This window comes from Dermacentor andersoni, chromosome 11 (genome assembly GCF_023375885.2).
Source record: "Dermacentor andersoni chromosome 11, qqDerAnde1_hic_scaffold, whole genome shotgun sequence".
NCBI lineage: Eukaryota > Metazoa > Arthropoda > Arachnida > Ixodida > Ixodidae > Dermacentor > Dermacentor andersoni.
The window spans coordinates 78,427,074-78,498,793 of record NC_092824.1 but is presented as its reverse complement, the minus strand read 5'-3'; the positions used below and the strand labels follow the sequence as shown (position 1 = coordinate 78,498,793).

Here is a 71,720-nt window from a genome sequence, read left to right as displayed (position 1 = left end):
TACCGACTACTGCGTCGTCGTTTCCGGAGTCCTGACCTGGAATGATGCCGTCGAGTCTGCAAAGCTGCTGCTGTGACCGGCGGACGCCAGCGGTGTACCCCAAGGACAGTCGGCTCGCATGTTATGGACAGCGTGTGGACATTTCCCCGGCGCGGCCACTGTTGCATGTACCACCTTGTTCGCGAAGCACGTGTTGATTTTAGACCGTGTCACATGTTTCGCCGGAATAAGAAGTGATTTAAGGTTGGGGGGATGTGGGGATGCGCGACCCTCGCGCCTCCCCTGATGTTTTTCCCGCATAGCGCATCCCCTGCTATGCTGTTTTCCCGCACGGCTCGCGTGGCCCGCGGCGCTCGGAGTGGTACAAGCGCGGTGCGAGAGATGGCGCGACCGTCGCACCGCGGCGGGGTTACTCGGGCGCCGAGGGACAAGGGGCTGGCTCTTTTCCCGGCGGGTCGGCGCGCGGCGGAGGACGTCTCCCGCGAGCGCGCGGCGACCGATGCATCTGCGAGACCGCCTCGCGTGGCCGCCTTGGAACGCGCCACGATTCGCGTGACTATACACGCGAACGACCAGGCGTTGGGATCCAGCATGGAGCGAACATATTCGCTCGCGAGGACGCGGTGAGTCGGACTTCTAGATTTGTCGCGCGCCTATCGGCATGTTTTGGGGATATGAACTCGGCTAGCAGGCATGGATCTATGAAAGGTGCAATAAATGCCCTTGTGACTGTTCGCACTACTGTGTTGTCGTTCCTTTGTCCCAAGAGTACGGAGGAGAACCACTTATCTCCCACAATATATATATATATGTGTGTGTGTGTGTGTGTGTGTGTGTAAAACGCAGAAACTCATCTAAGATAAGCCCTAGGCCGATTTTAACGAAATTTGTTTCATTTAGGAGAGAAAGTTACTCTAGTGACTGCATAGGAAACCTGATATTTTTTACACAAATTCTCCAAAGTCAGTAATCCGTAAAGGTAAATCCGTAACGTACTATTGCACCAAGAACGGATATCGCAGTTCTGTAAAAAGCATCTGTTAGAACATCCCATGTGGACAAATTTGATATATTAATTTATATCCTACGTGAACTTTGCAATGTTCGCGAGGGTTTTTCAAAAGTCCCACTTAAATATTAGTGGTGTGTTTAAGTGATACATAATGCATCAATGTGGCCCGCTTTAGATGGACTAGTAGATGCAATTTACATAATTGTTTGTTATACAGTTTTTTTATTGTTGAGGTACAGAGTTGTAAACTCAATCATTTGATTTTCAGAAACAAACTTCATAGAAGAATTGATAGCCTAAATCAAAAATCCGCTGCCAACAGTCACTACATCCTAACTTTTTTTTTATTTTGAATGCAACAAGCCTCATAAAAAAATGTTGCAGTAGTTGTCGAGAAAAACGATTTCTCCTTTCCCACATATTTAGATGGGAGCCCCCGAGCTAAAGATTAAGACGTACAGTGGACTCCGGATAAACGAAACTCGCTTAAACGGAAATGCCGGATAAACGGAACAAGGGTATCAACTTTGGTTGGCAACACATAGACACAATGGTAACAAGCTTCGGTTAAACGAAACCCCCTTTTTGTGTGTATGTGCGTGTTTGTGTGTGTGTTTGTGAACTCCGCTTAAACCGTTATTCACAACCGTTGCCTAAATCGTGGGCAGTTTGTAACTGGAAATGTTTGACAAACATGTAAAATGGCGATGCTACAAACAGTCAAACATATCCAATCCGTCAGCCAGCTGTGCGGCAAAGTTAACGCAAATTAAATGCGTCGAAGTTGCAATTGTGTTTCCATCGTGAGGACTTCGCTACAATAGGCAAGCAATGCCGGCTGCTGAGGAAGGGAGCACTGTATACGGAGTAGGCAGGATGTTGAGGCCAGACTGTCGCTGCTGCTTTACAAACACCGCGAGGAGTAATGCCCTTTGTTATCTGCTCTCAGGAGACAGTTGAAAACATCAGTGAAGTCCGCGTCGAAGGCACAGGTGTTACTATTTCAGTGCACGTCACTGTTTTAGACCAGACAGCAAGAGTTGCAGTTGCAAGTCTGGAGCGCTATTTTGAACGCGAGAATTGCGCAGAATCATTGGAAATCCTCTCGCACGGGATCACCTCCACCCCCTCCCTCCCACACACACACACACAACCTTGACGAAGAAATGTACAATATTGGAAGCAGGGCGCATTAATGTGTCTTCTTTTTTTTTTTTCACCCCAGTAACATCCAAACACTCTGAAGCATTTCGGACAAAGCAATTGTTGGCGATTTTTGTTTCTTACCCTTAAATGAAACTTCGGATAAGTGGAACACAACTTCCCGTCCCTTCGGGTTCCGCTTAATCGGTCTCTATTGTACATCAAGTATTCGAGAGCAGGTCGCTATACCCCGAATGTCTCGTTCCATGGGTCCGAGCTATATACTCTTCCAGTGTGCGAGGAAGCTCATCACCGAAGCGATTCTGGGCTGACCATAGCACGCACATACACATCTGTGGCTCGTTCTGAAGGCTTTTCGTTAAGTTCGTACACGGTTCACGCACATTTAACGTTTTCCCACGACTGTATAGCCGCGACCCCAAGGACTTGAAGCCGTGCGGCGCGTCTATCACGGACCACCGGCCGAAGCAACCGTACGTTGCTCACTGGCTGGCAGTGATCGAGCACAGGGGGTTTTGAGGTTATTTTCGGGCAAGTTCGGTGGGCAGCGACGTTCTCACTTTTACTCGTGCCCAGAAAGCGACACCAACGCCACGGCGTGGCGCAAGAGGGAAACGTGGAGCGAAGCGAATCATTCGAAAACGAGGTGACGCTTCCGTCTCCGCGGCATCCGCAAGTGATCGCATCACTGTAAATACACGGTGGACTAGAATATAATTCTTCATTCTAGTTCATTATTTGTAACTGACATAGACTGAACAGCGACGGAATGACAGATGCAAAGCATATGAAGCAGCGTTAAAGGTACAGTAAAGAGGAAAAAAAAGTCTTTTGAGCTATAATGATGGGTTACCTTTCCACAATACGAAAAAAGAAGCCAATCTTCCTATTAGAAAAGGCGCAAGAATGACAGACAGGTGGCGACGCCACCTTCAAGTTCCCGCACTAGTTCACCGTGACGTCACGGATTATGACGGCGTCTGCTCGGGCCTATAGTTATTTCTTTATCGTTAAAAATTGACTACATTGATTTTTTTTAAAGACCTAGGGACTTAACTTGGCAAGTTTCGAGAACTTTGAGTGTGCCACAACAGCCGAAATACGAGAAAGTACTTCGAAATCTTTGACGTCACACTCGCGTATCGGCACTGAAGTATCGGTGGGAAATAAAAATAAAAGAAAATAAAGCTTGGTCCTCATTTATTTTGCTAGTAATCATCTTATAACCGAGAGGATAACGAAAGCTTTGTTTCGAAATAATACTTTATCAGTCTAAACTGATTTGGTGTTTCTATTTATAGTGTTGTATACATTTTTGAAGTCATGCGTGTCCCCGAGAGCGGTCAAAATAAATCAATCGTGTTTAGAACAGTGATGACTCGTTGTTGATGAGAAGCTTGCACGCAAAAATAAAGAGCGAGTTCCTGTGACAATTCTTCGGTCGGCGCTTATAACTGTCTGGAAGGCACTGCGCTTAATGTTACAGACGATGCTTTCATCGATGAACCGATTAACTGAACTGTTGTTTAACCCATGAACATTTAACAGGGTACGACTGCGCTTTTTGACCATCGCCAGTGGATAGTCTGGCAAGCTTGGTCAATTTTCGTAGGTGTATGAACAGATTAGTTCCCAATATATATATATATATATATATATATATATATATATATATATATATATATATATATATATATATATATATATATATGCTCCAAGAAAAAGAAATGCATCGTCTTCTTGGGGCAACTCTGTTCCGCGGTGCGCGAAGGAGGGTTTTTGGGAAACTACTATATACCTGAAACGCCTGGGCATGCATATGATAGCGTGGCATACTGATCGAAGCTAATTGAATACTGATCGAAGCATAAGCAGATGCGACGCCACAGCTAAATAAATTATTTACATTCTGGAGTTTTACGTGGAAAAACCACGATCTGGTTATTCAGTTATGAGGCACGCTGAGGTGGCGAGGCTCTGGATTAATTTTCACCATGTGGGGTTCTTGTTGATGTATTATATATGTGTGTATGCATGTTATACCATTTCTCACGTGTGCCAGTATACCAAGTCCACCAGGTTGTTCCCGGGCGCGTTAATAAAATTGATTGATTGATTGATTGATTGATTGATTGATTGATTGATTGATTGATTGCGAACACCTATTTTTCGCAACTGGGCTTGGTCATAGTAAGTTAAAGCGAGCAATTTTAACAATAAGATCCCGAATACGCAGAAACGCCCGACCGTCTGCAGACGACACGCCAACTGCGGCTGCGCAGCTCGCCAATCCATGCGGTGACGCATCATTTCGCCCGCGCCGACGCAATGACCTTGACCGGTCATTATACGCTACCAACACCTTTGCTCGCTCGCTGCCGTCGGTGTTGTTCAAGGTCCTTATTATTCTACTTGCGCCGCTAAGAGCTTACGTACGTTATTTTCCCAGAACCTCCCGTGGCTCGAGATCGCCGCGCGCAATCGGTTCGCACGTGACTTACTTCGCATATAATCACGATCTCGGGCTTGCTTTTGTTTACTTTGACTCGCTGATGCGTTTTGTTATTGAATTAGTTAGTCATAATAGTTAACATCCAGTGGCTCATGTCCGTCTTCACGCTTCACAGTAAGAGTGCCGTGACGTCGCTGTATGACGCACACTGCCGACTTCGGCACACAGTCAAAAAAGGCTGTAACTTGACGTCATGCAATCGTTCATCGAACATCAGTTCTCGTAATTTCGCTTATTGCAATGAATCCATGCACGGGGAGATAACATTATTTATATGATAAGAAGGCTTATCGCATCTTATAAATAGCGACTTAGGCTGCTGCGAAAAGAAGATGTATGCACCGGCAAACGTATCGCACAACATTCAAGTTAACTTCTGCCAGAAGCACCTTGCGACATGACGCGGTAGCACGTTGCATATGCGTGACGTCATTGCGAGGAGCAGGCCTGCAGTGTGAGCCGATGAGGCCTGATTCGGTTTCGTATTATTGCGATAGCAATTACACGGTCACTCCAGGTGAATTTTTGCCGTCGCCGTGATGTTCTGCATGAATTGTCCAAGTGCGGATAAAACCCAATCGCGCGCCGTGGGTGGACGAGGGAAAGCGTCCGTGAGAGTGTGGGTTGCGAAAGATGGTAGCTTGAAGCGCGCAATCTTCCCGCGTTTCCAATGTTGAAGTCATGTAATCAAGCGCATGCAAAAAAAAAAAAAAAAAAAACACACACACACACAATTGGGAGCCGCCGGCCACCACGGCGTGCCTCATATCCCAGCCAGTGTGAATTTTTTTTTTCGGGATGTTGAATCCCACAATTTCATTTCTTTGGCTGACCTCACGCGGGCATACGGGAAACACAACGCGTAGCACAAACTCCCGGCACATAAATCTGCACAGTTTCATTAACGTGTAATGCCTAATAAACATTGAAATTTTGTCTTTCGCGCGGTAAGACACCGCATCTTTTTTTTTTCTTTTCTTTACCCTAGCGGTCCCTCGACTCGTCTTTTTCCAAAACCTCCATGCGGAAAGCATCCGAGTAGAAGGATTCGCGCGAGCGTCGCGGGACCTGAACAGACGGGGACACCACGGGTGGTCCCGACAGAGGAAATTCCAGCGTTGCGTGGAAACAGGGAGGATTCACGCAAAAGCTATACGACTCCGCACTCGAACGTGGCTTGCGATGTGACGCATATATACCGTATTTTAGCGCGTATTACCGGCGCCGAATGTTTCAGCACGGCTGCGTGATTACAGTCGATTTTTGGTAGCACCCAGTGCTGGATGTCCCGGTATTGTAGTCGTGTGATGCGCAGGCACTCACGCACTTAACCACCCACACACGCACAACACACATGCGCAACACACACACACACGCACACGCACACACACACGCACACGCGCTGTAATCGTGGAGGGATCAGACTGCACGAAAACAATCGTTCACTGACCTGCAGTGTCTTCTCCAAAAAAATGAAACATGCTACTTTTCTTTTTCTCCTACTCATCATCGGCTTAGTGTCTTTTTTTAATTATTTGTTTATGGTGCTCTCAGTGCCGAAGACATCACAGAGGCGAGTGGTTATGAATAACAAAAGAGACAAGGTGCGCAGTTGATTACAGTATAATGTATATAATTAATTTATATCTACTGGCCTGTAATTGCGCCAGCCGATCACGCCCTAATCACTCCGCCCATATTTTGCGACTGGTGCCTGGCTTACGCACCTGTCACCCCATTTATCGATTAGGTAGGCGTCTGAAATGAGGCGGCCCTTTTCAGTTACTCAACTTCCGTACTCCAGTTCTTGTAACATCAACGCTCGAAGCCTCGGAAACGAAAGTAAACTAAAAAAAAAAAAAGATATGTTCACGCATTCTTTCGCCTCGTTTTTTTCGTTCACCTATTGTACGCGCGGGAGCCAGTTGTACGAGTAGAAATACGGTACACTCGCTCAGAGGTCGCGCGCCGCTTTCTGCGCTTCTGTATACATTTCGGAGACAACGCATTCTTCGCGAGTACCCACGCCTACATTTTCTTTTTCTTCTTTTTTTTCCTATGCGTGTGTGCTCCTGTATACCTACACGATTCTTGTACTCCCCCGACACGGAAGCAGCGACTGGGCGTAAAGGAACGACATATGCAAAATAGTCATGCGTACCTGCCACTGTCAACCCTGTTTTTTCAGTGCAGCGCTGTACAAAGCTACGACTGTAATTGGGAAAATAAGGTGCGTTCGTTATAAGCCGTAGCGTATTATATACTGTGCAGGTTCGACGACCATGCGAAGAAGCAATATATAAGCTCATCAAAACGGCGGTATTTCTTTCTTTGGAATATATTTCAATGATGCACTCAACTGCCGTCAAATATTGTAACGCTCTTTAAGTTTGTCCCAATAGCGCTTTGATGGAAGGCAACTTGAACCTTATATTGCTTTCGAATTTTTAGGTTATAGTAGAATATGTTGCTGGGCGAGATGGTTCAAGTCTAGGGGGCATAGCTTGGCGCTCGCTGTGTGCTTTCCTGCTCCCTCCTATGTCTTGGTTTCCACGTCGCGCTAATACGTATGCCCTTTAGGTTACAAATATGACCACTTATTCTGTACCGGGAGCTACAAGTAACGACCTGACAGTTTCTTCTCGATGCATCATCTATGTGTATGCAAATGGATTTTGTGCGTTTCGCACAACGTATATCACAATGCATCTATATGAAAATATGTACGACACATAATTTACACGCGTATGTGCATGGTTTTTCTATTCTATCTTTTGTTAGCTGCATATTTGAGCGTGCGTCTTGCTCTAAGAACTGTTTGCCATATATCGGGTGTCTCAACTAACGCCGGCCAAGCTGTCTAAAAAAGAGGGGAAGGGGAGGATTTCCGTTTCGTGCAACGGCGTGTTGTTGGCTGTCGTTTTGCGCACACTTCTTGTTATGCATTGATTAGCTAATTACTGAAAATTAATTGCCTTACTTTATAATTATTTGCTTAATTGCGCAAGTTCGATTGTCAAATTGTGCATCGCGTTCGAAATCGTCACATCCGGCATTATGCATCGCGCGCGCGACATATCAGCACTCTCAAAAAATGAGTTTCAAAGAATGAGCGCTGCTCAACGGCTGACTTGGTGAGAGCGAATGACAAGGCGACAGCGTATTTGAAAGCATCGGACTATGCTTCACCTCGCGAAGGTATACGACGCCGCCAAATGTTAACGCGGGCAGCGAAGGGCTTCCATGCACCGAATTAGCTATAGATGGAAGGTATAATAAAACTGCGGCTGCGATAGCGGAGATCTTCCGCTCGGGAAGTTGGGCAACGGTTTCCAACAAGTGTCGCGCACAAGTGTACTTGCAAGTTCGGACGTGGGCTGTGCGTATACGCATGTTTGGGCGGGGAAAAAAAAAGACAGGCGACGTGACAAACCGCGCGCTTCTTCGTCGCGCCCTGCGCGGGCGGTTGGCTCGAGGTCGTTGCCGCAAGTTACTGGCTTCAGTCGCCGCCGAGCGGGTTGCGTAACGAGTCCGAATGCGAGAAGCGTATTCGCGTACCGACCGGCCCGGCCCGCCTAGGCACCGAACGAGTTAACGAACGGAACGTGAAATATACACATAGGCTTCGTTGCCACTTTCAGTTTATGGAGGCATGCGACATAACGAACAGCCTTCTTCTCCGAGGACAAGGCTGTCAAGCTGTCCTGTTCCCCCACCCTCTTTAAGTACCTCGATGGAAAACCACCACTATACTAACAGCGTGATCCGTTTAATGTAACTCCGAAAGAAAGCGTTACGTTTATCGAAGTTTTTGTATATGATGCGGACAAGAAAATCCTGTACTCCTTCCTTTCACAAATTGGAGTGTTAAAGAGAAACCAAAGAGACAATTCGTTGAAAATCATATTTAACTTTGCGGTAATAACTACGTTAATAGAAGAAAATGAATGTTCCAAGTTATACTTCCTTTAAATTTTACTCCGAAACCGCCGCACCGGTACGTCAGTGTGACGTCACGAATTCCAACGCAGTTTTTTCACATTTTGACCGTTGTTTCAGCAAAATTTCTCGAAACTTGCAAAGTTCAATCTTTGCTTCTTTCAAAATATAATGCAGTGCACTTTTTTGCCGATAAGAATTGCCGGCGCGCCCAGGTACACACATGTACTTACAAAGCACAGCAAATCACAAAGACCCATCTGGTAAGCCAGAAGGAAAGGCTACAATGCACGATAGCAGGACACTGCGTCTGGAAATGTCTCGGATATTCCGTACGAAAGAACAGCTCACCAATTCACAAGAACAACCACCCGAACTTTCACATTGGATGGCGATGAGCCAGAGCACAGGCACTCGCGAGGAAGTATGTAGACTTGCCAGCACAGTGAGGATCCACCACATTCGTCACCAGTCTAGTTGACAATCAAGGAAACGAAATAAATGCGTCGTTGGTTTCCAGAGCGAGCGCTGCGGAGGCAGAGGAACTAGCGATAGCTTTTAGCTAGCACGAGACAGCAGTGGGAGTATGTCATACTCTTGACGGACTCTCAGACGTTATGCAGGAATTTTTCCAAAGCCAAAATTTTGAGGGACACATCGCATTCGAGTGGAGCGCACCAACTCCCACCATACAAATACATTGTGTGAACTCCCTTATGCTGCAATCGGCAGGAACACGCCTACACCTGAGTGCATGCACACTGGTATCCACGAGACGGAGACACCGAGCATTAACCACCAATACCATTAACCTACACGCACACCCTACCACACTATTGCCTTTCACGAAGAACACTACTACAGCCACGTAATGCTTTTGCGCTAGAGTAAGCCGTAGTATGGCGGAAACTACGAACACAGATCCACACTTGAGTCTGTACCATACCGTGGTCTGTAATGCGCCATACACCTAGTGCTCTATTATGAATTCCCACACAGCTACGAGTGGGCAACGCTCTACGTGGTATGGGAATGCATACATGGCATACATGCCCAGCTTCGACCACAGAGTCTCCTCTGACTCAACAGACCAGCTTGAACTGGTCAACCAAGCAAGAAGGGCAGCTAAGGCCGCGAGACTCCTGGACTGAGGGGACCACCCACTGCAGAGCAGAGAAGTTACCCACGCTTGCATACTCTTTTGTATAAAGTTTATTCTAGCTCTCTCTCCCCGAACAATAATCGTCTGTCTTGCTTGCATTTCTTTTTTGAAAACTTTGCTCATTGCTTTCCTGCCAAGAATGCTATGTCACGCTGATAATGCAAATGCCGCTTGTGACCTGAAAGTAGTACTGGGAGTGCAGCGTTAAAGAACGAAATGATGGATATTGTTGTGGGATAAGGATATGCAGCAAAAGGTGTAAATATTTTTTCGAAGTGTCATAGAAGTTTCTTTAATACTACTAGGCAGTAAAATATTAGTGAAAATGCACTCTGCTTCAGTTCTTGCACTCATTTTGCACGACATGTGCATTTGCATTGTCACCATGTTAGCGGCTTTGTTCTCTTCTTCAGATTTATTTTATCACTCTCTATCGATCTCCTAACCCTGCCCATGAGCAACATAAGCATCAGATATCTGGAGCACCGGTCAGTTGGTAGCTGTCATTCTGTGACATAAATCAGACTAGTCTTCAACCGGGAAAGAAAAGATTCAAGACAGCATGTACAATTCTACACATGGCATTTGTAAAGATGTCTTGCTGTCAGAAGATTCCGAGTGGTGAATTTGCAGATACAAGTGTGCGGCACTGCACACTAAATAGAAAACATTGTAAGCACAACTTGTAACTTTTATCATTAAAGTAATTCAATTGTGGGGTTTCACGTGTCGAAGCCATGATGATTATGCGGCACGCCGTAGTGGGGGACTCCAGATTATTTTGGCTGCCCGAGGTTCTTTAATGAGGACCCGGTGCATGATACACAGGTGTTCTTGCATTTCTTCCCCATCGAACTGTGGCTGCTGCGACCGGGATTCAATCCCGCGTGCTCGAGCTTAGCAGCGCAACGCCATAGCCACTGTACCACCATGGCGGGTTATCATTAAACGATAATAATATGTTCAATCATTCAAAATGTGCATAATCCAAATGCTAGAATTGTGTTATCATCCAACATGCCTGGTTTTAGTTGTATGACGAATGTGTGGTCTTAACAAGACAGAGGTACACAGGAAGATGGAGATGAAGTGATCAATAGAAGTAAAACGAGAGACGTTTCTAGAGCTAACGTTTCGACAAAGGGACTGGCAAAGACAAGCCCCTTTGTCAAAATGATGGTCTAGAGACATCTGTTGTTTGGCTACTGTTAAACACTGAAAGAGTTATCCACAACCCAAACCTCCGGCTTCCTCCAACTATGCATGAAAGAAATATGGCGCAATGAAGCAAATATATAGAAATGGGGGAGTAAATAAACAATCCACTCGCTTGGCTACTCTTCGAAATGTTTCCTTAGAAGGGAAAATTTTTTATTTTATTGTTGCAATTTATTCACCACATATCTACACATAAAGTAGGCTCAGACAACTTGGGTCCCTTTTCAAGGCAGGTATGGTATGCCAGGCTCTGGGACACTGGACTTCCTGAAAAAAGAAATGTAGTACTGCTGGTAAGTGAATGATGTTGACATTTATAATTACAGAAGAGCAGTGTCATTATCCTTTGCAGTACATTATCATTATCAAAAGGTTTTAAGGCCTCTTTCGGTGAGCCTTTTGTCACATTTGTCCTGTACCAATCGACATTTACACACATTACTCCATCTAGTCCTCTCTTGCACTGCAAATGTGTTTGCCTTACCTTGGCATTCACTCTGTTACCTTAACACCCCGGCTGTCAAAGTTCCTACACATTACGTACTGTACAACTCCTCTCCCACTAAGTCACAATTGGAATACCATAACCACATTTGATTTCTAATTTGTGCTGCCCTCTATTTGTCGCCTTTTACATTACACCAGGCAACAGAAATGATAAGCTGGGCATTTCATGGTTAAGCAGAAGATGTACACTGAACCTTGCATGTCTATACCTACGTCTTCCTTTGCATGTACTTTTTTGAGTGCTCTATAAGTGCTGTTGAATTTGTAGTCGAGTGAGGAATGAAGACCTTTGTCTCGCATTGCCTCTTTAGTGTTAACCTCTCCTTAAATCAAATGATAATTAAAGCTAACTTATGCTGTATTATGTGCCAAAATTGCAATCTGATGATGAAGCACGCCGTAGTGGGGGGGGGGCATACTTGTAGCCCCACAAGTTATTTTACTGGCTGAACACAATGATTGCTCCTCAAGAATGACGGTAAGCGAGGCCTTCTCTGCGGTTAATCAACTTTCTTGCATCAAAGAAATGCTAATAAAATTTATTGTGCACCTTTAATTTAAACACACAGGCACAAAAGCACCCGTGCATGCATGCCTACACCTGCTCCTCATTTTATGCCCTGAAAATTCGAGGACGCATACCACAGTAGGCGTTCAACATTTCAGACATTACCCTTTGGCCCCTTCTCCTGCTGTAATCTGCTTCGCTGGAGTCGTGCTGTCGAAGAGCAGCTTTGGGTGGTCCACTTCCCTCCTGGCATCCCTGGTGTAATAGTAGTTGTCAGACAGCTTGCATGCTGGTCCAGGAGGCAAATTTGGTGGTGGTGGAGACCTTCAGAGAAGAAAACAACAGCTGCTTAGAGACATGTCACTTGGACCAGGGGATTTTAAACAAACCCAAAAAACGCCCCTCTCTGCGCTGTGACGATTAGACTGCTTACAATGTGAAAAGAGGCACGTTGATTTTTAGCCACAGTGGTGCTGAAAGCACGAGACACAAAGAACAAACACAAAACCCATTAAAAAACTTGTTCTCTTACATCTCAATTTCAGTATCTGCAATGCGCACAGAGGCCAAAACTAGTCAGGGCTGCATGTGAACGAAGAAGGGACATGTACGAGGACAGGTGCCCATCCTTATGGGATGTGGTAAAAATTAAATTCTGGAGTGTTACAAGCCAAAATCATTATGGGATTGTGAGGCACGCTGTAGTGAGGGACTCCAGATTAATTTTGACCACCTGGGGTTCTTCAGTGTGCACCCAATGCATGGTGCACAGGTGTTTTTGCATTTGGGCCCCCATCAAAATGCAGCCGCCGTGGCTGAGATTCGATCCCGCACTTTCGTGCTTATCAGCACAGCACCAAAGCGACTACGTCAGAACTTGTTCATAAGCTAGTTTGTGTCTATGCTTGCCAAATATGTTATTTCTGGCACAAATTATGGAACATGAAACAAGGGGGACCAATCTTCTCTGTCTCTTACCTGTCCCCATTCGTTCATGTTCCGAACTTTGCAACAGAAACAGTATGTTTAGCCACCACTGCGCCACCACGGTGGGTCTTCAAACGTATTCTAATACTTGCTATGGATGGCTAAATGGACAGCTAAGTGAACAGTTACCATCTTAAGCTTCTTCCCAATTCTGACAAACCAAGCAAGAATAACAACTTCATGTCGACATCAAATTAAAAAATAAGAGGCAATGCAGGGCGCCTCGCTGCTCATACAAGATGGTTGGATGAGCAGAATGCTTGAAAGTTCGACAGGAAATTCACCTGCACCCACGTAAACATAGTTGTGCTTTCTTTATGCACTTCAACGTAAGCTAGTACATTGCGTTTATCATAGATTTACACATGCAAGGTGTTAAAATACAGTGATAATCTGCACTTTTCATAATTTTTTTCCTGTTGATGCAAGGTGGTGTCATGTCGCATGGATGTCTTCCAGTTGCATCCTATTTCTTTAGCTTGACGCCATCTTATTAGCAGTTGTTGTAGAGAGTGTTCAATGCTGGCTAGAATTGGAACACGCCCACTGTACGTGTCCTTCCTTCATTCACATATTTTTATGAGCAGTCTTATCCATAGTTTGGAATGAACCAACTAGCAAAAAACAATGTTTTATCGCATCATTAATGCCACCCCTATTCTAAATATTCCCACTGTGATGCTATGATCAAACATTTCGTCCTCGTAATGCCCCTGGATAGCACGACTCTTTTCAGAAAGATGTAAAAAAACACGTTTGTGAGAATTTTGCTGACGCCTAAACAATTAAGCCAACAGATAAGGAAAACAGTGTGTTGTTGCAACAAGAGTTCTGTTTGTTTTGTAATCATAACACAGTTCTCCAATGTGTCTCCACCATGTGACGCTGTTGGTTGCTCTTGTTTATCAACTGCAAGCATATGTGAGAAAATGGCCAAGTGAAAATACTGCAGGGCACTTACACAGTTTGATATATGCTTACTACAATACATCACTGCCAAGCTAAAACACAAGAATAAATTCTTATTCCTGTGTAATATTGGTTCATGGCTTGTACGCAGCTGAGCAGACCTCATAATCGTCAACATGAACTGCTGAACTGTGGTCACTATGTAACAAGTTCTGTACGCTGTTTTATTAACTCTGCTGCTTAATTAAGCCGGTATAATTGGAGTCAGCGTCTCTTAAAGAAGGCAACACACAGCGTTCAATACTGCTAACTACAACCGCTAATATTTAACGGTTCTGATCTTTAGAGCCGCAGGATCGGAGATGTGAAACCGGCACGGCGTCAACGAAGCGCTACAGCAGCAATGCATCAACCAACAGGGCCACAGCACATTGACAGTACCTTGTGGAAAGCTCGTCCGGAAACCTCAGTTGGCCGTTTGGATGTCTCTGCAAAAAGCAAAATCTTTAGTGAGCGAAAGTGCACGAACTTCTTTCAGAACCCAATCACGTAGCAGACACCCGCTCACAGCCAGCGTCGCTCGACAAGAACGTGATTCCGTGCGAACCCCGCACACTTGCGCATTTGGCTAAAGAGTAACTGTGATGTTAGTAGTGGCGCCTTACTCCGAGCAGAAAGTCTCGAACCATGCGAATCGCTGGCGATACGCTGCGATGAGCTGACATTGCTTCGCTGCCCTTAGATCACCTTTCCGATACCTTTTCGCACACAATGGATTGGCTCGGACAGTAAAAACTACTCGACTTAGATCGCAATGACATTTAATGTTGATGCTGTAGTTTTGTAGGAAAAAATTTTTTGATAATTACATTTGACATTTTTACATGTTTTAATAAATATATATTTATAGCTTAATATAGAATTTGTTTGAGGTAAGGTAACAGTAATGTTGTTGTAGCGTCGCCTGTTGGTAGTCGTTGAAACCACCGGTGGCTAGAACGTTGGACGCGTCTACGGCTGAGGCTTTCTTCCTTTCGCTTGCCAGCCGCCGACATGGATAAAGTCAAATTGGCACGTGTGAGTATAATTGGGCTTCTTGTCCCTCCTGCATATGTTCAAATGAAATGAAAGTCCTGTTAATTGTTCCGTTTCGTGGCTTAGAATGTTACCATGCGCACTTTCCCTACCTTAGCCTGTCTATAACTTCTGTGTTGAAGCGAACTGTTAGGCTTAACTGCGCGTGATGTTGAACGAACATGTTTTGCGCCACATGGCTCGTGCTCCGTTGTGACAGTCTTGTTTCTTCACGCTTTTGCAGGTGACCAAGGTCTTAGGCCGTACCGGATCCCAGGGGCAGTGTACCCAGGTGAGTTCTCTGCAGAATTTGAACCCATTTTAGTTGTTCGTTCCGTCAACCGCTCACCCCTTTGCCTGGTATGCTTTGCGCTCGTTGCACTTGTGCAGTTCGTGGTTATAAAGGCGTTCCAGTTAGAAGATTTTTCGCCGCATGATCACGTCTTATGCACGCTTGTAAGAACCTTTGTGGAACATTCAGCACCACAGTCGTCGCACCACTTCACCAACAGCATTTTTCTAAGTTACGTCGGCGGCACTGGTGTAGATCTAGTGTGGTGTCGGCTTCACGAAAATACTACTCACCTAGCTCATCCCGTCTCAAAGGACAGTACCGTTGTGGCCAGCAGTATTTATCGTACCTAAAAACGATTTGTGCCTGACATGGTGCTTCAATTAAACAGCGCAGGAGCAGTTATGAGCAGGCTGGTTCATTAAACTTTTGTTTTAACGAAAAGATTCTTGCGTACTTCAGCTCATGACGCTATAACCCTGTAATTCCCAAACACAATTTCGCATGAAGGAAAATTGGAACAACTTGGTTACCTTTTGTTTCTGTCCTTGCAGAATACATTTGCGTGCATTGAATATTATGAGTTAGAACTGTTATAGTATAGTAAATAATAATCAGTTGGTTTGCTGAACTCGCTCCTGTCTATCAAAAGCCTTACTATAGGCCATACATTATGCTTCCCATGCTTCAGTCACACTTTTGTGGTGTCAAACTTCGTGCAGAATATCAGATAAAGCGAGCATACAGGGTTAAAATTTGTTTATTTTTCATTCTCTTATTTATGCTTTGGTGTAGCAGGCAGGGCCGGTATTTTGTAGCGATGCCTTTTCCGATTCTATGCTTTTTCAGGCTTTTCGCGCTTGGCCAGTGGTCAGAGCGACGGTCTGCCCACATTATCAACGGGATCAGGCGGCCGTGTGTGGTGGATGATAAGAATAGCACAGAATAAGGCATAAGGCATCGCTACAAAATAGCGGCCCAGGAATACTAGAACTGATTAAGGGTATTAATGGTGGCTTGCACAGGTCCGTGTCGAGTTCCTGGACGAGTCTAACCGGTCCATCATCCGCAACGTCAAGGGCCCAGTCCGTGAAGGCGACATCCTGACCCTGCTCGAGTCTGAGAGGGAAGCCAGGAGGTTAAGATAGTGTGAGTTGCCCTAAGTGTTTGTTTCATTGTTGATACTGTTGAAGTAGCATAATACCTCAGTCGCACGAGCATGCCAAAGGTCCTTTGAAGTTAAGGAACATTGAGCTTTCAAAGGCACATTAGTTCAAGGGATATGTGTCGGTGCTACACGATCTCCCTGGATGGTCTCCATTCAAGCTTTTAACAGAAACCGCAATGTATCATTAGCGCTGCCATCGCCTCAAAAGTAATAAAAAAAATACGGCCCAAATGCGTCTTATAATAAATTTGTCATATTTTTTTCAGCAATATTTATTTTTCCTAATACATAGAAACATCAAAAGAAAATGCATGCGTAGTAAAGGCATTACTTTACCGAATACAGATGTATCTATTATAATGATGGCCACCATGTATACCGCTTTGTACACCGCATGTTAGCGTCGATTATTCGTTGTTGCCCTTTAGAGTTTTCGCCTTTTTTCAAAGCAACGATTGTGAAGATGAGCTACGACACAAAAGTGACGAGGGAAGAAGATGCGCAGAAAAATGCCGAGGAGACTGGGATGCCTAGCAGCCGCTAACCAAATCGCACATAGTACCCGTGTTGTGTCGATGTTGCTGCTGACGACAGGCCGTCAGCTGCACCGGCACGGTGCTGCTGTACCAGCGCGGTCATGATGGAGATTGCGGGTGTCCCGAAAGTGTTTAGTAATTCAGTAATAGTATTCAGTACTTATAAGCTTGTTTTCAAGAGGTAAAAGTTTCATACTTTTTTATGGTTTTATTTAATTATTTTTTTCTGCTGTCAGATGCGCGCAAGGCTCGCCTTGAAGTAAAGGATCTTTGGCTCAAAGGACTGTGAAAGTACCCGTGTGACTGGGGTATAAAGTACAAGCTACATAGGTTGTGAGCGTACCTACCAACTACCTCAGTTTTTTTAAAGTTTACGAATGTGGTGTCATGCTATGGTTTTACAAACGTTGCTTCAAATCTTGCAAAAAGATATTCTGTTCTTGGAAAAGTTTCAAAGTTCAAAACACGAGATGAGGGCATCAATAAAAAGAAACAAAAAACAGCATACATGAATGAAATTACAGTGCTTGTTTCGAATGAGTTCATTAACACAAGTTCTTGAAGCAGGCTAAATTTGGGACAGTGAAGACACTGAAGAGGTCATTGCAATCTAAAAACTATGTGCTATGTGTAGGAATCTGCACTTATGTTGTGCTTATATTCAACCTCCTCTTGTTTACTTTTTGTCTTACTTGAGAAATAAACTGGTAATTTAATTTGCCCTAATGTGTTTCCCACATTCTAGTACTACATGCATGAAATGTGCTGAATGCAGAAAGGAATGTGGCATTGATTTACCAAGCTCGCGCATTTTGTCCTGCTCTTACAGCTGACCAAAAGTAATTAATCCAGAGCCCATTCCTACAGCATGGGTCATAATCATATTGTGGCTTCAGAATTTAAGTTATTCAACACACTTAACAAACCTCTAACATGGAAATAAAATATGTGTGTTTGTTTCATCTCGACTTCTCTGTTGGCACGTATATACAGTAAAACCTTGTTAATTTGGATTTCACAGAACCGTGAAAAAATTTTGGAATTAACTGAATTAAATTATCAAAGGTGTCAAGAAAACAACAAAGTGCGTACTACGTCAACATATTTTTTACTGAGTGAATCTGCAAATCCTGATTATATCTTGCACAAAAGCAGTGAGGAAGCTGCAATTCTCGTCATTGCGTGAATGATTGGCAGTGGCAAAGGCCTCGCGACTTCCTCTAGTGTGGCTGCGGTGTGAGTCGTCATCCGATACAGGCTCTTCACTATCGCGCGCACATCGCGATGTAGACGGTGCTCTTATATTTGACAGCTTTGCACCGAATCAAAACAATTCGCTGCAACTGCCATGGGCGAAACTGCGGCCGCTGGGTGGCGACGGTCTGAAGGCGCATGGCCAATGCCCGCACTGAGTCAAAACGAAACTAAACGAATCTACTGTTTGCCGCAATCACTGCGGACGAAATTGCGGCCACTATTGACGCAATCGTGGATGGCGATTACGCAGCCGTGAAGCCACGCGGCCAATGCAGTGCTATGCGCTGTGGTAAACTCAAGAATAAAGGCTTCAAATGTACGAAAGCGTTCTGGCATTGCTGTCATTTACGTATGATTTCCACTGATGAGTATGGCGATGCGAACTCTGCCGCTTCGTTGCGATGGATGCTAATGCCGTTGCGATGGATGCTAACGCCGTTATTGCTCCTTTGTGCTGCACATTTGCGGCACTCGCCGAGCTCAGAGAGTTGTCCAAATGAACCGATGTGCGACCAAATAGGTCTGAATTAACGAGTTTCATTCCATTAAATAATACATATACCTGCTGGGACCAAAGGACGAGTGCGAATTATCAGACTTTCCGAATTAGCGGAGGTCAAATCACTCAGGTTTTACAGTAGTAGGTTTTTATTTTTGCGTTGGGGGGGGGGGGGGAACCTTCAGGTGCTATATCAATAAAGAGGAGCACTAAATCACTTTAGTCTGTGATTGTATTTAAATTGAACTGCAATGGTGACTAAGCGTTTTTGTGCAGGTGGTACTTTCTGCGTCTTTCCTGGCTTGCCAATCCATGCTAACTTTTTCTTAAAGTTCAGCAGAAGCAGCTAGTCTTCGTGCTTGTTCAGGCGGTTGCCCCGGAAAGGTGCTAGTACTAGTATCCGCCAAAGATCTTTCTGCTATGACTGTGCAATGAGCCATTGCCATTGTGCAACAAACTAACTCTCCACTGTTGCTTAATTGCTCTGCCCGTTATCTCCCAGGCTGCATCGCTGGAGGCTGACAGGATGACTCCAGACTTCTTCAGTGATAAATAAACATGCTACACCCCTGCGTGTGCGTTAAGTACCTTCACTGCTGGGTGGCTCTGCTGAAATACCTGCAGCTGTGTTATAATTTTCGTGGTGTGCCCAGGCTGCATTTTGCCTGTTAAGTGTATTCAGCATTACAGGTGTGAGCTGTCAGATAAAAACAAATGCTCATTAATTTGGACAGTTCTGTGCAGCATTTTCATATGCCACCCTGTGCTAGCGTTCCTCCGCGTCAAAGTAAAACGCACCATCTTGTAGTAGTTTGATCTACATTTTGAATTTGGGGCATAAAAAGAGCCTACCACCTTGTATAGATGAGAATATTTCTCTCGCACGTGTGTTTAGAGCAGGCGCAATTAATCTTTACCCCAGCCACTATCTCTTCCCATGGCTCACATAGGAACTGCGGGTTTGTTGAGGTTGTAACTGACAAGCAAACGCTAGCCGCAAGTGCATGCTAAGAGGAGGCTTAGCGTCAATGCTGGCATCCTTTCTCCCAGTACCTGCAGCCCCTTACAAAGTATAATTGTCACAAGAAATTGCTGCAAGTTCCTGTTTATATGGTTATGGCTTGCCAGTACCTGTTTTTGGAAAACGACTTTGTTTTCTGTTTCATTCAAACAAGAAATACCCTTACTGAAGTTCCTTTTTTACCTTGGCCCTCGATATCAGTAAACGCTATTATGCTGTCGTGGTGCCAAGCTATCTGGCTGTACAATTTGAATATATGCACATAGAGAGCAATATTTCGCTTCAAATAAATAATTGTTTGTTAGATTGCATGTCTGGCTGACAACCTTTAGTGAAAGATGGTAAAGAAAAATGGTGAATTAGGTTGTGTTAGTATGTTGCGGATCACAGGTGGCAATAATTCCCATTTTACTGTTATGAGGAAGCTTCGGAAGGCTGATAAGGCACAAAAAAAAACTAAGTCTGGGTGCTGATGCTCTCCTGAAGTTCCCCGCACCGGCTCGTCAAGTTGTGGATTTTGGCAGTGTTTGCATGGAGATCTGTTACTGCTTTTTATTGAAGGACCACTGCATTCTGAAAGAAGCGGAGGCTCAACCTATCAAATTTTGAAAACTTGCCTGGCACCGAAATGGCTGATATACAAGAAAATTAAATTTGTGACGTCTCATTTGGATGCAGTCCTTAAGGCTACGACAAAAAGTTTAAAAAGACTTCTTTTTTTTTTCAAATATTTTCTCTAAGGTATTCCCACCAAATGAATAAAAAGTTTCAAAAGAATACTTTAACTTTATTAAGGCTGGTATAATGCAAGAATTCCTTGCATGCAATTCTGTTAACCACCGCTTGCAACCAGTTTACCCCAGTGATAATGTAGGTTTAGTGTGCCTCTATAAGTCGTGTGTATATATATGTATGTATTATATACAAGTAGATGCAGTATATGACAGTGTTAAAACAAAGGTCAGCTGCTCCATTCAACAGAAGTTGGTTCAAGCTCTTTTATTAAACATAGGAAGAGTTTCTAGGAAATGTACACAACTTCTGGGCCCCTACCTCAAAGCTAGTTGAGACCCATGCTAGCTGGTATTCACCATTGCAGTGGCAACATGGCAAAGTATAAATAAATCATATATACAAAAATGTGCATTTATAAACAAAAGGCAGGGTACTTCCACTAATTGCTACGAGAAGCCTACAGAAAGGAATTTATACATAACTATACACCTGAAACGACAAGCAATAAAGAATCGTCTGATAAGGAAGAGCAAGTCTCATTTCGAGATGTCAATCCTATCTCACTAGAACAATTCTGAAGTGATATACTGAACATTGACTGGTCGGAAATATACAAGGTTAATCCTGAATTAGCCTATAGCTCTTGCATCTATTTAAATCCAGTTACATCAGACATTTTTGTAATCAAACAAGAATACGCGACAGAAAAATTCGAAATCCTTGGATGAAAAAAGCCTTTTCTCAAATAAAACAAAAAAATAACTAGGAATTTTACAAACGAGAGATGCAAATGACTTCCAAAGTTTCAAATCTTTTTAGAAACAAATGAACACCTATCCTTAGAGAGGCTAAAACGAATATTATGCACAATGTATTCAGTTCAAATGTAATGAAACATAACGATCTCATCTGGCAAAGGCTAAATGGCATACAAGGGAGAGTAAACCAGACTGTGGAGCAACCTCAAGAAATAATCCTAAATGGCACACCAAAGTCCGGTTCTTTATTAGTAAACTTGTTTAATGATTACTTCTCTTATAAACAGCCCCACCATCCTGCTAGCCTAGACGATCTTGCACCTAATAATCCTGTCAGTGAATTTCTAACACCTACCAGTGCTCGGGAGATATATAATGCATTCATAACTTATTGAAACAGTAGAAGCACTGATGTTGATGGCTTACAAATTCGTCCTATTAAATATGCCCTAGTTATAATCATTCTGGTATTAGAGTATGTATTTAACCTCGCGTTGTCAAATGGTACATTTCCGAAAGCAATTCAAGTAGCGAAAGTACCTGTTATTTTTCAAGGTGGTGGTAAGAACGTATTATCGAATTACAGGCTAATATTGATCTTACTGATCTTTTTTAAATGCACTGAAAAATTAATGTTAGAATGGTTTTGTTCTGTGAGAAACATAGCATCCTTACCGATGACCAGTTTGGCTTCACGAAAGGACGCTCAATAGAAATAGCACTCTTAACCCAAAAAGAAGTTATTAACACTAGGAGTGTTCATAGATTTCTCCAAGGCTTTCGATCGTATTAACCATGAAACATTAATGGGAAAGCTCGAAACCTATGGCTTTAAAGGTGTATTTTTAAGTATAATAAGGAGCTATCTGGAGTATCGATGTCAAATGGTTGTAATAAGAAACCATACATCAAATCTTAAATCAGTAACATGTGGGGTGCCTCAGGGTGAGCATTCTTGGGCCTCCATTATTTAATATTTATATTAACAACGTAACAAACATTACTTCAGCGGCCAAATATATTATCTGTGCCGACGATACCACATTATTACTCAGGTCTGCCAGCTGTAGGGAACTTGTGACTTGTGCAAACTCGGCATTAAATCAGCTTAATAGATGGTGTCAACTAAACTCATTAGCCATAAACACAAACAAAATGAAAGCCATTCTATTTCAACCTAAAAATCCCAGGGCTAATATTACTGACCGCATAATTATAGGAAACTCGCCTCTGGATATAGCCTCCTCGGTTAAATGCCTTTGCGTCATTTTTGACGAACATTTAACATGGAATAAACATTTCGACCTGCTCACCGGTAAACTTGCAGGCGTCGTGGCTGCCCTTGCAAAAGTACGCTTTTCTCTGCCCACTTCCGTCAAGCTATTAGTCTATAACACTCTCACCTAAAATATAGTCGCCTTGTCTGGGGCAACACTAAAGGGTCAAACATTACTAAGCTATCTCTACTACAAAAAGAGGATGTGCGTGCTAATAGCAACTCAGCCTATGACGAACACACTGAACCCCTTTTTAAGAAACTTCAAGTTTGTCCTGTAAACTTACTGTTCAATGAATTACTCTTGCAACGGTACCTGAGGAAGTCACTTTATTGAACAGCTACCCAACTTTTCCAAAAGCATAAAAAATACAATACTCGCCATAATGCGACCTGGTTCGTAACCTGAACATGCACAAATTATGGTACCCGGCTGCTTTCCTACTCATTACCATCCTTAGGTTCACTTGGTGTCTACTAACTTACTTCATTCCTTATGTTTCTGAAACTGATGAATGTAATTGTATTACATTGCTTTGATTACACTTCTTCACTGCGTATATTTAGATACCTCTCGTCATAGTTGAAATGCTAACTAACAATACCTGATTGGTGTTTCGAGTTTTTTCCCTCTGCAACAATGATGATTGTCCATGTATTAAACTGCTTGAATAACATATTCTTTTTTTCATTGCGTACATTTATATTTCTCTCTTACCATTGTATAATGCTACCTAACAATGTCCGACTGCTGTTGCTAATTCTTGTTTTTCTTTATTCTGTACACAAATTTTGAAAGGGGCGCAGACACTTGTCAAGCCAAATTGATTTTGGCTTTTTGTCTGTGCTGCCTACATCATGTATGGATGTAAAATAAGTTTGATTTGATTTGATTTTTGATGTGAACTACACCAGTGAAATGAATATCCTGTACAGATAATAGTAGTGAGTGATAACGGTATTTCAGTGATAGTGAAACAATTTTGGCTTGTTTTACTTCTGATGGTAAGTTGTTCCACAGGAGTGCCGTAGTGCTATTTAACCTCCTCCTTCCATATACGTCATAAATTTTTGGCAAGAAAAAGTTTACCTTAAGTGTGCTGCGTGTATTGCTTCTGGAGTACAGGAAAGGCAGTTAGTGGTTTCGTTATTATGAGTACTTATCGTTGTCTTAAAACTCAGTAATAAATTGAAAGGCAGTATATTTAGACTTTCAAACAATGGCATTGATTTAACATTGTAATCAGTAAAAGTCATAAATCACAATGCCCTTTTCTGAATAAGTACAATACGCTCTTATGTGAAATGTACTTGTGAACCCAAGATGCTATACAGTAGGATAGATGGCTATGGAGTATGCTAAAGTAAATTGCTCTCAATATGGCACTTTTGCAGTAATAATAGCATTTGCAAAGAATAAAACAAGCTTTGCTTAACTTTTTGCAGAGCGATGCAGTGCAAGGCTTCCGCTGAAGATGTTCATATATAGCGTGACACGCAAGTAGTGAATAGAACTTGCCTGCCGAAGTTGCATTGTGGTTTAGAGAAAGCTAATGACATTCTCTTAGGGACGCATTCTATGAAAGTAAATAGAATATATTTAGTTTTGTTGGTATTCATAATTGGCTTATTTAACATAAAGCACTGGTTCACACTTCAGACGCTGAGCGAAACGAGAACAAGGTGAAAGCAGGCTCCTGCTTTCACCTTGTTCATGTTTTGCTCATCGTCTTGAATTTCCATCTCCCACCTTCTCCCTGTTTTCCCTGGTTAGCGTTTGGAAGTTCATTATTAACCTCGTGGAATGTTTTGGCCAAGAAGTCTAGTGCACAAAGTAAAACAGTGTCGTCTGCATACATGACAGCAGAGAAGTTGTTTAAGGCATTAGGAGGATCGTTTACAAATAAAGAAAAAGAAATATTGGCCCCATTACTGAGCCTTGTGGGACACCTGAAACAATGTCGGATTTGGTGTCGGCAATGGCAGCTAGTTGTTTTACATCATTGAAATAGCTGCGGAAAAAATTCAAGAGTAGGACCTCGAAAGCCATAGCACTTGTTTAGCAATACGTCATGATCCACAGAGTCAAATGCTTTTTACACATCTAGAAATATGCCTAGGACACTTTTGTTGTTGTCCAAGTGGGCATCTTATACCTTGAAAACCATGCTGGCAATAAGAGAAAATGTATTCAGCTTCAAGAAATGAAGTGATTCATTTGGTGATAAGTTTTTTAAAAATGGTGTTTAGGCAAATTGACAGATGTGTGATGGTAGCTTTCTAACAAATTATGGCCCTCATTTTTGTAAATAAGAATGACCTTAGTAACCTTTAATAAGTCTGGATAGGTAGCATTATAGAAAGAGACTGAATATTTTTTCTAATGGCTTGCACAGTATAGCAATACAATGCTTTAAGGCCACTGTGTACGTTCCATAGTGCCCAGGCTAGCTGGCATGTTCATAAAAGGTAAGTACTAATTGCTGCACAAATTAACAGGGCGTGAAGGCAGCACCTTGAAAAGGACAAATTATCATTCACCCATGAGTAGCATGAATTCACAAAGGATACCCACAGAGCATTCTCGTGATGAAAGCTTACAGTTGAAAAAAATTCATCCTAACCTGAGGATCAAACACAGGATCAACGCCTTTCAGGGTTGGTCGCTCAGCCACCTGAGCTGCCCAAGAGGCTAGCAGATCAGTGTGATGGTGAATCAATTGATGACTCGAAGCTATGGACACTGAATATGGTAAATCAGTTCTGAGGAAGCCCACAAGGTGGTGGAAGTTCCATAAAATAAAAAAAATGGCATCCATCCAAGTGGGGCATTAAGCTATGAGAGAGATGCGAATGCGTTTCTCAGAAGAAAAATGTTCTCTCTCTCTCTCTCTTGGAAGGAAAGGCAGTGCCTTTGTGTGTTATTTCTGTCCTCATGATATGTTTATTAGCTTGGAAAATATCCAGCATTCCATGTACATTCTCTACTTGTCCTGCACTTTCGTTATGTATTAACCAACAACCAACAAATTGTGACACCCGGCTGTGTGGTTCTCATTTGGGGGAAATCAATTTTCCATGAAATTCCTAGGCGACAGAATTTGTAGCCCCGCGAACTCCTGTTAACTCGGCCTCGGATAACGTGACATTTTGCTTAATTCTAAAACACTGGAGAGTCTCCGCGAAAAACCACGCTCTGCTGTGGACGGACAAATCATTTATTTAGAACGCGAAAGCATGCTGCTTCGGTTGATTAATGCCTCTCAGGCATGCACCGGTTCTTAAAACCTTGAAAACACAAATTCAGGAAATGGCGCTACCGCCTCCCTAGGCACGCATCCGTTTCATTTTTAACCTTTTAGTGGCCGATGCTCCTTCTGTTTGCGAAGCCCTCCATTCCCGATTGTCATGTTGCCACCCCGTATTAAGCATTCTGCATCATCTATTCAGCGTGGCACCATGTGGGAATTACATGGTGCTGTCCATCGAGGTCAAGAAAGATGCTTAACCTCTACGAACAGCAATAGAAAGAGCAAAAAGCAAAAGGACTTTACAGAAAACAGTTCAAGCATGAAAAATTTTTGAATTTGTTCATTTTGCCGCTGTTAATTGGACTTCTCAGTAGGGATGTGCAAATAGCGAATGGTAGATTTATAATCGAATATTAAATCGAATCAAGAAAAAACGCCATATATGAAATATCAAATATTTTCACAAAATTTAATGCTTACATATTTTGGGCAAGAAAATATGTACCATGCTGCACATATGTGGGTGTCCACATAGCATAACAAGAATGTAGCAAGCTATAAGTAACTTAGGTTCATAGAAATCACGATAGATATACACTACGGTCTACATTTATTAAAGGGAGCGCCAAATTATTGTACCAGCACCTTTACACCTCACTAGTAGTCTATAAAGGTCTGGAAAATATTTTTTATCAATAGAATTTCCGTTGAATAGAATAAAGTGCTTTTGTTCTTCTGAAACTAATAAATTTAGTGCTGCTCTGTTGTACTGAATACCTAGTGAGTTTCTCAGTTTAAAATTGGACCCACTTCATAGCAATCTTCTGCTTATTGCATAGAAAGTCTTGCTTTACAGTTTTCCTCCAATATGCAGGAGGGCTTTCCCTCCTTTATGGCAGGTGGATTATCCTAAGTCCAGTCTGCGCAACGAATTAAAGGACTGCACGTTGCGTGACTTGATCAGCGCTCCACACGTAACCGGCACCGACGGTACAGAGCAGGTGCCACTTCGTCGTCAGTTTCGGCATGATTTGCCACCTGTCAAAAATGATTAAATCAGGAAAGTCACGATAAGTTTACGTGACCCTCCCCGCATAAGCCCATAAGCGTGTGCATAAGCCTCTTTGTTATAGTAAACAGGTTTAAGTGCGTTTTTGTTTCACTAGACTAAGCTTCAACAACACCTCAGCCCAAAAGGTGCAGTTTGCAGCAGCAGTGGCAAAAACAGTTCACAAACACATATATACTGTGTGGCATCATGGCCTTGTGTCTTTATTTTTCACCCCCATCACAAATGAAAGGGCAATGCACACCAAGTAAAAATAAACTCTTTCATGAAATAATGAAAAAGGAAGTACGTCAAAAGGCATGCGCTGTTAGCCGGTGTTAATAAATACCCACAAATTAGTAAAACAGTGTATACAAAAATATCACTTACAGTCAACAGACTAGAAACAAATACTTTGCATGTTGACATCAACACTTGCTCTTCAGCTTTCAAGGAAGGGAAAAAAGAAGTAATGAAAGGCCCACAGTTATCAACAGTCCAGCTGCCATATGTGCTAACAAAGGTGCCCAAGTATAAAAAACACTGGTTTGCATATAACAAACCTTCACCACAACAAAGAGACGATGCAAACTGCGTTGATAGCATACGTTTATACGAAGGCTGAAGTGACAGTATCAATGTGTAATATCAGCCACAGAAATTTACAGGACATGGCATTTGCAAAGAAGGTGAGTTCTCGGGAAGCTTGGGCACATAGTGTTGAATTCAGCCTAGGTCTGTAGTAATTTTTGCGATGTACACAGTGATCCATTAAATAAAAAGTGCCATGCTCTAATGGACCGAAAATTAACATTTGTTGCGCATTTGCCCGAGTCCTGTAAACATTTGTGGGTAACTGTACACCTTGCACAGGAGGAATGAGCATGTGGAGGTTGTGGGAAGCTTCTCACACAAATCTTAATGCACAGAGAGTACAAAACCCGAAACGCGCGGTAAAATTATTTGCTCTCATACAGACAACCTTAATTACGGACTTCAGGTGCCATCATCTTAGATGTTTTCACCATCAGGGAAGCTGAAGTTCTTTGCAGACAAACCATATGCAAAAGCTTTTGGCCCGCCTCTATTTTTCGTCTACATCCCACGTGGCAACAACTAGCAGAGAAAGCAGAAGGATAACAAGGAAGCTGAGGGCCATCCAACGAGCGATACAAAGGAAAACGATAGACATGACACTGAGAGGCAACAACAGCATAGATGAAGGCTCAAATTAGTTGATACTAAGAAGTGGATTTGGGCAGGTCACATAATGGCATAGAGGGAAAAGAAAACTATGCTCGATTAAGAGAACTCGTTTCTGTAACAGATGGTATGCTGGAGGAAAGGAAAGGAAATGTAGTTGAAGGTGACAAAGAACTGGGTGGCACGACAAGATTAGGAAATTGAAAGGTGTAGGATGGAGTCGCGTGATGCAGCTCGACATTTCTGGAAAGGGCCTTCATCCTCGAGCTCACGGTGACGAAGTTGAATCAAATCCCATATCCAGTTTCTGAAACTTTGTTAACTACACTGAAATAACGATGACCTTACAGGTGTATCACGACAAAGCTTGTTAGCCGATCATAGACAGGAGTTTCTGTTTGCAGCGAAATACGGAGGGTGCGGACTAAATGAGCAGGGTGGGGTGGCAGCACATATTTTAAAGCTAGATACAGGGCAACTGGTGGTGTGATAAACAACTAGAGTCTGTTTCATATCACTACATGCATGTTAAGCTAGGAACGTTGGAAAGTGTCTTCAGTTTCCCTTTAATGCAGATTTCTATCTGCAGCATTTACACATGGGTCTTGCAGCGAATCTGCAAACGTTAACGCGGCCATGCCCACAGATCCCTTCAGCAACACATCAGTATGTATATGCAGTGCTAAATGTGGCAGCACTGCACAACGTTCACACTAATTCATACAAACACCCAGCATTTTCAATACAGTGGCACCGAGAGACCAAAATTAAAATGGCCTGCATAAACTGTCGACGTTCCTGAGCTCACATTATCACACAAAACATCACTGACATTAGGGTTAGTTTCTTAAGAGTGTTGCAAGTCATTTTCTAAAGCTAGAAAGTGGGGCTAGTTGCTTGCCGTCCATATTTAAACTTGCATAGTGCTAACGAAGACACTGCAGTCCTTCATTTTCTTCAACGATCGCTAACGGCACAGATGTCAAGTCAAGCTAAACTTGCAGATTGTGGTGCTGTCAATCCTTGAGTGTTACGTCTGCACCAAGGGATCACTTAAAACGCTGTGAAAAACTGCTTTTGAAGACGGCACACGTCTCGCTCAACTTAATTTGCCAGAGAAAGCAGAAGGACGTGTACCAGACGCGTTTGCACAGTTGAGGTATTCCACAATGCACCAACAATCTCTGAGGCTGTGCTCCGGCAGGCACTACTAGCCGCTTTGAGTAGGAGAGCCCTACATAGGGTGGCAGTCACGATGTTACTTCTGGCAGCTGAAGTATGCAAAAGCACAGCCTTCGAGATTGAGTTTCCCTACTATGAGAGAGCTGTCACTGGAGAATGCAATGTGGGCACCACTAGCAGAGTTATTTCGTGTGTTCAAAAAGCAACTGTCACTTTGTCATCAATGGTTGACTACCATTTACCAGATTTAAATGATGCATAAGATGTCTTTAGCCAGATTATTTTGCATATTCACAGTGGCGGCACCAGTACTGCCAATTGTTTACGCTTTTTTTTTATTTCTGCACATTCTATAATACTGCGCTCTCACTAAAAGTGCTTCGACATCTTGGAGAACTAGCCAATCAATTTAGCTTGACTTAATCGTTGCCTTTAGTGTTTAATGCTGACTCATACTGTAGCTCCACTGACAGTAAGCCCTCAACTGCTACCGCTGAATGGAATGCATGTCTGAATCCTGAAGGGTGGATGCTAACGGAAATGAGTAAGGACTGCAATATACTCGTTCAAGCACTGCTGGCAAAAATGTGAAGTGATGAAAGTTGCCTTTAATTAATAATATTATAGTCAATGAAGTTACACATTTGATAGCTATGCCTGGGCTTTGAGAAACACCATAACGTTTGTTTGGCATTGCCCCACAATGCCCCATATTAATTTTTGCTATTGTAGAGCCACATCTTGTTCGTATTGTTTTTCCGATTCCACTGCCTTTGTCGTCATCCATCATGCCAAATGGTCGATCCAAGCGGCAACAGCACAGCTGCATTCAGTCTTGTGAAGGAAGGTAAAAAGAACTGAAAAAGAAAAAGGCACTAAAAGTACGCTATGAGGGCTCTTAAACACAGACCTAAATATAAGTACGCTATCATTCTGCACTTGTTACATTCCACCTCAATTAGAATGCAGCTGGGAATTGAAACTGTGACTTTGTGCTCAGCAGCTAAATGGCTGGGCTGTTGCAGTGTGTACAAGGTACATTTCTCATAAGCTGCCAACGCTGGGATATATTTAATGCGGTACACTTGTGCAAGTGGTTGCACGTGCAATGTGTTATCACCGAGTTTCGCTCGTGGCAAAAGGACGAGTGCGTGGTGTGACCAAGCTTCTTCTCGGTAGGTAATCGGCACTTGTCACAAAACAGTTTTGCGCACACGCAAAGTCTTTTGTCCAACTCAAACAAAAAGGCAACTGGTAAGCACTTGTTTCCAACCTTAATCTTACACGGCACACTGCTTTACACATGAACACTCACAATAAAGAGCCACGTTACCTAACCAACTTCGACTCTTGGCCTCATTGTTGCTAAAGTTCAGTTTCGGGCATAGAAAAAAGTGGGCTAATAGACAGGGCCAACTAGTGTAGGCAAAAAAAAGATGGTGACATTCGGATAAGTGGGCATTACACCATGATCTACATTGGAGCTTTCTTTCCCCTTGCTCTTTAGAAGATTGGCGATCATTTACATCAGTTGTGGAAATGATTAATTGGCGATTAAAGCCGAGACAAGCATACATTCCCAATTCCACATTAACCTGGATTTCCAATCAATCACTTTTTAACTGCCTGTGACAGTGTAAAAAAAGTCCAGTCAGGCATGCCCAGACGCATGGCGAGGCTGCAGAGATTCTTTGCCTTCAAATGTAGAGGTTTGGTTGATGTGGGAAAAGTCGGACAGGAAGCACAGCACAGTAGTTGTACAGTCAACTACAAAAGTTTATGTGCCACGAGACCGGAGTGAAAAGCTGATAATCTCCGCAGCCTTGAAACACAGCCTGGTGTCTGGATTTCCAGCCTGTGCTAGTATATCACCAGCACCACATTATTGCACTTAAGGGACAGTTACCATTTTGCCATGGTGTTACACGATTTTACTGGCTACAGCCACAAGCTGTTTGTAAATTCAACATTTTCTCAGATCCTGTTGTCTGTAAAATTTTGCAGGTTAGAATAAATTTGAATGTCCTTTTGCCTACCTTCATGGCCTACATAATGAACGGGACGTTCATTATGCATCACCTTTTTCTACAAGGGGTAAATCTGAGCATGGTTTGTTAAACACTTTAACCAAGTACAGTGCTGTAAAGTGGCTACGAGAACCATCGTTGAGGCATGCACATACTTCTAGTAACTGCTACTTAGTTCTACATATAACATGCTTATCTCTTGCCTTTGGCAGCTGCTTATCACAGCTCAAGCTTCGCCGCAGCAGAAAAATTGATATGAGCAGTACCAAAGCGAAGCCTAAACCAGCCTTAGAAAGCCTGTGCTCCTACAAGTTCGATAAAAGTTTTTTTTTCTTCTTTGAAGTCAAATGTGCTGTTACTTTCACCTTTCTTCAAACTCTTTAAGCATAGCAGAATTCTCGAGAACACACTACACTTGCACAAGATTAGCAGTACACAATGCAGCATGCTGCTGTAAGTACAAACACCAGCTGCTTAATTAACCATCACAAATCTCGAGCTGTAGCTTGCATTTACACTGTACACGGAGAAGAGGGTATTCGTGCTATAACATGCAGTGAATAAACGGAATGGGTTCTGTCAAAAGATAGGGGACTGGACTGTGGCTGGCAATGTGAATGACCATGTTTTGTGCACCCAGGCAACTGAATGCACGCAACGCGGCGTCTTTTATAAATTAGTTTTGCTTGCACCCGATGAGTTCATGCAGAAGGAGAGTGCTGGTGATCCAAAACTTTTGCTCGTCAACATTCACGCCACAGACGCATGGCCTGGTCAATATTACCATCAGGCATCAAACAGCACAGTTAAATCACGACTTGCATCACTAAACACAGCGAGGCACTAAACTGCGGAATGCATTATACTGGTTCGATATAGAAAATCTCTTAATATAAAGACTTTTTTTTCTTTTTTAAGAAATACGCAATACCTTCTCCTTTTAGAAAAGAACAGCGGTAATCTGTACATCAATGCTTACACGCTTAAAACACACACAAGAGACCACACTGGTAGCTGTATACATCACCACCTCTTAATGGGAATTCCGATAAAAAAATGCCGCACACAAAGGTTTTGTGCAATAGGCTTTTGCTGGTGTCACAAAACCATAGCACGCTCGTAACTCTGGAATGTTTCGACCACAATGCAGATCACCGTTTTAGTGCACGCCTTTTTCTCACAATTAATGTTGTGCGGCAAGCAAACGGTTCAGAACAATCTTTTCAAGGAAAACAATGTATCGGGCGCACAGTCACAGAGGTGTGTCTTGCTGGCACTTCACCCAATGGGGTTTTGACAGCCATGTCAGACATCAAAACATAATGCAACATCTTTAGCACAAAGAGTGTGGTTTTTTGTTAGTGGGAACATGTCTTGTTATGGCCTCATTATGCAGATTTATATAAAATGAGACAGCCTTCTACAATTTTTCATCCTTATTTCTGAAACTGACCAAGTAAACACTGCTGCACAAGAGACACGCAGGAAACGCTCATGGTGTGACACCTCATGTTGCTGCCTCCGTAGTAGGTAACTGCATCACAAGTTGCAGCGCTTTCGTCACGCTCGTGACGAAAACGTGAAGTGTCTGCAGTTTGACACTTATTTATTCTTGCAAATCTGCACTTCGTGGCGGTAGCTTTTCTAAAAAAATTTACTGCGCTGCCTCTGTAATTGCACGGCGCGTCCCTATGTGCTGTAGCTTCGACAGGGAAGTTTTAGCCGTCTCACTCTCTTACATTTCCCTATATATATATAAAAAAAAAGCTTTGTTCATCTTTGATGCAGGCTAGTTTGCTCGCATCTGGAAACTAGCTGCAGTTTGGTTTCTATGATCGAAAGCTGGATACATGGACCTTTGCCTCGGTGCTTCATGTCATCGTATGGCAACTAGTTTTTCACTCCCTTCGACGCATGCTAAGCCGTGACAGGTTCTTCTATCACAATGCATGCTAAGCCGTGACGGGTTCCGCTGTCGCGACATTGCAGTTTCATCTACGCAGCGAGCACTCTAGGCAAGCAGCAAAGAAGAGCAGGAGTTGCACTAGCAGTAGGAAAGTGGCCGTCTTCTGTGGATCCTGTAGGGGCTCTGACATTCACTTGGGCACTAGCCCTCTTGACTCCGGGTAGCAGCTGCTCGCTGTCGACGACGACGAGGCCTCAGAAGCCAACTCTAACGGCTGCTGTTGAAGGCGATGGCGTGCTGATTTTGACCTGCGCGTATGCATGTTGTGAATCGTTTTGGGCTTCGCAATTTAAAGTAACAGATCGCTGGTTGCAGAAGCTGAATTTAGGGAAAAGAAACAGCGCAAACACATGGCCTAGGGATTTCACACACACGGGGTTTGCAGCTGAGCAGTGTGTTTAAGCACGATGAATGCTACAGGCCACTAGCTCTCTTAGTTGGCTCTGCATCTGTGAATACACCTTTATTTTGTATGTTCAGTGGAATTAAGACCGAAAATTGGGCTACTTGGATTGGATTCATAGTAACAAAAAAGAACTCAGCACTAAGATGAAGGACGTATTAGACATTTGCTTATAACATCTCGCTATTAATGCTAGAAATAAGGGCCCAACTTGATTTAATACTGTCAAGTTCTGTTAGTAATCAAAAAAGAAACGCAAGCTTGCACAACTTTAAACTTTGCCAAGCGGAACAACTGCATGTTATAAAATCAGAATTTTCTGGAATCTTCTCGATACTTTAAACAAACATATCATAAAGAAGACAGACCAAAGTGAAATGTCTGGTTTAAAAACAGTGCTGAGCATTCAATGCCTGGTTGGGTGACTAACTGGTTTCATTAAGTAAGGCACAGACTTCTAGTGCACTTTTCCACTGTCTACGGAAGCAAGCCTTTGACCTGAAATGACTAAAATTTAAGAAAGAAAGATTAGTATGCACAACCAAAATTCATTTGACGAATATATAGTACTGGGTGAGTTAGAATAAGTGCAAAATGTACAGTGACAAAAATGTGCAGATAAGATAAAGGAGAATGACACAGCACTCTTGTCATTGCATGCTGTTCCTTGTGCGTGTTTTTTCTACACTATAAATAACAAAATTTATTTGCATTCGTGCATAGGTAGCATTGTGCAGGAAAGCTTGTTTCATTTAAAAATGACTGACAGTGTGTAGTGGTGCGGCATTGGTGCATATAATTACTGCGCTACGTGCATAGAGTAGGAGTATTAACTGCACCTAGAGCGATGACTTTTCTCTCTCCGGTATTGTCTCGGTTCGCCGTGCAGTTGAAAGATGCTTAGACTGTGGAGAGAAGGGCACGGTGCCTGGTTAAAACGTACAGGTGAACAGAAGGAATGGTCATTTCAGTGAACTTCAGAGAATAGCTCATATTTTATTATTCAACATCTTCGCATTTGAAAATATATTTGTGTAGATGCCCAGTTGTTAATAACCAGAAGAAACAGCAAAGGAACGCATGCTCAAAAAGAACATCTGTTTTCTTTAAAGATGATTAGACCTCTTATAAAGGTATTAAAACTAAGCTAATGTATGCAACTTTTCATTTGTGAGCTCAGTATTTGGTGGTTCCATCCAGGTCCTAGCTTTATAAATAATTTGTGCATATGACGTTTAATGTTCGGATATGCATTGCAATGCAAGTGTGAAAATTGGGGCCTCTTCTTTTGTGTGTTGTAGGCCACTTGTGAAAATGTCACGAAAGATGGGTTTTCATAAAAACCTATGTTGTATGTAACACTTAAACATCAGTTACAATAAAAATGCTTTTGATATTCCTTTAAATATTTGCAAAGAAATTAGGAGAAGACTAAAAGTAAAGCTAATGTCATAGATTAGTGAGCCAAGGTGTGCACTGCATTACTTTTGCTGAGAGAATTGTCACAGCTACTGTGAAATTCCAGCACTGGCTCCTGTGATGTATAATGTCCTGTTGTTAATTGGTAAATTGGTCAACCATAGTTAAAAAGTTAATTACATTACCTTTCAACATCAAATAAAATGCAGTTAAGCAGCTTTCACTAGGTTTTCTTGCAGAGTGAATGACAGATGCTATCTCTCGACACAGCACTGTTTGTGCTGTCTGCAGCACAGGTGCGGCAGCAACCTGAAGCGTGGAACTCTGAACAAACTAGGCGAGCGTATTTTGAGGGCTCAATCTTGACTAGGCATACTGTGAGAGCATTCCAGAACACTCGAAACCAACCAGTCGAACGTACCATAAGTCATCTAGTGGCATAAAAAGAAAACTGCGCGCTTTCTAGAAGGTAGAAGGGTTTTCTGACATTCTAGATTGGTTTACTGGTTGCTTTTAGTACCACTTTATAGGTCAAGGAGAGTCACTCTCTGAATCTTGTGGCTTCACTCACCTGGCATCTATGTCAAGGTCCTCCTCTTCCTTCAGCGCATCGTCCAGGACAGCCTTGAGATGTGGTGACAATGCGGGGGCATTGTAGTCTCGTGTTGTTCTCACGGGCATGTCCAGTTCCACCTGTAGGATGGGCTCACCCTGCAGCATTATTTTCACAGAATTGGCCAAGCTAGCGCTTCAATTAAAAGCAGCACAATGGAGTAAAACGTAAATTCTGCCCCGTGTTGTTTTACTTTGTTGTCGGTGACGGCTTTTGCAAAATTATCACTGCTATCATTTCTTCGTGGGATCAAAGAAACACACTTTCTATAGTGTTGCAAATTTCGTGGACACTTTCGCAAATGCAGCGGTGAGGCAGGCGTGCCTAACCATGTTGCACACATGTGCCGTGAGTAGTGTTGTACAATTTTGAACCTATGCGGTGATTGCTCTGGAATGTGTGATGACACACAAACAAAAAAAGAGAGATGATGAGCTTTGTTGTACAACTTGCTCTTCGTCTGAGTTGCTGTTGCTGGCAACATGTGTTGGTTCGAAGTTGGAAAATGCCCTGAATGTGCTGGATATATATATATATATGAGATAAGAAGGTCAACCAAGGGGCTCAATTTTGTTCATTGTGACCATATAAAGCCAACAGACAGTGAGGCCAAGTAGAGTATTCGGGAAATTATCTGTAGTTGAAATTGAAATGTATAAAATACCTAATCAAGAAAAGGGAAATGAAAGTGGATGAAAAGATAACTTGTCAGAGGTGGGAGCCAGACCCACAACCTCCACATTAAGCATGCGTTGCACTACCAGATTGTACTACGGCGATGGCTATCGATCTGTCAACTTACTTGGGTATTTATGTTTACTAGATTAGCCCTAGAAGTGTTACTCAGCGCCACTCAGAGCCATGGTGGGCGGATGTGGAACATTCATTTTTTCCCGATGGCATCACGTAACATGTGATCTTAGGTGAATATGCAGGTGACTAATAAACCCTCGCACATTACCTAATGACATCAACGCTACCAGGTTTGAGACCTGCCAGATTCAACTGCAGCTAATTTCCCCAATGCTTTCCTTGGCCTCATTGTCCGTTGGCTTTATCTTGCCATGATTAACAAAATCGAGACCCTCAGTTCACTTTCTTCTCTCATTTATTCATAGTGAAGGTCATAACATATTTAGACACATGACCGATAGACTTGGCTAGTAAGCTTAGAAGGACTAACTGTTGGGCTGGTCGGTCTCTCATGTTAACTGGAAAACTCAGCGTGAATAATATACACAAGGACACATGGAACAGATGAGGACAAGTGGTCGTAGTAAGCTTAGATTTGCCAATTTCCGAGCGTGCTTGCCACTTGCCGTTCATCGAAATCAAGTGTTGTATTCATTATAAACCATTCCTAGTAGTATTAGTGCATTTTCACTGTTGTTACACTGGCACAATTTCACACAGCCTAAGCCTGCCACAAGCAATTGAGAAACACCCCAGTGTAGGATAGCCAGATGTTCCTTGTGCAAGCTAATCTCACCCTCTTTCCTCTCAATTTCTTCTCTCGTACCTCTGCATGTGGCCAGATTTTTTTAGTTAAAACAGTTCTGAAACTACATTTATACGCCATGTATTGATTCATGTGTCAACAGTGAGCAACAAAACAACACTTTGTTTCAGTGTGTCATCACTTACCACCTCCAAAATATGTCTGAAAAAGCAAGTGAAAGGCTATGTATGCAGAGTGGACCATAAGCAATGCTCAGCTAGAACTGTCTATCGCACTTGCAACGGACAACGCAAACAGATTGGGTAACACAAAAGGAAGTAGAACAAGTGCCTGTCCTTTTTACTTTATCCATCATGAATGTTGATCGACTGGCTCAGGTTTCTATCGTGAACATTATACAGACTATCTTCTTTGAAAGATAACATCCTTGCCCCAAAAACACAGTATTACCTTTGACTTGAGGCTCGACTTGGCCGAAGGTGGTCTCAGTGGTTCCATAGCCCTGAAAAGCAAGCACAGCAGCCTTGGTGCTTTCTTAAAGGGACATTAAAGAGGAACAGTAAATTTCTTTAAACTGATGAAGTTTTTAATGTGAAAGCATCGAATATCCTATTGAGTGGAATAGCCGGCGGCGTCTGTAGCAGTGAAACTTCCCACCGACTGTGAAGCCACGTCAAAAGCACGCCTTGCACGCTTGTGTTTCAGGCTCGTGCCTCGACGGAGTGGAGCGGGCGAAAGGGAACAGCTGCTGCCGCAGTATTGCATGATGGGAGAGGGCGTCGCTGCAACACCACGTCACCCTTGCTCTTGCTCTCGGAGACCTGTGTTATCCGAATGTTCGTTGTCCGTGCAAGCTCTCGCCTGCGTTCTAACTGTGCCTTGGTAAGGCCAAATCGAAATGTGCCAAATGCCTCAATGCGCTCGCTCGCCCACGAGGAGCTCATAACTCGAAGGACCGCTCTGCGGCGTTCAAATGGACATTATTGCTTTCACAGTCACAACTCGGAATAAGTGCTTAGGAGTCATTATTTACTAGCAGAGAAAATGATGGCTAAAGTTAAACTTTTCGAATAGCATGCCTACACCTCAACGCTGGTATCTAAACGTAATGTCACGGACTTTAAGGTATCTCCTGTTCATGGGCTATTTCGTGCAGAAAAAAAAAAATGTTTTGAAAGTTTGCTAGGTTCAAAGCGTGGGAAACAGAATTTTATATTTACTTCATGACATACATCCGTTATATTCATGCTTGTTGTATTGAACTTCATTGCTTAGCTGTCTTCAGTGAAAAGAGTGGCAAGTTGGGCAGCTTGGTAATGTTGCATGTTGATGGATCAACAACCCAAAGAAGGACGTGGACTTCGAAAAGAAATGCACATAACAGTGCTTGTTATATCTCTTTTCTATGTCTGTTTTCGAAGTCCACATCCTTCTTTTGCACTGTTTGTCACCATGCTGTCTTTACAGTGCAATTAGTTGTTCAAGTAACCTCCTTCTCATCAAGTAATCCACCTGTGTAAATGGAATACACCCGTAGCATGGGCACAACATTAAGGACTACATAAATGAATTAGAAAATCAGTTATGTGGAAGTCTAGTTTCATGAATTCAAGAAATTCTCGTACACCCAAGTAGTAGCACACTTTAATGCAATGCTTTCTCGCTGATTAACCCGTCCGAGCTTCCTTTGCAGCAGTGAGCTGCTCTTGATGGGTGATTGCATAAAATGAATAATTAACATGTAATTAGTATAGTAACAGCTCCCACGCTGTTAACAGAACAATCTAAGAGCAGCTGCTCTAGCCAATCTTTCATTGGTCAAAAAAGATGTGTACGATTAGCATATCACTACGTAATTGGACTGCTAATAATAAAAATGTGTAGAGGCATACCCAGGAACTTCAGATAGTGGCAACAAGGACCACTGATCTTCATCTTCATCGTAGACAACTCGTGAAAGAATTTTTACTTTCTCTTCAGGTGGGATGAAGTTTTCTATGATGAGGTACCTGCAGAATGTAAGCAAAGAAATGTTAAAATTATTTCAAAGGCGACCTGGCACACTACAGTGATGAAAGTTGACGTGACATTGTTGTTCAAGATACCATGCCGCTATACAATGGTCAAGCTCTTGCCCTTAGTTAATAAGACAAAGATCAAAGTCAAACATGAAGTTTTTGTAATCTTTGGAATGAACAAAGCTGGAAAACTTTAATGCAATATTGAGTGAAATTCTAGTTAGAAGTCTGTGCTTAGCAGAGAAGCCCATGGTTAAGAATTGGTTAAAAACATTGTCAAATCGCTTTAATATGCTGAATATAAAAGCCCCCCCCCCCCAGTAGTGTATTAAAGGAACTAAGTGAGGCTATAAAATAAAAAAAGTAGGAAAAGACTTTAAATTTTTAAGAACACCCACAATTCCGTTAAATTTAATTTGCACCTTTCTGTTCATAATGGGAAAGTAATTAATGCAACACTTTTCGCGCTTTCTTTATCCCAAACAAATGTGATCCTCTTCCATCGCAGAAATCTCGGCAAAATATGTGTAGTCTCAGTGGCGGAGACAGGTTTCAGCTGAAACAACTGAATTGAGATGGCAGCATTTCTTCTTCAACTGAAATCAAACCTCATTAATAACTGAGTGTTATATGGGTTATAGATAAAATGAAGCAGTTTTGGCTCCCGCTACAACTTCCTTATGATGGGATTTTGCTGTATGTCCTTGTAGACATTCAACCGAACTACTGTGTTCCTCTGTCACTTCTGGTGGCACTCACTTGAGTTTGAGTTCCTTGGTCAGCAAGTTTTGAGTCTGCTCGAGCTGACGCCGGTCCTTCGAGTGTTCCTCCTGGAGGTCCTGAATTTCGGTCTTCACTGACTGCAGCTTTGCAAACAGCTGTGTAGTTTTGTGGTTTATTTGTTTTTTGCAGCAGCAAGGAAAAAGAAGGACACAGTTTAATAGAAATATCTGTCATACACAGAGAGCCTTTATGAAAGGAACACATGAATGCATGACCTGCGATCCTCAGTGGCTGCCTATGGAGCCACCACTAAATGGATGCTTGAAACTTGAGAGGTGCTAGCAGTTACCTACATGTCACTTTGAGCTTTCTGTACTCGACCGTGGATATGGTTTGGCTTTTGAAGTTATTCCAGCCCCCGGTAGCTGCCCCTAGTAGCCGTCGAGCCTTTCCCAGCCGCCGGCCACACGCTTGCGTGTTTCCTTTCATAAAGGTGTTGTGTTGCACACAAAATGCTAGGAGTGAGTGAAGCCATGCCAACCTTTCTGAGCTTCTTGGTCTTGATGTCTACCTCCTGCTGGAGCGATGTGTATGTCTCTTTTATCTCCGAGGTGCCTTCCTCTTGCATCTCAAGCTGTTGCAGCATCTCCCGTTCAAGCCGCTATGTTTTGGAAAAAAAAAAATATTCAGCTGTCAGCAGCATCTGAGTAGTAAAAGGCTCAGGAGGCTCAGGAGAAGTGAACTTTATCCACAGAAACTATGTGAATGCCCCTGGACTGTTTAACTTACCAAAGAATTCACATCAACATAATTTGCGTTGAAGAGAGTCTATTGTTCTCATAAAAAATAGGCCACGAGATACAATCTTCCCTCAAGATTTGAGCTTTAGTAAGAAGGCAGTTCTCCAATATGAATATTTAAAAAGCTGTTAGTTAAAGCAAGTATGCAGCTCACCTAATGCTAATAAGTTTCCTTCTTCCTCTGTCTACATTTTTTAAACTTTTATTAAAATGTAGACAAATGTTAGTAACTTTATTAGTATCAACTGGTGCTGGCACTGGCAAAGCAACAGAATACTGCTTCGAACACCCTTAAAAAAAAGTGTCAGATTTACTCGCAGAACCAATATGAATTTTAAGCAACTTTTGTTCATAGAGAAAATTATTCTTCACACTGTCATAATGCTCCCTGTGAAGAGGTGGGGGACGTTTGTCGCTCTAATTTTCTTTGGAATGACTGCCTTTCTTTCTTTTTTGAAATTGAAATTGATTTTTTCATTATAGATTACAGGTTATAAAGAAGAATAATGTACAGAAGGAGGTCCCATAATCAAAGACTGTATCGGGACCTCCTATGTAGATGCTTTGTAGATGCTCAGCCAAGAAAGAACGCAACATGAAAGTCACCCTTGAACTTCTACCACCCCAGTGTGAGAGGCTCAAGCAATCATGACACCTATGCTAGTTTAGGTTCATTCCATCAGTGAAAAAAAAAAAAAAATACAAACCACTTAAACAGTACCAATTGCAAGACACACACTAAAAAATATGCAAAGTGCTGTTTAAACAGGGCAGGACAGTGTTTTGTAAAACAGTTTTAATGACCAATAGAAGTTGCATTACACTTTATCCTTAATATATTAGAAGTGCTCTGTTATGGACTAGTTGGTTCATACTGAACAAATAAGGTACTGCACAAAATGTACCAGTACGGATGGAAAGAGAGATAAAACATAATGTGTTACTATATTTCTCCTTTTGCCTTACTTGTTACATTTTGCGGAGTACATTGCATGCACAGTATATTATGCCTTCTCTTTTGCCATCGTTTCTCCGTTCTTTCTCTTATCAACTTCTTTTGCCGCTGGAAGGCACAACCAATTATACAATCAACTAACTAGCCTACATTCTTGCTTTGACTATGACACTGTCCAGCATTTGATTGTCAGCTCTCTAGAGTCACATCGCAACAAAAAGAAAGGATGCCGACCAAAAGGTATTAGACGTTTCAGCTTTTGTATGAAAGCCCTGTTCACAAACCCAAAACGTCCAATACTTATTAAGAACACATTTTGGTCAGCATCCTTTCTTTTTCTTGTGACACGAATTTACTAATGAACCAGACGAGGTGTTGTCAAACTATCGAATTCATAAACAGCCACTTGTCTGTGCAACAGATGGGTTGGGAACGAGAGGGTAGTGCATACCTTCTGCTCGGCAATCTCTTGGCGTCGCTGTTCGAGGGCGCGCTGCTGCTCGTTAGTGTGGTCAACAATATTCTTGTCGCCCGAGAGGAGCTTACTCTCCATGGCGCGCACCTTCAGGGCCAGCTTGTCGGCTGCCTCCTGCTCCCGTAGAAGCTGCTCCTGCCTCTTCTGCACCTCGCCCAGCAAGCGTTCTCGCTCCTGCGAGGCAGTGAAAAGTGTCACCAACCACGGGGACATACCCCTAAATGCCTATATATGTTTCAATGAATAGGTGTGAAAGCCGTGTACTCTATGCCACAACGTCCCGGCTGTGTCCCGTTCACAATTACACATATCTGCAACAAAAAATTAACATAATTTTGTCGCTGTGATGACGATGGAAAAGCTTTGTTAACAGTTGTTATCCCCATGAGGGCCGGATGTGTTGCACATTTCTACCTGCTGTGTGCCGGAGGATTTTCCCAAAGGGCATAGAATTCAATTTCAGTCTAATAAGTAACAAGTTTGCAGGCTTTAGATTGAAATGGTATTTTACCAAGTTCGTTGACCTGCACATCCAAGCTAAATAATTGTGCTATTTAATGATTTGACTTCTTTGTCACTATCACTGTCGCTGGGACACCACTCGTGGTCAATATCGGAGACCTCTTAATGTGAGTTGATAAGGAGCTCTTGAACTTCTGCATCATTCATAAACTGTAGGGGTTTCCCTGCCGCTACATTAGAGAACCAAGAGACATGGGCTCGGAGGTGGACACGGGCGGCAGCAAGATACATAAGACATAAAAGCTTTATCACACCACCTACACTACACTGCTATAACACCGTACACTAAGAAAAGCTGCTTTGCAAGTTCAGTTTAAACAACTTCTGTTTACATAGTACAACTAGTACAAGGAGGTTTCGTGTTTGCAGCTTATCTCGAAAAAGACGGGGAGTGCGTGGCAACTGTGACACTGCCTTACTTGGGCATGGCAAGTGTGTACAGGCACTCAGGCGAGTCGATTTGGGTGTGGCAGTTAAAAGTTAATGCCACATTATGAGCAAGGCTGTCCAGCCATGTCTCATCCACAAAAGGAATCATCATCAGTTTGTAATCTTGGCATTGTCAACGGTGGCGATGTGGGCTTGTTACATCTTGACTAAAGGTGGTTGAGTACAGAGAAACACGAGAATAAAAAGAAGGCACATTGGACAGACAGGTGCCCCTCCATCCAAAGTGCTTCATGTTTGTCCTCGTTTTTCCCTAGGCTGAACCACCTTTTGTCGTGGCAGTGAAACATCAAAGAAAGGAAAACACTGTGACCAGCGCTGAACCAGGAACTTTCCTCTGTTAAACTGATTCCCTAGCCAACTATGTCGTGACTAGATTGACGAAGTGCAGGCACTGGAAGCAGCAATGGCTCATAAACCATCCATAGCTGTTTCTGCTACAGTGAAAGAGACTGTACTAAACCAGCAATGAGTTGGTAAAAGGGATGCAATAGAATAAGAATTGCACTGAACTGTCAACCTGAGAAACTGTTCCTGCAGCATTTCATTACAGCAGTGCAAGTTTGTAATGTTGTCGTCCCGGAATGCTTCGATGTTGACGTAACCACGAACAGGTAGAGTTCAAAACACGGTGGCCATGATGCATTTATGGGTCCTGCAATCGATTTGGCACCTGCTGTACACAAAAGCATAGCCTTTGAAATTGCAGGCTGATACTCGGAGGAAGCTGTCGCTAGAGGTGTGATTTTTTACACCACCTATTTGACGCACTGCTGCAACCTGTGATACCACTCTGTGACACCACATTGCTGTCACTATGACACCAATGACATAATAAAAAAAAAGAGAAAAAGTGTAATGGTTTAGCTGCATCGGCTTTAAGAGAAGAATTCCCTAAATTCGATACCAGCGACAGTGCTTTCTTTTCTTTGAACTTTTATATTCCATTCCAGTGTTGTCGTGATGACATGATGATGACCACTTCTTGTTGCAGACAGGATAGCTTTTGCACGAAGTGCACCATTATCTTCACTGCAGTTTACTGTCAAATACTAGGCAGAGGTGCAACAATAAATAACAACTTGCCTCTGCTATGAGGCTGTGGTCGTTCATGATGGCCACTCTTTCCTCATCGAGCGTCAGCTGCAGGGACAATGGTGAAGCGGCACGATCATCGTCTGCATCACCGTCAGCCAATTCATCCGCTCCTGGCGATACCTCCTTGGACGAGGGTCGTTTCTTCTTCTTTTTGGTGTCTCTAGCTGCCAGTTGGGCCTTCAACCTGTTATAAAGCATTCATTAATGAACTATACTTGTGAAATGTTTCATTAGCAGCTGCTTTTATTTCCATTCTGCCTTCTATTAGCCCTTTGACGATCAGTGCTGTAAATATGTGGCACCGCGAAAAAGTCCCAAATGGTCAATGCTTTATACTTACGGCACCGTCTGCATGTTTGAAAAGCGTGACAATTTTTTAACTCTTTGTTGTCCAGCAATTGCTGCCATGCTGTGTAGATATAACTGATTTTTATATGATCCATAGTCCCTTGGTTTTCATTCCACAGCTGCTTTATGCTGGCATTTCAACGACTGCTTGCACATCCACATGTCCGGGGGCGCACAGTGGTTAGCTTTGGTTTTGTCGCCTGTTTCCCTTCGTTGCGCTCGTAAAAGTCTATGTATATCTGGTTTCGAATCTCTCAAAGACTCACTGTTAGGTGCTCGCCCATCTGTTGCGGGTGCTGGTACATACAAACAATGTTGCCGTATACAAATGATGCTGCCATGTCTGCATTTCTTTTCTCAAAACTCGGCTCGCGATGGCCGATTGCTCCTCGTTAGTGGCGAAATGAAGGATTACTGCCAGTTTCTGACTCGCTTGGTTTTTCTGACAGCCATGCAACCATATGGTTGTCTCGTGTACGCTCACACACCCAATTCGATTACGCTATGGGCGTGCGCACCGGATTCTCTGGTGCAAGTGAGCCGAGTGGCAATTCCTCCGATGTGGACCACTACCCAATTGCCGAATCAGACAATATGTATTTCTGCGTATGTACTTTTTTTATTGTTATTAAATGTATTTATGAAAAGCCCATCTGGGTCCGTATTCTGAGACGACCCACTTCGGCGATACTATCGCGTTGGCCAGGCCTCCATCAACGTCGCACGCTGATTGGCTGTTTTAGCGAAACCAGAAAATAAATAGCGCCATCCAGTAGTTCTGGTCTGTATCAATTTGACGTTACGGTGTTGGTGGGTGCTCCCTACATATATTGAGTAAACGACTGCGTCTTTTTGTGGTCGGTTGCTGGTGTAGTGTAGCGTATCTTTTGATGGCAGTTTGCACGTAGTTTTGCACAGTGATATTTGTTGACTGTTGATCGGCTATTGCATAGTGTTACCTTGTGTAAGTGACAATTTTTGGTGTCAGTGTCTCGGAACAGCTGGCAGCGGCACCATCAACAACACATTGCTCGCATGGTTAGTGGTATCTGGTTGGTGGTGAAGCGTAGTAGAGACAAGTCAGACGATGTCACTCCGGCGGTGCACGATGGCTGACACACAGAAGCAGAAACATTGTGTCACTTTATAATATGCCATCAAAAATGTGTTTAGCAACTGCGTGAGTTGTAACGAAATTTTTTTCATTAAAATTAAACATTTCACGCTCCCTTTTTCAATTTATTTTACCTAAAGTGGTCGTGGCCAACTGTACTTGGTGTGCAGAACCCATACTGTGGCCATCGCACTCCAAAACAACACACCCGAGCCACTCTGCACTCACGCGGTGCGCTCTCTTGTGTGTTGTGAAGCGTTTGAGGGCGCCTGTCGGCAGTGCATGCTGTCGTCACAGGTAAGCAGCTGGTTGACCTATTACACATGATCGGCGATAATATCGCCGAAGGGGATAATTTCACAATACGGCCCTGCATTCAGGAATAAACAATGCATGCTTACCTACGAAAAATATTTGTTTGTCACTTTATGTCCCCCTAAAACAATTGTGGTGCATTTTCTTTTATTTCGAAATAGGTCAGCCTGAGGATTTTAAATCTGCGATAAAAATTCAACCCAGGGGGGTTGCACCTGGCGAAAAAAAAGATTGGCCCTCAGAGGGCTACAGTAATCAATTGGACAATTGGAGAGCTTTCATATGTCACTTGCTGTGCGAATGAATATGGTGTGCCCGTCAACATCATCAAATCAACTGCCACTCCTCTTTGCATCTATATTGTCTGTGTAATTGAATGAACGAATGGGTTTAATGCCTCGAAGAAGAACCAACGCTTTAAGAGATGCCATAGTGGAGTGCTCTGGATTAATTTTGACCCCCGCTTAGGTTCTTAAAAGTGGACCCAGAGCTCTGTACAGGACTATTGGTACATCCTGCCTGCATTGAAGTGCACTGACTATGGCTGGGAATTGGATCCTCCAACTTTGTGCTCAGTAGCCAAATGCCACAGCCACAGAGTGACGGGTTTGTACCAACGAATTGATTAAGGGTAGGCACAGAAATATTCGAGCAATTTATAGGAACATTTCTTAATAACGCGTTTGTAACCGCCATTTTGCAATACATGCTTGGACGGGTTCCATGCCTGGAAACACAGCGTAGTGATGACAGCAATGTTTCGCAAGACAGGCAAAGAAGCAATGAGATTTCTAGCACAAGTTCCAGCACAAGATAAGTCAACTCCAGCTTCAAATGGTAAAGCACCGAAGTGATGTGCGCAGGAACGCACCTTGATATCTCCTGCTGGAATTCTCTTAGCAGTGCATCCTTCGGGTCCTCGTTCACACGCGGCCTGTTCCGGATGTTCTTCGCCCGGTTGGCATACCTGTTTGTGAGCAGTTAAGCAGAGCGAATGCATCAAGTGGTGCTCAGAGGATGGCGCACGGGTGCTTTTAGCAGCAGCCATTTGTAGTCGCAACAAGGTTTAATGCACTCAGCTTGCTGCACCTTAGCGTCGTCAGGGTCTCCTCGTAGTTATAGCTGGCTGGGCCAATGTTGGCGACCATGATAGTTTTCGCATTTCCCCCGAGGGAGTCTGCACAGGAAATCGACAAGGATCCAAATACATGAAGATCACATTCGTCACTGCAAATTGCACAAAGAGTGAACCACCGCATTGGCGTCTTCAAGAGGAAGCTTTTGTTCAGAGCAAGCTATGATTTCCCCATTCAGATGCTGTGTGTAAAATGTGAAAAATGCTCTCCTTGTGGGAAACTGGTGAACGAAACTGAATAAAATTTGTTAGAATTAGGAGAACATTAAAGTCTACTAGCTTTTCAAAGTATAATTTCAATTTAAGGGCTTAAGTCTTTCTTAAATGTTAAAAATTCGTGATGAAAAAAATGACACCATCATGCTTTCAACCGTCTAATTCCACATCAACACGAGGTATTGCGATGCTGTAAATTATATCTGTTAAAGTGTCCCAAGTGGAAGAATATAATACATTAGTTACAGCTTTAATTGCATGAGTTTTAAAAATCATGTTAACAAATTATTCATGTATTTCCGTGACGTATCGTGTGTCCTCTACTTTGGGTGTCCTGACTGACACAGTTCATACTGTTATATTTGTTTTCAATGCACAATTACGAGGTTGTAAACTGGATGCCCCATTTGCTGTCTTTATTGTTCTGATTTTTGCTAATTTTTCTGATTTCTGGAGAAGAACCTGGGTGCTTAAAAAAAAGAAGGTTGATAGACTTCAACTTTCTCTTTCATATACAATGTAGTAGTACATCACCAAATCAGTTCAGTGGAGGTTGAGCACATTGATTTCTACATTATTACAAATTTTGGTTGGAACTCCCTAGGCAAGACTTCCTCTGAAAAAACAAACTTCATAAATGACCCGGCAGTGGTTTAACACTGACCTTGTAGTAGCCGCGTAAGTTTGGAGTCCCTGTAAGGCACGTGGGAACTTTTGCCATCCACTAGTGCTGATATGACATTTCCCAGTGCAGAAAGTGAGAGGTTGATCTTGATGGCTTCTTTCTGCCGATCGCCCTGGCATGGAAGAAATCACAAGAAGTTAAATATATACAGAGCTCATTTAAGAAAGAAGCCAACTAAATGTGAATAATACTTCAAAGCATACAAAACAAACACTCATTTCCCTTAATTAATTACTTCTTTTCACCTTGCGGGTTTTCGCAGAACTAGTACGTCAAAACAAAGACACAGTAGCACAGTTTAACCTCATTATAATGTCGCATCTGACATGAAAATATGTTCTTTATATTTGATATCCATAATAAGCTTATATTCTTTACATGCTATTTTTTTTTTTAATTGCGATAAAGACTTGCCCTTAAGGCATAATTCTCGGTGCGTATATGTGTATTATATATGTGCTGTGAGGCTTGTGTTGTGTATGAATTGAAGCAGTGTTTTGTGGAATCTGTTGTCATGTATCCAGCGGTCATAGACATGCTGATATCAGCAACAAATATGGTTAGGGTTGTGTTTGCTTTGTTATAGCCGATAATTCGTTATATCTGAGTTTGTTATATAGAAGTCTGACCTAACAAAGTGACAGGAAACTCCGCTGTTTAAAGATAACACTTGAACTTAAGTGTGCAGGTTTTTTTACATGCTGCCCTTATTAAAATATTGCAGCTACGGCTCACAATTGAACTTGCAACAGTAATAGAAAGCCATACGACTGAAGTGCTTTTTTTTTTTCCTTGTGAAAAGGGCATATCATTTAGTGAGTACATATAGATACCAGCGACTTACAGACGTTCCTGTCTTGGCTTGTCTCTCACTGCCAGCCAAGTCAACGAGATTCAGTTTCCCCACACGGATGTGATGTTTGCCATCTGGACCGAGCTGTAAGAAACATTTAATATTTACAAGATGTCGGCAGAATCCTTTTGTGCATGAGCTGTCACCATCTTCTTTTTCCCCACAAAGGTAGTCTAAGGATATGCACAAGGGTATTGCCTCGTGTGAGAAAAACTTACGTCACTGTGCTCCACCGTGATTATGAATATAGCGTGCGATCTTGAACTGTGTAAGTTCATGTTTGTAGCCCTGCAGGAAAGAAAAAAAATGAATGGAGAGAACACATGACTCTGAAGTTTGGGGTATGGAATGTGGTCTTTAAGCCACAACTAAGCCATGTAGGAACCTAACCTGAGGTAAGCTAGGTTATGTAAGACAATTCTACAGTGCACTTATTTACAGCCTTAGAGGAAACGGTGCTAGTTAAACACTGAAACTGGTTTAAAGGGGCACTAAAATAGATGCACTAAACCACTGTAGACTGATAAAATATTCTCCCAAAACTATATCTTTTGTTAGTTTCACGGTAAGAAAGACAATGAAGACCAAACTTTTATGTTTTGAATTTTGCCCTGATGGTATATCAGTGTGACATCATTAATTTTAATGCAGTATGCTTATTCAAGATGGAGCTTTTGAACATTGCAGTTCAAGAATGAAAAGAGATAGCCAGGACACACCAATTGTATGAAAAAGGAAAAAAAAAATATATAAAGGTGCCTGCTTCCTAGTAAAAAGCAAGTGAAGCAGCCTTGTTAATTTGCTAAGCGAGAAACGCAGGCTCATTTCTTGTCATGTACCACAATTATAGAACATCATGGAATCAAGGTACTGAGTTTAAAAGAAGAACCAGCATAGAAGACAATGTGAGTGCATATGAAATTTGGAAGCTAGCTGAACCAATTCTGGCATTTCGCCTGTCAACTTCCCTGCTTGAGTCGTGTTCTGTGCTGTTGCGTTTCTTTAATTACAATTAGCTGCCCAGCTAGGAGTGAAAAGAATAAGGAAAACCAAGGGGCTCAATTTTTGGTAATTGTAACCACATGAAGCAAATAGTGAAGCCAGGGTCAGGGACATAGGGAACTAACTGTTTTTTTTTTTTAATTGAAAAGAACAGTTAATTTAGCTTCTGCCTTTTCTGGCTTCACTGCGCTGCTAGCAATATCGAAGATACAAGGAGTCCGTACCCTACGGATCGGTTCTGGTTTCCAACTGCCATGACGTGCTCAATCTCCTTGATGCTCTTGCACACAAACGAGGACAAGTCCTGCACCACAAATTTGAAAGGCATATAGCACTGCGTGACAACCTCTGGAACATCTGCCCCCAGCAGTGATTGCCAGAGTTACCTCCAACCTTACCTTAACGTAAACTCCAGTGTCGGGCCTCTCTTTCAGCTCTAACCGCTTTGACTGGTCCTTTGAGATCAAGTCTCTGATCTCCTCCTGCATACAACAGCAAAAGTAGTAGTAGTTGAAGGAGAACTGACACGACATTGTCAATCAATCAATCAATCAATCAATCAATCAATCAATCAATCAATCAATCAATCAATCAATCAGTCACATCAAACAAAAGTTGGGGGGCCCTCAGGCACCCTTTCGTCAGTTTACCTGATAAATCTCAAGATACGAGGTCCTCACAAGGTACTGCTGGTTATGAGATCTTGCAATATGGCTGAAGATGTGCTCAAAAGAATTGGGAATGACACCTCGGCACTCAGGGTTGTTATGAATTCCTGCAAAAATAAATAAAGTGAGTAAGAGGACGAGGAAGAAACATGCTACAAGAAACCATGAAATGACATAATGACCACCATAATCATCAGCTTATGTAAGTCCACTGCAGGAAGAAGGCCTTTCCCAGAGATCTTCAACGACGACTGTTCAGTGTTAAGCTGAACCCAACCTATGCCTCCATATTAACCTCACCGCTTCGTGCAATACCTCTGCATTTTCCTGCCCTTAGCACCCATTTCGTTACGACATTCAACTGCAAGTTAGCCAGCCTATGTACTACATAGCCTGGCCAACTCCACGTAAGGCACATTTGACTGGTCCAGAACACTCTGGCAGCACGCTTTACATTCGGTTGGCCAAAATCGGGTGCTTGGAACACATTTTCCTAGTCCATTTGGAGTGCCGCACTCCAGCACACAGTGCTCTCACCTTCTGTGCTGGGAGTGCGACTGGGATTCGGCAGAGCTAAAGTCACCTGGCTTCTGCGGTTGCTCTGCGAGCAGCTGAATGTCTGGTGCGTGCATGCTTCCCCTGCCTCCAATCTCGAGGGAGCGTCGCAGCTGCTGCAGGCTGAGCTGGAGCACAGCAGGAAACAGTTGAATGTACCATTAATCTCAGCTAGGATGTGGTCCACCCATGTTTGCTTTCTAATTCATACGGCTGCCTGTCTGTATATTAATGCAGCCTTTATCATATTCCCTTCCAGTGCCCATTGCACTGTCCTTAGCTTTATTACAAGCGTCTCTGTTATCCTCCAAGTTTCAGCCCGACAGGTTTGCTTATTTGTTTCAAATGTACGGTACCATCCAGTGCTTTGTAGAGCGCGCAAATGGCCAGCCTTGCTCTGCAGGGCAGCTCCTGGCGCCAGTTTCTGGGTCGGAGACAGCATGCCCAGGAGCATGTGCGGCCTAGTAAACATGCAGAACTGCACGCAGAGGTGATGTTCATAAGCATTCACAGTCAGTGAGCGCACATCGTTTATCGCGAAAGGAAAGGCATGCTTATACAATTCATTCTATGGCACTTGGGGTGCCGCAAGCACCCTCAGGCCGAGTCCAGGTTTGGGTAACTAAAGGTGCTTTTCAGCATCGCCGCTCGTGAAAAGCAGTTCTGCATGTCTATCAGGCTGTGCGTGCTCCTCGGCACACTATCTCTGACCCTGCAACTGCCACCAAGTGTCGCCCCGCAGAGCAAAAGCCTCCACACAGCAGTGGACAGCACTGTAACGCGGGCCAGGAATAGGCCCGAGCAGAAGGCGCTACATAAGAAAAACTACAGGTGATTCAAACAGAAATCAGCAGCAGCAAACAACATGTCAGGTCAGCAACATGACATCACCACTGAAATGAATAAAAGTGGTGTTCTGGTGTAGCTGCATAGTAATGAGCTTCAGAAACATTGAGCGGTAAAGAATTCCATCCTTTGATAGACTGCAGAAAAAAACTGTGCTTATGAGTATTCATTCTTGCAATGATTGGAGCTAATGAGTGACTGCGGCTAGCATGAGCTTATCAATTCCCAAGAGGTTTGATATACTCAGGGGTTTTTGGATTAATTTTATGTTATAAAATGTTACAAAGAAATGTAAGACTATTAACTCTGTGTCGAGCATCCGGATGTCATTTGTTAGCATTAAATGATACAGTGAGTCTACACCTCTCTGAAAATGAATGTGACCCATTTTATACGAATGAATTAAAGTCTAATATCCTTAAAAGTAAAATAACTACTAAATTCTGGGGTTTCACATGCCAAAACCACAATACGATTATGAAGCATGTAGTGGGGGACTCTGGATTAATTTTGACCACCTGAGGCTCTTACTGTGCGCCTGGTGCATGGTACACAGGCGTTTTTTTCATTTTGCTGCCATTGAAATGCGACTGCGGTAGCTAGAATTTAATCCCACACCCTCGACCTTAGTAGCGCAATGCCAAAGCCACTACGCCTCCATGGCAGGTGTCTAATATCTCTCCAGTAGGTGGGTTCCAGCTGGCTTCTTACACATGTGGTAAATGCAAGAAGCTTGACACATGCTGGTTAGTACCACATTCCTCCAGTAGTTAGCCTCTGGGAAATAATCATATCATAAAAAGAAACTAATTGAACAAACGCATTGAAAAAAAATGAAGGTGCGTCAAATGTGCAGTCTTGTCCTAGAACAATTGAGAACTGTTATACGAACTCTGAAGTACAATATAAGATAAAAAAACAAACAAACGGAAAGTGGTGCTGAGGTTTAAGTAGATCAGTACCACACCTGCGTTATGTGCAGCAGTAGAACAGATGTAAGAGCATACGGTACACGGTGCCAGGTTATTTCCTTAGGATAACAACTTTTATTCATTTACTGATACTCTCAATCACATTCGGGGATCATAACAAGAGGTGAAGGTATAAAAAGAAGTCACGTAACTGTGATGACGGTTTCACCAGTGTCGTAACTATTGCACAAAGGGAAGAAGTTATCCACCAACACATAGCCGTCGAACAGATAATTCCACGCATACAAAATTTCGGTAAGCTTAGACAGGCAACTTTTTTGGAAGCCACTGGACATAAATAAAATAAAGATTAGAACACAGGACAGAACACTATGGGTGTCCTGCCTTCTGCTCTTCATGTTTGTTTTATCACTGCTACAATGGCCTCCTTAAGTATCAATCAGCTTGCCTGAGAACAAGTTATATTGATGTGCGACTTTCTTTGATGGTAGAATGAAAACTATGGCTCTTGGCAGAGCAAGATTCTGGTCAACGATAAAATATTGCTCCACTCTGTTTCTCTATGAACGCTTTCATAACCAAGCTCTTGCTAAGAAAAAAAGACTAAGAATTAAAAAAAAAACATTTTGTTAGACCAAAATTTTGCACAACGCATGCATATTGAACAGCTATATTCACATTCACAGTTCATTATTCATGTTTACCCAAAATAATGGGGTACAAGGCCTGCTCTCTAGAAAGCTGCATTCCCTCAACATTCCAAAATGTCTTAATGTAACTGTTGAAATGCAAGCAAACAAATGGAATACAAAGTATGTTCATAGACTAATGGTCATACTTGCCTACACACATACTAAATCTAACATGACTTCAAGGACACAAGTTTGCACCTTACGACATTGGTCTTGCTCACTAGTACAACTACAGCGCGGTCTTGGGATTTATAGCATTACCAGGTACTGCAGGGCATTCCCTGATGCCCTGTCATACTGTCACAGTACAACAGATATTTCTGCCTGTTCAACAGGAGACTGCGACTAGAATTGGTACTATACAGAAATATTTTATTACTTGTTGTGCTTTGTTGGCTTCAAAGCTCATCAAATGTTTGTCTTGCGACTGTTTTGTGAGTGTTCCATATGACAATGCCACAACTTTCTGCACTACGCACAAGTAAAACAACAGCAAGAAAAGGAAATAGAAGAGTGGGAGGGGTTAGCATATTACCTTCCATAGTGTAAGTTTTCCCAGTGCCAGTCTGGCCGTATGCAAAAATGGTGCCATTGAATCCCAGGAGCACAGAATCAACTAAAGGCCTGAATGTCTCGTCGTAGAGATCCATCTGTTTCGAACTGCGAGATGAAAATTGGCTTTCAGTCCAAGCGTAAGGTGACAGCATCTTAGTCTGGTGCTGTCACGGAAGAGTGCACTGTTATATCAGCTGCTTCCTTCGCAAATCGCTGCCCTGATGAATGGGAAGAGGGAAACTCACTTGCAGTCGTAGACCGCATCAAAAGTGTATTGCTTCACTGAATCGGCATCTCCAGCTTTCGGATTTCGTATAGTCACGATGCCGGTGTCCGGGTACAAGTCAACAATTCTGCAAGTACAGGCCCAAGTCAGCAAAACAGGCAGCTTACTATGTACGCTGCCTTTGCCAGCAATGTGAGCTGGGTCATTAAGAGCTGAAACCGAGCTATAATGGCTGCATGCTTGTAGACAAACAGGTACATTAAAGAGGGAAAAATCAGGTGAATGCATTGGCACTTCCTGTCTCCTTTGCTGCTTGCCGCTTCAAACAATAATCTCTGCAGTGTAACTTTTGAGAACTTAGTCATGTCTTATCATCTGAGAAAATTGATGGCAGTAGAGTGGGTAAAAACATTTTCTTGGCCGGCACAGAATGTGACGGCAGTGCCGCTGTGACACAATGCTCGGCAGCTTGTCTACACGAGGTGTTCCATCCGATGCACTGTCCTTATCAACTGGCCACGACCAAGTTAACAAAGTGACACAAGATTGCCTCAAAGTTCTCACAGTACATGACCATCATAGGTCTATTTACATCTGCTGCAGGATGAAGGCCTCTGTCGGCAACACTCAGCTCTGTCCTGTATCAACCGGTTTCAGCTTATACCTGAAAATTTCCTTTTATCTTACCAAACAGTCTAATTATCTGTTGCACTTGACTATGTTTCCGTTCACTTGGCAACCATTTTGTTATTCTAACAGACCATTCTTTATCTGTGCTACGCAGTCTGTGGCCTGCCCAGCTTGACTTCTTTTTACTCTCAGCTAGAAGATCAGCTACCCCCATAGCTCCTCCTTCCCAGACTGGCACATTCTGGTCTTATGATAATTATAATTTTTCATTCTATCATTCTTTGTGTTCTTCTGGGATTCGTGTGCGAGCTTGCTGATAGAGTTGTCCACTGCAGTGATGATGAATTTCAGAGCTCCTTTTTTTTTTCTGCTAACTGACCTCAACTAACTATTCAATGTTTAGGTGTACATTCTATCCAAAATCAACAGCAAATGAAAAGAGAGAACTTGCAAGGCTGCAAACAAATGTGTGACACATTTCTGCTAACTGACCTCAACTAACTGTTCAATGTTTAGGTGTACATTCTATCCAAAATCAACAGCAAATGAAAAGAGAGAACTTGCAAGGCTGCAAACAAATACGTGACACATTTCTGCTAACTGAGCTCAACTAACTGTTCAATGTTTAGGTGTACATCCTATCCAAAATCAACAGCAAATGAAAAGAGAGAACTTGCAAGGCTGCAAACAATTGCGTGACACATTTTTTAATGTGAAATGTGTGAGCTTTGCACAAAGTGGTCTAGTTACATTGTGTGGAAATGCACCTTCTGAACACTTCAAACTCACGCTCAGTACTGACAGAATAAAAAAACATCCAAGAAAAACACATCACCTTTCGTGGCCATCAGCAATTTCCTGCTCACTAAGTGGCCGACACCTGACGACGACTTTGACGGATTCTGATTTCGCTGACCTGGCCTGCAAAGCAAACATGTAAATCACATGACGTCACAAAAGTGCGCATAATCAAAGCGTGCGCCGCAGATCACCAAAGCCAGCAAAGGAGTATGTCAGCTCTCAACAGCTTTGACAGAAGGCGAGAGCGCATATGCCACAGACAACCAACGCGATCAACAGCGACTAGAAACTTCTAGAAGATACTCGAAGAAGAGAGAGGAGTGAGAGTGACGTGCCAAAACACCCTCTCAAATCTCGACACACGGTGAACATAGCGAGAAGGAGGGCAACAGCCAGAACGTGTGCCAACAAATGAGTCGCCACCCCCCTCGAAGATGTGTCTGTGGCCGTGGCCGAAAATGCGAGAAATGTCTTGAAGATTCCCAGGCTTTGTTCATGCAATGGGAGCATGACTCCGTTATAAAGTTCAAGAAATGCTGGCGGAGGCGATATAAGTGCCGTGATCGAATTCGAATAGAGGAGGCCGTGCCGGTGAAGAGATTTGACGCATAAACCGACCATCTGCAAAAGAAGAGGGGACTCCCTGACAAGCTGGCCGGCGAGTTTCTCGAGTGTCTGCGTTTTGCTGACCTGTTGCTGCCATGTGTTGTCAGGAGGTGGAGAGCTTTTCAAGCTGCCTCTTTACAGCTTTTTTTCTCACCCTCCTCCATGTTCAGTGAGAAATAAAGATTCATTCATTCATTCATTCATTCATTCAAGTTCCTTCTTCGAGATTAGCCTCGAGCTATGCCAAGGACGTCAACATGGGTGAATACAAGTGGACACTTGGTGGTACTGTTTATTCTGTACCATACATGTTGAACTCTTAGTGCTTGTCATTAATTGTTTTCCAGAGTTTTGTTAATATCCATATGAATTGCATTGCGATGTGCTTAGCCAAAGTGCACATGTGTATATGTAAATGCCTCATTTGAAGAATATATTTTGCTGAGTTTTGACAACTGGGCTCCGACTCTGTCTTTAGATCACAACTGGCATTTGCTGGTGCGCCAGAACACCTCTTATTAATTGTCTGTGCTTTCGTGGGATTATTTTTCGAGGCTGACAAGTTGGCTTTGGAATTTGGCCCCAGCGTTGGTGCCTCGTTCATGGGTTGTGTGACACATGGATACAGTTGGTCTACTGAGCATTGTAATTTTTTTTTTGTACGCACTCTTCCTCTTTATGCCCATCACAACCAAAATGACGTAGAGTGCTTTAGATTTGAAACAAATCAAGAAATCTAAAATGCGTACGACATCAACATTTTACTACACAGTACATTATCTAAATAAAGAAGTTGCCGGCGGGAGCCATAAAAGCTCTAACATGACAAGAATTGAGCTGAGAATCCAGCAGCACCTGCTGCTATTGGTACATCATATTTTAATGTCCGATCAGTCTTACACAGACTATTTGTGATATAATGCTATATAAGAATTTCTTCGCAGGTGGGAAATGTGGTCCTCTGCTCCAAGAAGAGGGGTTGGTTTGGTGTGAGCAAATGACGTACAGCATACCTTCGTGAAATTGATATTCCGACCAATTCAAATAAATCTTAAGATTTTTGGCTGGCCTGTCATGTTTTCCATGCATTCTGAAGCCAGGTATTCCAAACGAGAATTTTCCTAATTCAACCTTTCTGGCTTCCCATTGATGGGGAATGCAAACAGGAACAGCTGATAAAAGGTCAAGAATAGCCTTTCAAATCAGGCAGTTTGAAAGGCTATCGCCGCAGTTATCGCAATATTTTTTTCATTCATGTTACCAGCACAAAATTAAATGGGATACACAGAGAAGACACCACAAATACTGGGGCTATGTCTCTGTCTGCCCAAATGCTGGAGTATTCTAGAAGGTTAACAGTACGCATGCGCAGTAATAACGCTTTGTTTTATGGTTCTTGCATTTTGTAGCCCTTTGTGTAAGTAAACTTCAGTAGTAGTTGAACATTTATTGTGTCTCTGTCTTCTCTTTGTGTCCAACTTGCACTGGTAACATGAATCAAGAATCCAGCAACAAACTAGCCAGTCTAACAGCATCACCTAGCAACACAATAATATTGCTTTCGTTGCTTTACAGTGCCCCATACAAACATTCTAGGAAAGAGTGCTGGTAAATTGTACTAATCCAAGCCAGCGATTTAGCCATGCTACCATCTCAAGCCTTGCATTATTGTCAACATAGGGTAATTCAAAGTTCCGACACTAGGTACAACAATATGTAGTCCCACGAAGTTTGCACCAGTACAAAGTTGTCTGTATCAACGTACAGGCATGCAAGAGCTACCACTCACCATGTCTACAGTTTTGCCCATCTCTTAAATCTGCTGAAAGTCCCTGCTGTTTATGTGGAGGGCTCTTCAGAAAAAATGAAAAATGCCGCTGGGCTTAAAGAGGGGGTACGCATCTGCAAAAGAGAAAAGTAAAACACACAGAAAGAAGAGGTTAGTTTTATCACAAGCCTACCTTACTGCCCACTTCAATTAGATAACAGTTTCAAAGTTTGTGTGAGCACTTCTAATTTGTGTACTTTTCATCATTTCCCATGCCTATAATGAGTGAAACTTCCCTTAAATTGCTGCTGCATAACTAAAAGACCACAAGCTGTTTCAAATTATGCCCAAGGTCCAGCATATATATAGAGACATGAAAATGTAGCCATTGTGCTTTTTCTGTTCCTCATTCACACATCCTCTCCATTCAATGAGACTTGGCTTGGCAACGCACGACTTTGGCATCAATGGTTAAGGTGACCAGACGTCCCGATTTAGGTGGGACACATCTCACTTTTATCTCTGTGCTCCTGCTGTCCAACGGCTTATGTGTGGGACAGTGTTTTGCCCCGCTTTAGCCTCTCCATGCCATGAGTTATCCCAAAATGCCTGCGCTGTGGCGCTGAGTCGACTGTGCATTTTCTCGGATGTGGTAGCACCACCTTCAAAGAGACTCGAGATGCAGGTGGCACAGCGTGAAGTGACGCAGCAGCAGCTACGGTGAGATCTTATAATGGTTTGGAAAGCAAACTGCTTGCTTGTCCTCGCGAACGGCTCCCTTTCCAAATCATTACAAGAATGAGCGCACGACCGCTTATGGTTTTTAAATTTCTCCATCTGGCTACTATGAACTTAATAAAGGTAGAATGAGACATCCACCCAATTGTAGCAATTGCTACAAAGGAAACCCATAAAGGTTCCTCAAAAGAAAAGCCTCGCAGTTGAACAAAAATTCATTCTGGTCCAGGGCGAATTGGACTCCTCAATGCGTTGCCTAACCAGCCACAGTGAAGCCAAAGCGCTCTCACCACGCCGTCTTCGTCCCATTTCGCTCGTCACACATTTGTTGTTGGAAGCACATAGAATAATGACAAAGTGCAAGTGGACATGAGCTGTGAAGTTTGGAAAAGAGCTTCTGTTCACATCAACAAAACTTGCAATAAATGTTGAATATCATTTCTCTCTTTGGCACACCCTTCGCTTTGGCATCCATGGAATCTGGTACCGTATTATTAACGGCGACACTTTAAATTGAAATGACTAAATGAATGAAGTGCTGCTTGACTCAGGTGCGATACAACTACCAAATAAAGCAATACCACACGATTAGGGAACACACTTATGCTGCACTGGGAGCACTTTCCATGAAGTTAGTCGCAATGATGAGCTTTCTTTCTGTATTTGGCATATGCTCACTGTTACAAAACAGACCTAGCTGCCAGTTGAAATAATGTTTGGCCTGCACAAAAGTGCGCCACAATGTTAATTATTATACTGACGCTTGATTTAATTCAATTCTTAATTAAAGCCTTGTTTATGCACTGTGCTAAAAAGCACTGGAAGTGTTTACTACACAACTCGTTTATGAAAATGATGCATTTCACATAGGCAAGAGAAAGAAAGTCGCCGTTTTCGTATGGATGAATTATTTCGCTTTGGTGAAGTACCTGAACCAAATAACCGCTAATTAGAATTAAGATGTAGAATTAGATCGGGTCCATGCAGTTCTATGCACACATCTAAAGGAAAGTTACTGTGCAATTGAACACTCCCAGAATAGCTCTCTGCAGCCACACTTACATTTGAATCGTGGCAGGTTGCAATGGCAGGTATCTTATTAAGCACCACAGTGTCACTCGATCAACAAACTCTGTGCTGTATTTAGGTATGCACAAGTACTGCCAGATGTATAATGTCTGTTTATGCGCGCGTAGCCACGTTTCCACATGGCTATTAATGGAAAAACATGGTGCGTCCCATGCCAGCACGTCATCACTCAGTATTCGTCATCGTCACTGAAGCCCAGCATCATTATAGTTCAGTATAGTGCATACGTATTAGTGCAGATGATATCCTCAATCATCGAATGAGTGCACTTCGCATGCGCCCTTATCGGCAATTTGTCAAGTTCGTAGCCCCGCTTTCAGTTTTGACGGGAGGCGTACGAAGAACCAACAATCGACACCTACGACCTCGCGCAAGTGCCATACAAAGTTAAAAAAAGAAAGAAACGAAGGCGCTGATATAGAGTATAACGAGCGATCTCTCGTACGTGAGATAATCGTTCAGTTTAGGAGTTATCCCAGCGAGATCACAGGCGCATGGTGGTGGTGCATCTTCTCTAGCCAAAAGCGAACTGAGAAAACGCTTAGATCATGGCTTCATCTCGAGCACTGAACACTCTCACGAGCGCGCGATAGCGCAATGCTTGATCAAAAGTGCACGTACATGCCAACCTTTACGTCGGTGTGGTCATAGTGGGCACCCCAATTTGGGCGAGTATCACGGACCGTCACCAGCCATGACGGCGGAGCCTCTGGTTGCCTTCGCCGCTGGTTTTTTCTTTGTACATTTTTGGATGCCAGAGAGCGACGTCGAGCCCCTCCCCTTCGTCTCTGCGTGAGCGTTGAAGATGTGGTCTTCGTCTCCGTGGTAACGAGGATCTGGCTTTGGCTTACGAAGAGCTTCGTTCATTGTGCATGCGGTCGCATGTAGCCAAGTCCATCCACGTATGGTCTTTCAATTTTATGCGCGGGAACATACGCGTAGCCAGGCGCGCCGACATGGAGGAAGGAAAAAGATAGGAGGGAGCCATGGGAGGGAGCTTCTTAAATCACCCGATTCTTAGCCAATTCCCCATAATGGGTGTCAGCCACCCTCGGAGGAAAGCAAGGCAAAGCATACCACAACCCGACTGAAGCCAAACCCGCTGGTGGCCCAACAGGTGGTCGCACGTCAAAGTGCGCGGTTGCTTTTAGTGTTCCCACTCTGCAGGGAGAGCAGCTGAACAAGCGCGCACTGAATAAAAATTGCTGGCATAGCTACTGGGAACCAAACGTCTCAGCTAATCTAGATTCTTGCTCTATGATATCGACGCAAGTGGTCACGTGTTGGGCCACTACTGTGGACTGGCTTCACGGAGCGTTCGCTTGCCAAGGCTGGCTGCGTGGCGTAATGCTCCCTCCGATATTGTTCCATCCTCCACACTCTAAAAACAGTTACGCCCTTTGGGGTGTATATTTGCCACGGAACGATAATCGTCATCAGACTTGGCCGAATTTCCTTTCTTTAATGCTGCGAGCCTGGCACTTCCCAGTAACGAACGGCATGCGCGTTATCAGCATGACATAGCATTCCCGACAGGAAAGTAATGAGCGCAGCGTTTTCAAGAAAGGAAACGCAAGCAAGACAGATGACGATTATTGTTCCGTGGCAAATATACACCCCAAGGGGTGCAACCGTTTTTAGAGTGCATGCGCGCTGACGTGAGGCAGTCCAAGTATAGCGTACACTAGTAGCCCAAGGGCCCAAGCGCGCGTTAAACAGAGATTTCTGTGGCTATGAAGGGAAAGCTACGGGAGCGTGGCTGAAGCGCATATGTTACCGCGCCAAGTAGTCCGGCAGCGTTTTTTGTGGCGTGGAACAAACGCTGAATCGAATCAGCTTCCACGTGCGATGGTTTCGCGTTTGTCCAAACGCAGAAGGGAAAAGCCGCAAAATAAGTAAACCTTCACACTCAAGGTTGTGTTCTGTCTTATTTAGCTGTTGGTGTTTATGTAAATTTTCTCTTCCTCTGTATAAACTAGCGTGGGTTAAAACGCAGGACTCTTTTCAGAAGCGCTCTCACTTGTGCGCGCTTTGCCTCCTAGCTTTCCCACAGAAAGTTGTCCGGGTTGGTTCACCGAAACTATAGTTCAATATATAACCGAAACCGCGCCGCGTACGCGTGCGAGCCGTGCCGCACCGTCTGTCGGATCCGCAAGCGTGCAAGCGCAGACACACTCTCTCGAAGGAACAATTGGCGAGCGCACCATCATGTCGCAGGCGTCAGACGACGGTAGGTCCAAATCGCAGGATGATTTCAAGGCCGAGAATGCCGAGGAGGTGCGCCGTGTGCGCCTCGAGTACGGCTCTGTCATAGACGAACAGCTTAAAGTGCCGGACAACGTTCGGCCCAAGGAGGTTCTGCAGCAAGCGGAAGAGCTCTTCGAAAACGTCGCGCGCACACAGGAGGCCGTGCTGGACTCTACGGTTGTCAGCTTGGCGGCATGCAGGGGACGTCAACTGGCCACCGCGCTGCCAGTGAGCCTGCGCAAGTTCGACTCCGAAGAGTTCGCAGCGCGAGTCCGCGACTTCGTGTCGGAAGCGTCGCAGACCGGTCCGCTGACGGAGAAGGCGTGGGCGGAGCTTGGGAAGCTCGCGGAAGGAACCGCGAAGACGAGCCATCCCTTCTGGTACCTGTACGGCTCCCCGGGTGACGTGCCGGTCAAGGCGAAAAAGGCGCCCGTCAGGCGCACGACGCAGGACGCCCCGGACAGAGCGCCGACCGTACCTAATAAGGTAACGCGCGCAATGCCATCCCGAGACGTGAACGGGGAACGTCAAGCTTTCTTTTATCTTAGAAATGCAAAGTATTAAGTTCGTCGACTATTTATGACTTGATGCAGCTCACTAACACCCGGTGACGAAGCAGGGTGTAACGCGCACGAGCTCCGACACACTTCACCCTTGCATCCATTTTACGCTGTGTTCTCCAAGTCAAAGTTTCTGTATCCTATATTGCACCAGGTTCCACAAAGCTTATTGTTACAATCCGCGGCTTTTCATGGCAGCTAACTTCAGGGTCAGCGCTGGCAGGCCCTGTGCAAGGAAAGGGCATGGCAGAAAAGAGAAGGGTATTGACATCCACATTTCGGATTAGAGTGCTGTGCTGCAATGAACGAGTAACAATGCAGCAAGCTAGGGTCAAAGTACCGGCCTCATGTGCCTTCTCCTGGTTTTCATAAGTATTGTCCCTGAAACCGGTGCCAGCATCACACAGATAGCAATTCCTTTACATTGCGGCACACTGATTCAGAAATAACATCATCGCTGAAAAACCACCGCAGATATTAACAAAAATACGATGCAGTGCTTTGTTTAAGCACCGCATAACTGGTCTTAAGGGCCAGAACACAATGTTGTACCATTTTATTTGATGTACTACACTAGCTCACATCAAAGGCTGTTCGAGGCTAATGAAGAAGCAGGCTGGTGAGGAGAGGGTGCTAGGCTGAGGATAAGATTTCATGTAACGGCATAATTCATGGAGCCAGTGGCAGTTGCAAATCTGTTGGTAGAAGAGTTGAATATACCTCAAAAAAGGAAATCTCTCTCTCTCTCTCTCTCTCTCTCTCTCTCTCTCTCTCTCTATATATATATATATATATATATATATATATATATATATATATATATATATTGGGGGTGTACTGCATTCGACACTGGCAGTTACCTCAAGACGTACAAGCCATTTTCGGCAGTCTCACTCCGTTTGCAGGACACGGAAAAAGGGTCCCTGAGTACCTACGCTCTGAGTGGTTGATGCAATCATGGCTTTACTGGGAGTCCTTCTACATTCAAGATGATTGTCAACGCTTGTCTCAACCATTTCTTTCTGTCCTTTGTTCCTTGTGCTGTGCACAACTCCATAAAAGGGCCAGCAGTCACGCTGGCAGCCACAGGCAATGCAGCCCATATACTATTGACAACGACTGTACTTCTTTTGTGTGCTTGTGAATGTGTTCAAATAGCCAACACTTCCTCTTATGTGATTTCAGGTGTCCTCTGTGGAGCAGACCATTCAAGAGACAACCACAGAACGTGTCAGTGTTATTCACCGGCTTCTGGGGGACTTATACAAGCAAACTGGGTGCCCAGTGCCATATTTTGAATTTGTGCTCCACCCGCAGTCATTTGCCAAGACATGTGAGAATATATTTCATCTGTCGTTCCTAGTCAACGAGGGCCACGCCCGCATTAAGTACGATGTGGACAACATGGTGGTGGTGGAGCCCGTGTTTGCGAACATGAGTACCGAGCGTGAAGACAGAAGTGGAACATTCATGATGACAATGGACATGACGAAATGGCAAAAAGCTGTCAAAGCTTTAAATATCACCGAGCCTGTGATTCCAGATTAGTGGTAATGAGTGTATGTGTCCAGGCATGGTGCTTTCTAATTTCTAATTGAGTCCAGAGCACACCGGTGACAGCTAGCCTACAAGAAAAGGCGACAACAAAACCGAAATGCAGCCCTAAATGAACTTTTGTGGTTTTGTGAACGAGGAGTTCACGGTTTATTCAGTCTCTTTCATCCTATCCTGTTCATCTCTCATTACAAGTTGCTTGTTTTCTGTCAGTAAAAGTGCTGTTTTGAAAAATGTGTTTTAAGGTCCTCTGATTTCTTTTAATGCCAACGCTTACCTCCAATGAGAAAGGGTCGAAAACGCAAATTTAGGGAAGAAAGAACAAAGAACTCATGTTTAATGACGCAGCACTACGAATGCAGTCTCTTCGCACTAGTTTGTGCGAAGCTTTAGACTGCAGGTATATCTAACAACATGGATGGCAAGGAGGTTGACTGTGTCAGTGTGTGTGCTGCTGAACAATGCTAGTGCAGTGGCAGCAGCAACAGTGGGGAGGACTAGCCGGTCGCCAAGTGGTCACCAAGTGGTCACCAAGTGGTCACCAGTGATCAACATGATCATTGTGGTGCCTCGTCTGGTTCGCAGCAACGGTACATAGTTGCCTTGCCAGGCAACATTGAGGAGAGTACCAAAGACAATGCCACTTAAATTTTTGCAGTGAACTGTAGGGGTAAGATGAGTATTAAGTCTTCTCAGCCCCGTTCCAATTGTAGAACTTCCTTATTATCGTCTCCCTGCCTTGAGATCTTGATTTCTTGTCATAGTACAAACACAAACCTGCCAACTCCCAAATTTTTCATAATGTTTACGAATTGGACTTGCTCTACGGACATAAATATTTCGCCATGTCTAGCATTTCCTGCTTTTTTGCGTCTTGCACCTTCCATCGACCTGTATTATTGGAAAAAGTGTTATTAAATTTTATATAGTTATGTAAATGTTGAGCAAATATTACAAAAATTAAGTTGTGGTTGTGAAAAAGTATGAAAGGTGTTTAAAGATAGAGCAACGCAGGCTTGCAAGAAAATGCTTAAGAAAGAAAAATTGTGGTGATAACTGGTGCCACCCTCAAGTGGGAGTACAAGACGTCACACTCTATACTTGCATGAATGACGTCTACCGTATGTCAGCGGGTACAATTGCTGATGTTTATTTAGAGAAGATGATGAACCAGGTCATATCAACAACAGCAACGTCGCTGAAAAAATGTCATTGTTATCTAAAAACCATGTTTCTTGTCAGGAAAAAATTCATAAACGATTATGATACTTTCGAATGTAAAGTTTTAGTGCAGCTCTATATGTGTTTTCATTTTACACAATCTGTGTCATGTGGTACATTGCAAGCAGAGCGAAGTGGGGCACAGTTACCTCGCTCATCGGGAGATCACCAGGGGCGACACGTGGGCGACGTGTAGGCATGATTCACAGCAGCCTCCACAGACAGACCTCTGCTCATGCAGCGCTTTGTTTCGATGTATTGTACTGGTCGACGTGCTCGCCGCATGCCTTATCGATGGCGTCGTCAGCGAACAGACGACGCGTGCTACTCTGGTGCCATCTCGTAGCGTTCATCGCTGCAGACCACGTCTTGCGCTGCACTACACTTTCTTTCTCGCCCTTTCGCCATACTCCTACTTCGCTTTCCTCCTCATGCTGCTGCTGCACCCTCCTCCTCTGCTTCCCTGCTTGTGCCCTTTTTGCTCTCGCCGCCTTTCATCCCCCACTGCGCTTCGCATTCGGTATTTCATCGTTCGTTCAGTTACGCCGAGGGACAACGACACTCAACGCAGGAACGGCCGGCTGCCTAAGAGCTGCTCTCTGAAACAAATGTATGCCCGAGGCAAACTTAATAAAATGGCCTCCTATTCTTCGCTGTAAGAATTTCAAGGGTCACAAGTTCACAAATTGGCAGGTATGAACACTCGACATGCCTCTTGCCAGAGTTGCCCTTGAGCCTGCCAATGGGTACCACCAGCTTGCTTTATGGTAGCAGTGGCGTCATGAAATTGGTATGTTAATAGGTTAATTTGGTATGCCTCCACTTTCTGAACTAGTTCAGGAGGTGCTGCACTTTGCTGTTCATTTCACCAGCTCAGCATGACTGCACCTACGCATCGCCATTCGTTTGATACACTGCAGACTCCATGCAGGACAACCTAACAGCATTACGGGAAGTCAGAGAGGCAGTTCACAGCAGTCGGAGAGATAGTGTAGAGCTCGTGCAGGTTGTGCCGTGCTGGTTCTGCACATGCAAGAACTGGCGCTGAACTGGTAGACACCAGTTCACAAAGTACATGCCGAATCCAGTGGAGCTAACGCGACAAATATCAAATTATTAATGTTTGAATGACTACTTAGAGAGAGAGCACAAGAGGCACCTTTAGGTCTGCAGCAAACATACGCCAATAATTATACACGGTGCAGCAAGATTCAAAAGTACAAACGTGCAGGGAAAAGGAAGGGAAAAGTAACAAGGACGCTAAGGTGGATTACTATGTTCAACTGTATTAGCAAATTACACTGCAAATGCAACAGCAAAATGGGTACTCTTGCTGTTAAGTGCATAGTAAGCAAAAAATAAAGAGAATACGAAATCAGCTATGATGCCCTGAAGTTCTTGCAGCTGCTTTCTGTGATGCCAAGGATTTTAACGCCACCTGCTCGAGTTCACTTAATGGCTTATAACTAAAGGACTACACTGCATGTTGAAAGGGGCTCCTAAACAATTTTTGAACTTTGTACAAAAATGTTGCCAATCTGTAGAAGAGGCTCCTGTGAACGTGTGAGTAAAATATCATTGCACTGCATGCCGTGTGTAATTTACAATCTCGTGTCACAAACGGCGAAAAATTGCTCGCTGTCGCTTTCGCAAATGCCATCATGCAGCGTCATCTCAAGCAGCTGGACCCACCAACGCTATTTGCTGATTTCGTGACTGCAAGACAATTTTCAGTAATACATAATTGCTAATTTTGAGTTAAGTAAACTATATGTTTGCCTGCTATCTCAAAAGGACATAAAATTAATTTCATCTTTGGCCTGCGGGTCTGCTCATGACAATTACGTGTAGCTGTGTCTACGGCATGTGACCTAGGAGCGTAGGTCACATGCCATGGTCAACCAATAGCGTAGTCTACTGCAGCCATGATAACCCCTTTCACTGCCGCGACACACAACTTTTGGGCGAAGCTTTCCCCTCTTGCCTTCTCTGCTGTGTAGCTTCCAGCGTGCTTGTGGAGACGAAAAGGGGGAGAAGGCGAGTTATCGATACGATAACCCTACTTATAGTTAACGTTAAAAAAATTTTTTTCGGCATGAGATTCGCGAGATGACATCCTTTAATAGTGAGTCCATTCTGCGATTAGTTCGAAAGATGTCCACCTTGAAACTTCCGAGTTCTCTTGTGCCAATGCTGGCCCAAGGATTAGAATAAACATGGAAATACACATCATCATAAGCCATTGGTTTCACCACTAATAACTTCTTTTTGACCAGACCAAATATAAGTTTGAGGAAGTTCTTTGGCAGTCTAAATTGATTAAAGTTGGCATTTCTTGCGTCCCTTAAGAGGTACAGAATGGTGATTGCATTGTTTTGAGTAATCCTATACAGAAGACATCGATGTGGGTGTACATATGAGATGCATAATACCACCATCATCAGCAGCAGCAGCCTATTTTATGCCCACTGCAGGACAAAGGCCTCTCCCTGCGGTCCAATTACCCATGTCCTGCACTAACCGATTCCAACTTGTGCTTGCAAATTTCCTAATTTCATCACCCCACCTAGTTTTCTGCCGTCCTTGACTGTGCTTCCTTTCTCTTGGCATCCATTCTGTAACCCCAATGGTCCACCGGTTATCTAACCTACGCATTGCATGGCCTGCCCAGCTTCATTTGTTTCTCTTAATGTCAATTAGAATCTTAACTAGTCCTGTTAATTTGCTCTCTGATCCACACAGCTCTCTTGCTGTCTCTTAATGTTATGCCTAACATTCTTCAATCCATCGCTCTTTGCGTGGTCCTTAACTTGTTCTCGAACTTCTTTGTCAACCTCCAAGTTTCTGCCCCATATGTTAGCACTGGTAGAATGCATTGATGCTACACCTTTCTTCTCAACGATAGTGGTAAGCTTCCAGTCAGGATCTAACAATGTCTACCATATTCACTCCAACCCATTTTTATTCTTCTGAAAATTTTCTTCTCATGATCAGGGTCCCCTATGAGTAATTGACCTAGGTAAATGTACTCCTTCACAGACTCTAGACGTTGACTGGTGATCCTGAACTCTTGTTCCATTGCCAGACTATTCATAATTCTCTTTGTCTTCTGCATATAATCTTCAAACCAACTTTCCACTTTCTCTGTTAAGTTCCTTGATTATTTGTTGTAACTCATCCACAGTGTTGCTGAACAGGACATTGTCATGTGTAAACCGAAGGTTGCCGAGATATTCACCGTTGATCTTCACTTCTACGCCTTCCCAGTATAATAGCTTGAATACTTCTTCCAAGCATGCAGTAAATAGCATTGGAGAGATTGTGCCTCTTTGCCTGACCCCTTTCTTTGTAATTATCTTTCTACTTGTGGAGATCGAATCAAGGTAGCCATGGAATCTTTGTAAATATTTTCCAGGATATTCATGTATGCCTTCTCTACTCCTTGATTACGTAATGCCTCTATGACTGCTGGTATCTCTACTTAATCAAATGCCTTTTCATAATCTATGAAATCATATAGAGAGGTTGATTATACAGTGCAGATTTCTCGGTTACCTGATTGATGACATAGATGCGATCCATTGTAGAGTATCCCTTCCCGAAGCCAGCTTGTTCTCTTGGTGGACTGAAGTCAAGTGTTGCCATTACTCTGTTGGAAACTATGCTTTGGTGAATATTTTATACAATACTGGAAGTAAGATAATGGGCCTAGAATTTTTCAGTTCTTTAACGTCTCTCTGTTTGTGATTTAGTATAATGTTGGTATTCTTCCAGTTCTCAGGAACCATTGAAGTCTTGAGAAATTTTGTATAAAGGGCCACAAGCTTTTCAAGCATCTCCTCCATCTTTGATTAAATCGACTGTTATTCCATCTCCTGCACTTTTCCCCATTTCATGTATTGCAGGGCCCTTCTAACTGCATTGCTAGTTATAGAAAGAGCCTCTGTAACCTGTCCATTACTACTTCAAATGGATTTATTGTAGCTGATCTGGGTACTGTACAGGTCAGTATAGAATTTTTCCGCTGCTTTTACTATATCTTTGAAATTGCTGATGATATTACCCTGCTTATCTTTCAGTGTATACATCTTGGCTTGTCCTTTGTCAAGTTTTCTTCACTGATTTCAAGCTGCGTCCATCTTTTCCCGTTTTCTCAGTCTTTCTCACACTATAATTTCAAATATCCCTTACTTTTTCCTTGTTGATCAGTTTTGACAGTGTGATTTCTATCTGATCTCTTGAGTTGGACACTTTCATTCTTTGTCATTTATTAGGCCATTCGTTACTTGGAAGAGCTTACCTACTGGTTGCCTTGGTGCCTTGCCTCCCACTTCAATTGCTGCTTCTGAAGCCAGCCTAGTTACGGTTTCATTCATTACCTCTATGTCATCTTCATCTCTCTGCTCTAAGGCTGCATATTTGTTTGCAAGTACCAGCCTGAATTGGTCTGCTTTTACCCTTACTGCGTCTAGGTTGGCCTGTTTCTTGACCAATTTTATGTGTTCTGTCTTCATATTGAGGTGTAGCCTAGACCTCACTAACCTGTGATCACTGCACTTTACCTAACACTTCTACATCCTACACTATGCTGGAATCGACAGAAAGTACGAAATCTATTTCATTTCTTGTTTTTCCATTAGGGCTTTTCCAGGTCCACTTTCTGTTGCTACGTACACTTCCTGAAGAAGGTGTTCATTATTCGTAGCTTATTCCTTTCTGCAAATTCTACCAACGTTCCTCCTCTAGTGTTCCCAGAATCAATGCTGTAGATGCCAACTGCTTTTTCACCATCCTGCTTTTTGCCCACTTTTGCATTGAAGTTGCCCATGACTAATGTATAGAGTTTGCACTTTTCTCTTCACTAATTCAACACCTTCATAAAACTGTTCTATTTCATCATCGTGAGTGGAGGTTGGAGCATAGGTTTGTACTGTCTTTAATCTATACCTCTTATTAATTTTGATTACAACTACAGCTACCCTCTCATTAATGTTATAGAATTCGTCAGTGTCGCTATGTCCATATGGATTAGGAATCTTACCCTGCATTGCTTCTTGTCTGGGAGTCCTCTATAGCAGAGGACGTGGCCATTATTCAGCACTGTATAGGCCTCACCAGTTCTTCTAACCTCACTAAGGTCAGTGATATCCCATATGATGCTTGATTGTTCCACAAAGAGTCTTGATTCACCTCAATATGAAGAGAGAAAGAGTAAAATTGGTCAAGAAGAAACAGGCCAACCTAGATTCAGTAAAGGTAAAAGCAGACATACTCAGGATGGTACTTGCAAACAAATAGGCAGCCTTAGAACAGAGAGATGAAGGAAGATAATGAATGAAACCATGCCTATACACGCATGCATTGTTCATAAGTATTGGAAGTGTTCATAAGTGGGGCCAATCTTTACCAATGCCGTTCTCTATAGTGCTGCAGTGTAACACAGCAACAGATCTAAGTTTGGCTTCGTGCAATTAATATGTTTACACTTGACCTATACAGGCTACATTATTCCCCTGTGAAAACTGAAATTTGGTTCCTTAATTTATTAAGCCTGCTGATTACAAGAGGCCGATTGTACTTGCATCGTAATATGATGTAGCCAAAGCATGTAAATCAATATCTTCCTCACTGATAGCATGCAAAGAACATATGTTTATAATGAATATTGTATATAACAATGTTTTCATGTCAGATGTGACTTCGCTATAGGAAGGTTAGACTGTATGTTAAAAGTAGATTGTTCTGTAGATTTGTGTCTTTCTATTTACTCAGCTGGAAATGTTAATGCTGTTTTAACGTTCCAGGTTGCAGAGAGTGGGCCTGTTAGCATTGCATCATATTTTGAATCTTGATGCAGACTCGCAATCAGCTGTGCTATATACATACTCCTACATTGCAAGCAGCAACTTGTGTGAGAAATGAGAAACAGACGGTTTGTTGGCAAGCTTATATTTATAGAGAGTACCATACTTACAGGAAACTCTTCGCATTTCAAAAGCTGGTCAGTGGGTCATGACTGATCACAAACCGAAAGTCAGCAGGCTCTCTACCGCAATCACTGAACATGTGTTTGTGTTTGCTTAGGATGACACCATGATCATGCTTGTTGGAATAGCATCGGTTTATATGTGAGTGCACAATAGGACTGCTTGTGCTTTGCGTAAATATTAGTTTGATGAGCTAACAAATCCATTATTAATTATCTACATTTGCCAAACAAG

General features: G+C 43.1%; 3 protein-coding genes across 4 annotated transcripts; 1 reads left to right on the top strand and 2 right to left on the bottom strand.

The window, feature by feature from the left end:
* Positions 1 to 11,124: 11,124 nt before the first annotated feature.
* Positions 11,125 to 14,706, bottom strand: LOC126518068 (NADH dehydrogenase [ubiquinone] 1 alpha subcomplex subunit 7-like). Its single transcript, XM_050167926.3, has 4 exons — positions 14,584 to 14,706; positions 14,360 to 14,406; positions 12,188 to 12,346; positions 11,125 to 11,274 (listed from the first exon to the last, which is right to left on the bottom strand). Exons 1-4 carry the CDS (start codon positions 14,641 to 14,643, stop codon positions 11,232 to 11,234), a joined length of 309 nt encoding a protein of 102 aa, XP_050023883.1. The 5' UTR covers positions 14,644 to 14,706; the 3' UTR covers positions 11,125 to 11,231.
* A 12,323-nt stretch (positions 14,707 to 27,029) lies between these two features.
* On the bottom strand, positions 27,030 to 60,689 carry Klp68D (kinesin-like protein 68D). Of its 2 annotated transcripts, XM_050167929.3 has the most exons (22): positions 60,539 to 60,689; positions 58,112 to 58,224; positions 55,751 to 55,836; positions 54,305 to 54,412; positions 54,040 to 54,164; positions 50,462 to 50,586; positions 50,210 to 50,293; positions 50,036 to 50,115; positions 49,028 to 49,097; positions 48,801 to 48,893; positions 47,936 to 48,068; positions 47,010 to 47,097; positions 46,792 to 46,887; positions 44,132 to 44,327; positions 42,053 to 42,250; positions 40,388 to 40,507; positions 39,883 to 40,001; positions 38,998 to 39,114; positions 37,556 to 37,607; positions 35,605 to 35,744; positions 34,454 to 34,519; positions 27,030 to 33,459 (listed from the first exon to the last, which is right to left on the bottom strand). In XM_050167929.3, the coding sequence occupies exons 2-22, from the start codon at positions 58,130 to 58,132 to the stop codon at positions 33,342 to 33,344; spliced, it is 2,235 nt and encodes a 744-aa protein (XP_050023886.2). In that variant the 5' UTR covers positions 58,133 to 58,224; positions 60,539 to 60,689; the 3' UTR covers positions 27,030 to 33,341. The 2 variants fall into 2 exon arrangements, with proteins under 2 accessions (XP_050023886.2, XP_072141405.1); XM_072285304.1 differs by lacking the exon at positions 34,454 to 34,519.
* Positions 60,690 to 61,697: 1,008 nt separating this feature from the next.
* On the top strand, positions 61,698 to 64,516 carry LOC126518061 (non-structural maintenance of chromosomes element 4 homolog A-like). Its single transcript, XM_050167920.3, has 2 exons — positions 61,698 to 62,650; positions 63,910 to 64,516. Exons 1-2 carry the CDS (start codon positions 62,126 to 62,128, stop codon positions 64,270 to 64,272), a joined length of 888 nt encoding a protein of 295 aa, XP_050023877.2. The 5' UTR covers positions 61,698 to 62,125; the 3' UTR covers positions 64,273 to 64,516.
* Positions 64,517 to 71,720: the final 7,204 nt, after the last annotated feature.

Excerpts from the sequence above, each read along its gene's own strand:
- LOC126518068 (XM_050167926.3), bottom strand. The coding sequence starts at position 14,643 with ATGTCAGCTCATCGCAGCGTATCGCCAGCGATTCGCATGGTTCGAGAC. Across the intron at positions 12,347-14,359 it reads CCGGACGAGCTTTCCACAAG|GTCTCCACCACCACCAAATT; the intron begins GTACTGTCAATG and ends TCTTCTCTGAAG. Across the intron at positions 11,275-12,187 it reads GCAGGAGAAGGGGCCAAAGG|GAAGTCCAGTGTCCCAGAGC; the intron begins GTAATGTCTGAA and ends TTCTTTTTTCAG.
- Klp68D (XM_050167929.3), bottom strand. The coding sequence starts at position 58,132 with ATGGGCAAAACTGTAGACATG. Across the intron at positions 44,328-46,791 it reads TTCCAGCAGGAGATATCAAG|GTTGAAGGCCCAACTGGCAG; the intron begins GTGCGTTCCTGC and ends GCTTTATAACAG. Across the intron at positions 34,520-35,604 it reads GACCTTGACATAGATGCCAG|TCTAAGCATCTTTCAACTGC; the intron begins GTGAGTGAAGCC and ends TTCTCTCCACAG.
- LOC126518061 (XM_050167920.3), top strand. The coding sequence starts at position 62,126 with ATGTCGCAGGCGTCAGACGACGGTAGGTCCAAATCGCAGGATGATTTC. Across the intron at positions 62,651-63,909 it reads CGCCGACCGTACCTAATAAG|GTGTCCTCTGTGGAGCAGAC; the intron begins GTAACGCGCGCA and ends ATGTGATTTCAG.